The 72,089-nt window shown below is 34.9% G+C and overlaps 3 protein-coding genes across 7 annotated transcripts; 1 reads left to right on the forward strand and 2 right to left on the reverse strand.

The window, feature by feature from the left end:
- Nucleotides 1-3,733: 3,733 nt before the first annotated feature.
- Nucleotides 3,734-14,671, reverse strand: LOC107842977 (phosphatidate phosphatase PAH2-like). Of its 4 annotated transcripts, none has more exons than XR_007044509.1 (10): nt 14,476-14,671; nt 13,555-13,616; nt 11,902-12,194; nt 11,718-11,801; nt 11,575-11,637; nt 11,431-11,490; nt 4,732-4,873; nt 4,540-4,638; nt 4,338-4,373; nt 3,734-4,072 (listed from the first exon to the last, which is right to left on the reverse strand). XR_007044509.1 is itself a non-coding variant. In XM_016687087.2 (10 exons), the coding sequence occupies exons 5-10, from the start codon at nt 11,581-11,583 to the stop codon at nt 4,052-4,054; spliced, it is 360 nt and encodes a 119-aa protein (XP_016542573.1). In that variant the 5' UTR covers nt 11,584-11,637; nt 11,718-11,801; nt 11,902-12,194; nt 13,555-13,616; nt 14,476-14,671; the 3' UTR covers nt 3,734-4,051. The 4 variants fall into 4 exon arrangements, 2 of the variants coding, with proteins under 2 accessions (XP_016542573.1, XP_047252120.1); XM_016687087.2 differs by having other exon boundaries at nt 4,732-4,866; XR_007044510.1 differs by lacking the exon at nt 13,555-13,616 and having other exon boundaries at nt 4,732-4,866.
- A 20,566-nt stretch (nt 14,672-35,237) lies between these two features.
- On the reverse strand, nt 35,238-49,701 carry LOC107842980 (probable DNA primase large subunit). 2 transcript variants are annotated; one of them, XM_016687089.2, is made up of 21 exons: nt 49,359-49,701; nt 47,787-47,848; nt 47,598-47,701; nt 47,431-47,512; nt 47,286-47,345; nt 47,087-47,144; nt 46,968-46,987; nt 46,738-46,812; nt 45,890-45,973; nt 45,741-45,805; nt 44,895-44,943; nt 44,762-44,809; nt 44,584-44,673; nt 44,355-44,414; nt 43,081-43,140; nt 42,663-42,737; nt 38,303-38,388; nt 36,201-36,294; nt 36,017-36,124; nt 35,638-35,707; nt 35,238-35,537 (listed from the first exon to the last, which is right to left on the reverse strand). In XM_016687089.2, the coding sequence occupies exons 1-20, from the start codon at nt 49,501-49,503 to the stop codon at nt 35,666-35,668; spliced, it is 1,467 nt and encodes a 488-aa protein (XP_016542575.1). In that variant the 5' UTR covers nt 49,504-49,701; the 3' UTR covers nt 35,238-35,537; nt 35,638-35,665. The 2 variants fall into 2 exon arrangements, with proteins under 2 accessions (XP_016542575.1, XP_016542576.1); XM_016687090.2 differs by lacking the exon at nt 46,738-46,812 and having other exon boundaries at nt 49,359-49,699.
- A 4,563-nt stretch (nt 49,702-54,264) lies between these two features.
- LOC107842981 (probable ADP-ribosylation factor GTPase-activating protein AGD6) lies at nt 54,265-63,020 on the forward strand. The gene is made up of 3 exons (XM_016687092.2): nt 54,265-55,403; nt 55,848-55,937; nt 62,211-63,020. Exons 1-3 carry the CDS (start codon nt 54,609-54,611, stop codon nt 62,715-62,717), a joined length of 1,392 nt encoding a protein of 463 aa, XP_016542578.1. The 5' UTR covers nt 54,265-54,608; the 3' UTR covers nt 62,718-63,020.
- The last annotated feature ends 9,069 nt before the right edge of the window (nt 63,021-72,089 follow it).

Consider the following 72,089-nt stretch of genomic DNA (forward strand, 5'->3'; position numbering starts at 1 on the left):
AAGGTTATTTTGGCCACTTGTGGGTCCCAAACCAATATCTTCAGATTTATTTTTCGACCAATGGATCGAAATAAGCTCGGGTGCAGTGGGACCCAAATCAAGGGTCTACTTAGACTAAAATCAATATTCCAGATCTCCTGACCCAGTCAGAATTCATATCTAAAATCATTTTACTAAATTTTTTGCTCGACAGCTATTTATGATCGGCGAAAACTTTAAAATGGGAAATTGGCTCTAAAAAGCAAACGAACTACCCGGCAACCGAACTATCAGTTCCAAAAAGTCATAAATGGCCTGAGTTATCTATGTAAAAGCTCTAATGGTGAAAATAAGTGGGAATACGAAAAATAACCTGAAGGGTCATTACAATAAGTTTCTTGTAACTTGTACCATTATTATACCTATTTATGTATGGTAACTCATATAACATATATAACCTCTAAAGCATTCATCTTCCTTACTTAATATCCCTTACTTCCTCATTTACTAGATGGAAGAAAACTACACCTATATAAAGGGTGTTTTCTTTCTTGTGATAAAGAGAGGAATTATAGTATATTGTACAAAATATGTTAAGTGTGAAAAATATTATTATGTATATTAGTGGAAGAGAGAGTTGAGACAAAGAAAATTTCTATGTCTATCGCTATATTCCCAACACAAAAATGAGTTTTAATATGTTGAAGGAAGGTGTTTTTATGGTAGAGCTTTGAACTCTTCAACTAATCCGGAGTTGCTTGAGTTGTACATCATTGATAAGTTGTTGTATTTTAGAAGGACATTCCAAGAGATATATTGCTAGATCGGTGTCGATTATGACGCAGTGGACTTGAATCTCTTTAAAGAGATAGAAATATATGCATCTCAACTAAGAAGAAGATTATTTTATTTTCTTCATTTTTGTTGATTTTATTATTTCAACTGTAATTTAATGTAATTGTGGTATATTACACCAATAATTTTAGGGAGGTTCATGATTTTGTTATAGTTTGAAAAATCGCGAATATCAAGATAAGAGATCTCAAAAGATGGACGGTAAGAGATAGCCAAGTAAGTATTTTTCCACTTTTCCAACTCAAGCGGAGGATAGGTAAAAGAATTTCTTCTACTTCTTGTGGAAGAAAGATAAAAAACCTTCTACCTAATATTTTTAATGAAAAAAGTGATACTACTTTTCATAAACATAAAATGATATTCAAATTCTTGAAATAGTGCGGGCTAATGAAATGAGAAAAAATATGATCATGAAAATGTAATGGTTGCATTTTTTGAGAACATGTTTACAAAAAAATTATTACATGTTACTTGCAATAAATCACATGTTACGATTTGCATATGACTTGATGTCTTTAAATTTGGCTCTAACATGTTATCAAAGAAAGGATAAAAAATATTGAATAGCCATTTGACTTTAAATATTTGGGTGAGATAAATTTTATTTTAGGAATGAAAAATACCTAAATCATGTGATGAACTTTTCTTTAACATATTATATTATGGTGAAAAAAAATTGTGAAATATATTTTCTTGATTGTATGAGCCATGCAACTCCTTTTGATTCAAATATGTAAATTTCAGTGTGACAAATGAAAAAGGATTTGTTACTCTAATAAAAAAAAATGAGATATGTGACTAATTACACTAAGCTTGATAATGTGTATGCTCTAAAAGTGCGTAGCAGATACAAGCAAATCAGGTACATTTACTTACTACGAAGTTGTAGATTGTTTTATAGAGAAAAAATATTCTGGTAAAGTATTTTTTGATGCAATGAAAAAAATTTGGTGTTATTTATTAAAATGAAAAAAAAATTATTATTTGTTAAATCTATTATGGAGGCTGAACTAATTTTTTTAATTTCAACTAGTAAAAAAGTGAATTGATCATCACTTTATTTTAAAAAATTGATTTCTCTAGTTTTGACTTATTGTGATAGCATCAATACTTTTTGTAGAGTTTGAAGTTGTTATTATAATAGTAAATTCATATCCATGAGGTGAAAATAATATTTTGATATAATATTTGTAAATGGTACTAAAATATGGAGTTGTTAAATTTTGTGATAACTTTACAGATGAACCTAACAAGGTCTTGATAAGATAAAGGGTCTGAAACTCATTGAGGGGGAGGAAGGACGCCTATAAATAAATCATGAGTCATATATGGGAAAATCCAACCTGGAAACTAGAGATTCTATAACCAGGTTCAATGGAAAGAACGAATCATATGATGAGTTGGTATGGGATGCACTATTTTTAATCTTTCCTATTATGTGAGTGAATTTTGTCCTGTAATGATTTGTGAAGGTTAAGTCTAAGAAATCTTAATGAAATTTTATATCTCGTATTAGTGGGGTGTCGAAACTACAGGACAATCCTTGACAAATTTCACCTATGTGAGTGCGAACGTAGGCTACTTTCCATGTGAATTGAGCTTATTCTCAAAAACACTCATGAAAAATAGGGATAGTACATAGTCGTAATGTGTTGGTTATTAAAGCTTATGTCAACACCTTGATTGTTGTGTGTAAACAGTGATACTTTATTTTTCTTAAGCAGTCATAGTTTAAGTTTGAGACCACTATCTGGAGTAAAGGTACTATTTTACTAAGTGGAGGTTCAATGCAGAGCACACCTTCATTATACACAATAGTCTCCCTTCAACTAAATTGGTGAACTCTCTTATTTGAATATTAAAATGAGTGGGGGAATGTTGATGCATTTTAATATTAAAATTAAATTGCATGATAATTTATGGACATTATAAAGTAAAAAAAGTGGTGAACATTAGTTTGTGATAACTCTTGTGAAATCTCACTTTATTCATCCATAATTTTACCACTTAATCTCTCTTTACTCTCATTATTTTGGTGTCTTTAATCTTGTGAGTTACTGATAAAAATGTGGTCATAAGTTTCTTGTAAATTCTACCATTATTCTACCTCTTTATATATTGTAACTCATATAATATATATAACCTCTAAAGCATTCATCTTTATTACTTAATATCCACTACTTTTTCATTTACTAGATGAAAGAAATACTACACCTATATGAAGGGTGTTTTCTTCCTTGTGATAAAGAGATTATTTGTAGTGTATTATAAGTACAAGAAAATATGATAAGTGTGAAAAAATATTATTATGTGTGTTAGTGAAAGAGAAAGATGAGACGTCGAAAATATTCTAAGTCTTCAATTATATTTACTGTACAAAAGAGAGTAACTAAATTAGTGAAAGAGAGAGTTGAGATATAGAAAATATTCTAAGTCTACAATAATATTCACTATACAAAAGAGAGTTTTAATATGTTGAAGGAAGGTGTTTTTGTGGTGGAGCTTTGAACTTTTCAATTAATCCGGAGTTGCTTGAGTTGTAAATCGTTGATGGGCCGGTGTATCCTGGAGGGGACAAGTCAAGAGATATATTGCTAGATCGATGTTGATTATGCCACAGTGGGCTTGAATCTCTTTAAAGATAGCAAGATATACACGCCTCAGCTAAAAAGAAGATTATTTTATTTTCTTCATTTTTGTTGATGTTATTATTTCAACTATAATTTAATATAATTTTAATATATTACACCAACAAAACTTAGTTACTCTAATGTTCAAAGTTTTTAACAATTTTTACTGACATACAAATTACTAATGAGCCTATTGAGATTACATGGAAGGAATAGATCTCGTAAGGCATGCAAATGCTTGGTATCAATACAAACTTTCAAATGCTTAATATCAATACAAATTTTCCACTGGATGCATACATTCGAATTTAGTCAAATTTCAATATAAATATTAAGTAACAAAAAAGAAATCAAAAAAATAACTCTACGGTCCACCATCTACATTATAGCATACTAGGTGTAAGAACCCGCGCCAGTGCGGGCCCAATAATTCAACTGGAAAGCATGCATTGATTGTATGACATACTGAGAACTTGTCCACATGAGTTTATTAGTGTTATAACCACGGTAAATAAGCTCCACTCATAACACGACCATGAGCGTCTACATTTTACTTGCACCTTCAGAAGTCAAGATGTGCACATGAACTAAACAAGCCAAATCCACGGCTACCAGAGTAAACACAAGAAAAACTTATCATCTTACAGCAACAATGAGGTTAGCTGTCAATTGAATCAGGAAAACATTTGTATGAGTAAGGCCTAAAAAATTGATTCTTCTCGGTCTTTATTACTATGAGTGGTCTTAAGAAAGACGCAGTTTACAGTAGTGCAATTTTTTTTAATTTAAAATCAACTTTGAAATACCCAGATAGACAACAACGTGGAAATCAAACTTTATGTTATGTAGGGAGAGCAGAAGTGTAGCGACTACCTGATGGAGGATCATTAGGCAACAATATCGGAGCACCTGCAGATGGAACAAGTATATAAAAAGTTATAGCTTTGACTGTCATGGACTTAATATCATCCTACATCTATATGAAATGGGATAAAATTGAAGCACAAGATGATATATTCTTTTCACTTTGTCACATGCTAATGAGCTAAAAATTAGAGAAGGGGAAAGATCAAACCTGCTCACATGAGAAAATGGCTGGAAACATGGCAGTGGTAAGACTATAAAGAGAGGTATATGATCTTGTATCTATGTGGCGATTTACAACAATATGAACCTGTAGGTTATAAAAAATATTATAAAAAATATTCTGTAAAAGAGTCATCTGCAGGAGGTCCTTTCCTATTGACAATAATAGTTAACTATGTACCTTTGGATTAATGCTGAAGATTTTCCCTTTAGGTATTCCAACCTTGAGGTAGCTGATCTTATCTGTGTGTTTGTTTTCAAAACCAGCGTAGAAGGGAAAGGGATTCTTATTGAAAGGGAACAATGCTTTTATATCCTACAAACTTGAAAGTTAACGGGTTATTAATCTGCACTTGTAGCCATAGCTAGATACATATGATCAAAATTAGTAACTTTATCTTCTAAAAAACCAGTAATTCCTCAAGAATTTGTTCTATTTCAATATTCCTTGCCCGTGATGTTTCCCAAAGTTTCACGCTCTCTCTTTTAGCTACTATATCCATCTTGTAATTTATTTATTTCATTAAACATATTGGATGTCTTTAGTCAAGGGTCTATCAGGTAAAAGTTTTCTACCCCACAAAGGTAGGGATAAGGTCTGAATGCACTCCACTCTCTTGAGAACCTACTTGTGGAACCACACTAGGTATGTAGTTTTTGGATTAAACATATTTTGATGTTTCTACACGGCCATATTTAAGTGTGGCATGCCAAACAACCCAACTTCCACCCACCTTGAATAGCAGGAAGATTAGTTAAATAGTAACCAAATTTTAGTGTATCAAGCAAGCTATTTTTACATATTAAGCATTTAAAATTTGCCAGTGTAAACAGTGAGTCTTCATGCATCAAATTTCAAAAGTGCTAAATACCGATCTATTTCACTTGCTTTGGTTGTCTACTGTTTACAAGCCATAACTCATTTAGCTAGCCAAAAAGAAAGATTGACTAAAAGTATCATCGAGTTTTGTTTATTTCAGTTAAAATACAAAAGCATTATGCCATTGCAAATCAACAAACCAATAATCTGAAAGCCTCCCCAATTCGATGGCCTTAGCAGACGTACAAAACTGCTTTTACTTAAAATGGCAAAAGTTCTATTACAAACAAAGTAAGCAAATCAAGAAAGTGACCTCTAAGCAAGCTATTTTGAATTCATGAGGAACTCACTGCAAAAAGTAAAAGGGTATATGCATCTCTCAGTCATAATATTAGCAAAATTCAAAGAGCTTTTTACTATGTTAATACTCAATCAGACATGCTACAAGCACGGAGAAATTTAAATGCAGAAGAAAATGGTTTCTTTCAGATTTTAAGTCCATGGGCAGCCAACAATGCCTTTTTGCATGAAACCAGCAGCCACTGAACCAGTATTGCTTTCTACATTCTAAATGCATGTTAATACTGCTATGAGGCATGTTACAGGAAATGCCATCGATCTTTCCTTTTCAATTGCAGAGTATATTTTGACCCTCTAAAACAAGGTAAAAAATAAATCTTCTTTAAATAACGTACAAGAATCTATAAAATTATTTGAAAAAAGTACGCAAAGCTACAATTTTTAGCAACATAATAACAACTGAAAGAACCAACATAAATAAAAAGGTCCAAAAAAACAAACTGAGATACCAGTTGTACCATCAAAATCCCAAGCAACACCTTAAATACCAATCGATGAACACAAACTATCAAATCTCTTAAGTCCCGTAACAGTCAATTGTTATGTACAAGAACAAGAAAGTTGGCATGAACTCAGTAATACCAGTCCTATAAAAGGATCATGTTGACAACTCCCCTGGTTTAAACAATGGTGCTGGTGGTGGCTCTTTGTAATATCTGTTTGTTTGTACTGCTACACCTAATATTTGTATTTATCTGAACTTATTAGCTCTAAGCTTGACATCTTCTACCTTGTTTTCTGCCATTTTTTCACACACACACAAAGAAACTTAAACTTTAATAACTTTTTTTGCTTTTTTTGAGTTAAGAGTGTATAGTTCAAGAACTGAGTTTGGTACTGAGATAAGATTGGGTTATGGTCGTTTTATAGCAGAGAACTCATTATTAATGCAAATTAAAAATAGAGTCTTCTTATACCTTCTAGTAAGAAACCAAAAAAAAAGATGAGAAACTATCACTAATGCTTTTTATGTAAAAGTTTGTTCTCCAATGATAAAAGAGAAGAAAAGCAGTGGCAAATTATGTTGCTTGGAGACTCCAAAAATATCAGCAGGTGTGTGTTGAATTCTTCAAAAGTAGTGACAAGAGTGGTAAACAATGCAGCACACTTGTACAAAAAGAAATATAACTTCTAAAAGGCTAAAATTTCACCAACTCGGGGACTAAATATTTCTAGAGCGAAAGAAATACCTCAGTGGAAATGACTGTGATAATGCACTCTTTTTCATGAGAAACCCTTTAACACTTTTAATCGAAGCTCTTTCTTTGTCAATAATACGACCAATATTGTTAGTAGGACACAGCACTGTAATAATCAATTCTTTAGTTTGAGAGGCACCAATATAAGCAGAGTGATCTATAAAAATAGCATGAATATATTTATAAAAAAGCTTTTTGAATGATTTTATTATACACAACATTATAAGTCGATTGATCATCATCATTATCTGACGTAGGTGGCCTGATCAATATTTTTATACAGTTGGAACATTTTGCTCTCAACAAAGCAACATATAATTGACTGTGAGAAAAATATGATTCACGTAAATAAATAACAACATAATATAATATTTATCCTTGTGCTTTATTTATTGTCATAACAAAAAAAAAACGTATTGAAAATTGTGTTTTTTTAAAGGGAACAGGCACTTTTTCATCCTCTGACGATTGTAATGGTATTCTAGGTATGAATACATGTTTATCTTTAAAATCATCACTTGCAATTTTATAACTTATAACATGCTTTTTAAAATCGCAACATATCAATCGTGTTCCGTTACATAAACCTTCAGAAGGGTTTAAATTTCTTAATAATATAACAAGACAATTTTGTTTCAATAATAATTTGTGTGGAAGTAAGCCAGGAAGGTTTATAGAGTTCAAAAAATCTTCAAATTGAATTTGATCATTTGGTTCAATTGTTTCATCAGTAGCAATGAATATTTTAGCATTTGTTGGAAATTGAGTTATGAGTCTATTAATTATTTCATCAACAAAGTCATTCTTTGTAGTCAAGATAACTCAAGAGGTCATAAAATAAGAATCATTAAAAGAGGTATGTAAGTTTGGATATATTATTTTGAATAAGAGATCTAATGATTCTTTTTCGATAGTAAAAGGAACAATAAACTGCTTCGGAATTTCTATTTTGTTGTTGATATTTATGTTTTCTTTTCCATTTCCAATTCTCATTAGGTATTCACAAAAAGCAGGATAAGTTTTAGCACGCATATTTTCTGATAGTCTTAATTTTTTAAGTTTATTCCAAATTTGGGAATTTAATATGCTTTCAGAAATAAAGTCTTCCTTCTTTCCACTTCGAACAACAGGAAGTGTTTGTCTAAAATAACCACCAAATACTAAAACTTTTCCATCAAATAGCATGTTTATGTCTGTTAAGTCTTTCATAAGCGAATCAAACGCTTCAAGCATGTTCTTTTTGGACATTGATACTTCATCCCATATAATTAATTTTGCATCACAAATTAAAGATGCGAGGGAGATTTGCTTACTGAAATTATATGAGAATCGCTCATCAATATTAATAGGAATTTTGAAGTGTGAATGAGCCATTCGTCCTCCGAGAAGAATTAAGGTTGCAACACCATAGGTTGCTGTTGCCAAATCTATAAGTCCTGTGGATCTTACAATGTCTAGTAAAGCAGGATATAAAAATGTTTTACCACTTTTTCCTAGATCATCGATAAAAAAAGCTCCTGATTTATTTGTGAAAATCCTTTGAAGAATAATGTCAAATGGATTTTTTTGTTTTGTATTCAATTTCTTATACAATGACAAATCTTCTTGACTAGCGATTATGTTTCTTTCAAAAGCAACATCTTTTGCTTCTAATTTTATTCTTGAGTGTAAGATATTTTTAGAAATAAGTTTATACTCATTAATATCATGTCCCATGCTATGTAATGTATCATTAATATGATTTAGAACTAAATATTGGATTTGTTTTGAGATTTATGTTCGGTAAATTCTTGAAGTCTTCAGACATTGAATCTTCAAATTGCTCCCATAGTTCTTTTGGATTATCAGGATTGCAATATAATAATATTGTAGTAAATAAACAACGCAAACTATAAGTCATTTGATAAGATATAGCTTCTAACATACATTCCACCAAGTTGTTATTATGATGTAACAATCCTCTTTTTTCAGCAAATTCTCTAAATGTTTCATAATATGTTCCATATATTTCTCGAAGACTTTTGTATAATTTCAGACATCTTACATTCATTAATAAAAGCCTTAGATAGTATCTTTCTCCTTCTGTTGGATGACACATGACAATACGGTCAATAACATTACCTCGGTGTCTCCGGGTCCACATTTTGTATGTTGTTGACCACACAAAATACTGAGGAAATTTTGTATATAATAAATTAAGTTGTTTAGCATCTTCATTTATTTTATTCATCAAAAAAAAATTGTTAACATTGTTTTCTTAATCATAGGGTTATTCATGATTTTGTCTAAGTTGTCGGTTGCTTTAAAAGATACAAATTATTGGCCTTCAAGATGTAGTTGAAGATGATAAACAGATGGACTCATTTCACTAATAGGAAAAGCAAATATGTTCCATGTATCTTCTGGAGCTAACACCCATCTAGCAGATTGATATTCTTTTATTTTATCTATTTCAATATTTGTATTATCTTGTTCAACAAAACAGATTTTATCCTGTCCTTTACATATATATTTGTAAATATACTTGATAACTTTTATATCAGAACATATTTCAATGTTGATATGACAATTAAACTTACATAATAGGTAAGGATTATAAGGAACTACCCATGAATTGTCAAGAAGCTATTTTCTAATTTTCACATATTTATCAGTATTTCTTCTTTTATAAATTGCATATGAATTTTTTCCTTTTGTTGTTCGACCAAAAAAAGCCCTTGGGTATTTGAATTTGCAAAATTCTTTTTTCTTCATACATGAATTTGTAGGATTTAAATGACCACAAAGACCATGTATCATCTGTTTCTTAACAATTTTGTATAAAAAAGATTTTCTTTAGGATCAGGAGGTTCAGCTGAAACAATTTGATCATATGATTCAGGAGTGAGTAATTTGAAATCCTCACTAAGAATCAAAAGAAAATGAGTGTGTGGAAGACCACGCTTCTGAAATTCAATAGTATACATAAATGCAACTACTTTTCCAAATATATTTATTTTTAATATGTCTGTTTTTAGTTCTTCAACTTTTGCCTTGAATACTCGACTGATTAAGTCAGGTCTGTTTTGAGCTTCATTGGTTGTTAGTAAATGTTTTTGTATTTCTATCCAAGAAGAATTACAAGTCATAGTTAAAAATATGTCAGATTTTTCAAAATGTTGCACTAATGCAATAGCATCCATATAGCGTTGACGCGTATCTCTAGGACCAACCGTAAAACCTATTGGAAGGAGTTCCTGTTTTTCTATCTTTGAAGAATCTTTGTCGCCATGTCTAAGAAAATCAATAAGATATTGTAATGCATCAGTTCGAAAAAAATTCTGATTACATGAGGCAAAACTAACTTTAAGTTTCAATTTTTATGAACTCATCAACTGAGTATTGTTGGAAAAGTATTTCAGAATGCAACACTCCATATTGGTCATTATCTCTAATTTGAAATTTATAATTGTAGTATTCACGACAAGAAATGTTATCTCTTTTTCATTTTTCTTTTTGTAGAACTTTAGTTTCCATATCAAGCAATCCATCAATAGAACACATAATTGATAAACTTGGAAGCTTTTCATTTTCACAGTGTGATTGATTAGTTCTGTCATAAGGTTGCACAAGTCTCTTAATTTCACAATGCCATCCATTTTGACCATAAGTAAATAACAAAGGATATTTTAAAGGATCATAACAACCGTAATAATAATTGACAAATTGACTGCAATTATTACAAGGATAAATTCGAATATATGGTGCAGAACTATTATTTCTTGATTCTTGGTCTAACCATATTGCCGCAACTTTCGACACAGTCGGCAAGTTATATACATGTTGATTTAAGGTAGAGTTACATTTGAGTGTACTGTATAAGTTTGGCAATTTAGGAACATGCATTAGAGACTTCAGGAAGATACAATAAGGATTTAATTTTATATATTCATCAATTTTTGGACAACTGATTGATTGACTTCATTACAAAAAGCTATACGATTCAACATTTCAGTGTGACCATCATAAAAATATAACTAGAGGTTTCTTGGATTTTGATTTGAAGGTATCAGATCGTCAATGAAATGATACATTTGTCCTTGAACTCTGAAGGTACAGATATCGTGATATCTACTCGCTAGCTCTTTGTCATATTTTACTCCAAGAGAAGTAAAGGCAAACATGTTATTATACATTCTAATGTATGTACAAAAATGTATAGATTCATCTGTGTTACCTAAAAAAAGATCCACTAATTCTGTAGGCATTTTATGTGATGTTAATCTAATTGTACCATTACTACAACAAAATTTCGGTGACTTATATTCAAATTTCTTTGCTCGACAATATTTACAAGAAGGAACTCTTTTTAAAATTCTTGCATCAGTAGAAGTTGTTTAATATTGAAACAACGTACATTTCTTAACCTATTACCTGCGTAAATTACTTATTCAAGAGTGGAATATAAGGTCGAAGAGGAGTTGAATAATTAATATAGTTATAAGTTTACAGTGAAACAAACCTTTGATTTTATGAGGTATTGTCTTTTGGGCATGCCACTGATGTGTGAGTACTGCCAAGCCTAATGTAGATATGATTTCAGCTAATATAGAAACAGTTAATGCAATTTAAAATTTCTCTGCAAATGAAAAAATAAACAAAAAACCTGCAGCATTGGTAGTTGTTGCGTTTGGATGATTTTGTTCAGTGGGATGAGCTGACGTTGAGCCTGATAGAGAGAGTTCTAATTAATAGAACCAATCCTTCTTTTGAAAGAAGAAATACCAGAAGTATGTACATATTAAATACCGATTTCAAAAGTGGAAAAGCAGCCAATTATATTTTTTCCTTTGCCTGGTGTAACTATAGAAGAGTTACTGCAAAGGCCATTGCCTGACAGGACAAGAAATATGGTATATATGGTATAAGTATAGTAGGATTACGTGTATAATGAGACAAAGCACCGTGTATTTACTATTTATATTTGACAAACCTGTTTCACGGTGGGGTAATCTCTCTGTGATAGTGATGCCTCTTTGCCGACTTAGTTGGGGTTGAGCAGTAGCCAATAGAGCAGAGGAAGTACTCATAAGATTTTGAGTGTTCAATTCTTGATATCTCGTACGTCGTTGCAGGAGAAGTTCTTCCTTTCTATCAGATGGCACTTGCCTATATAAGTCATGTCGCCTATTTCTAACAGCAGCAGCTTTATCTGTAGAGCATTGGTGGCACTTTTTCGGTGAGCAAGTACCTAAACTGGTGATCTTTTTATTTGGGACATGTTTACTGCCGAAAATATATGTAGTTAGTATATCAATGTTGTACTTCAAAAGATAAGTAGATCATCGAAAGTAACGAAGTACAAGGATCCATTTTATAAGTAAAAACTTTTATTATCATGAATATAAAGCAATTGATGTTCTATACATAAGTCGTAATACATAAATACTCTATATGATCTAAATTTCTCAGGTAACAAAATGCACTTAAATGGTAAAATGATAAATAAGCTTTGTTGAAAAACTTGGTTAGGTAAAGAATATGCTTATTTTGTGAAAACTACATAATTGATTCCAGTTGAATGGAGCAAATCTAAGAAGATGGAAAGTTAATAAACAGATCGGTGAAACAAAAGCTTCGCTCCTGATCTATAACTTGTTCTGAAAGCAATTATAGTATGTTCAAGAGTAGAGACTACCGAAGAAAGAAACAACACAGGTATAACCCATGACTTTTTTCTATGAAGCCATTGCGTTGAGACAGAAGATGAAGCTTCAATATCAAAATATATATTGACAGAGAAAACACAAGCTTTGGTATCCCGAGATTTAGCCGAGGGATGTGAAAGATGGTCTGGACACCAAAGTCCACTGTCCATACACCCAACATATATGTTGTTTGTTCAAGAATAATATAAACACAAAAGTACCTAAGTTTCATAATGTTCTAACTACAAGTACGAAGAAACTAGTTTGAAATAAACTAAAACAAGAAAGACAGTTTTCGCATTCAAGAAATTCAAAATCACGTCTTAAAAAATGAAACACCAATGTTATCATAATGATAAACTCTAGACACTACAACACCATTATAGTCATTATGGCGACTATGATAGATTTTCAGTAGTAGAGTGGAAGTGTTACAACTATAGGCAATGTGATCAGCTGTTTGTATGACTCTGTATTTAGTAATATCATATTTTATCTATTCAATGTTTTTGTTCTTATTTTTTTCCGTACTTGACATATACGATTGTGATCATATACAATATACCACCACTCTTGGTAAATAAATTCTCTACACACCTACTATGTATGCTTTAGTTGCTTAACATATACTAATTTGAAATTCTTTGGTGTTTGTTCTTACCACATACGACTTATATTTTATGATGATTAGTTTGCGCATAAGTAGATTTAAATTGACAAAACTGAAAGTAGGGAGCAATACCTATAAACTGACATAGAAACTTAAAATTGGAAGTCGATTGTTGGAGTATTATGTTGAATAAGAAAAGTGAAGATCTAGAATATTAATTAATTCCCTCAACAACAAAATTCCAACTGTTAGCAGGAAAAAGTGTGTGATCAGAAAGCAGAATTCAGAAAACAAAACAAAAGTGAAAGTTTTAAGGAATAAGAATCACCTGCAAATTCATAAGAAAAGATGATGTTTTTGCTCTTCTGAAATGGACACAACTTCCTCGGCCTAAGTTCATTTTACATTGTAAGGAATATAGATAGAAATAAGCGTCATTTACTCAAACAAAGAAAACCAAAGGTATTCTTCAGCATCAAAGAAGTTCTACTATTAAGTCTTCGTTTCTTTAGTATGTTACAGTAGAGACGACGTTCACGTGTTAAGATTGTGAATGTCAATGAAATGATCGCAAGGTATGACACGTACCACTCCAACTATAAACAATGATCGCAAGGTATCGTGCATACCACTCCAACTATAAAGCAAAATTAAACTTTTTTAAGTGTCACTATCCCCAAACTTCTATTCTACTCCCTATTACAATCTGTTAGAATAACAACAATGGAGTTTGAAATGGTAGAGTGTATGTAGATTTTAGTAACCTAACCCCTACCATAGAGGTGTATACATACAAAATTGACTCTATTTTCGAAAGTGTTGAGGCTGGGAAAAAAAATCATTTTTCCTCTTCCGCACTTTATAACTTGTCCAATTAAAAACAACTCTTCATCTGAGGGAGAATATTTCAAATAACCATCAATTTCTCAGGCAACTTGATTGGAGAATTTTCACAAATAGCTAAAGTGCAAAAATTGAATCAAGTAAAGGATTCGTCGAAATAGCATGCTTCTTTTTCCCCAAATTAACAAACATTCAAACAATCAATTTATAAATACAAGTAAAGAAACTGCACGATTTAAAATAGAAACATGGAAAATGAAGAATGACCCTCTCCCACTGAATAAACTAAAATTCAGCTTGAAGAAATCATAATTAAACAGCTGAAGAGGCTCCTATATCCAACCGTTCAAATTAATTATCCACCAGAAGCACATGAAGAGTTGAAATTTGAAACAATAGAACTCACTCTAAAAATCTTGTTGTTGATGTTGATTTCCTAATGCTGTAGCTTAATTCTCAAACTCCAAAATAAGGCAAAAAATAGAAAAGTATATAGAAATTGGAGAACCATTCCAGTAGAAAAGCCTAGAAAAAGCTTGAAAAAAGACAGCAAGAATAATGAATAATAAAGAAGAGAAGCAAAAATGCCCCCGGCTGGGACCCACACGACAAAAAAGAATAACTATCTAAGTTTTTGGCTGATTCAAGTAATAAACACAATATGGGCTGACTTTTTTGTCCAAAATTGCAAAAGCATAAATCACATAAACTAAAGTTATACAATTTCTTTAAAATATCAGTATTAACAATTGACAGAAGTGCCCTTAACATATGGAAGAATGACAAGAAGCACACATGTTGACCAAGACCTGTGTGCTTCTTCACTCTTCTACATAGTAGTAACTAGTTATACTTTCCCCCAAGAGGGTGATTGAGTTGGTTTGAGGGGAACTTTCCATAGCGGAGGTTGTGGGTTCGATCTACCTCAGATACCTTCTCAATCGAGCTCGTCGCACGGGGTTTACCTAGTGCAATTTACATCTCCCAGGTGGTTTATGAGTTATTGCACAGTGAGGGGTTTACCCAGTGCGCATACAGTGCTCACCACAGAGTGCTCACCCGAAGGGCAAAGGATATAGCGACTGCGAGTTTTCCTGAAGTTTTCAAAAAAAAAAAATAGTTATACTTTTGACTTTTTAAGATTTAATTTCTAGCAAAAAACTAGGTAATCTTGATTTATTTTTAGGTGTCTCGTGAAATTTATTGAGACACATTTAAAATGATTGGGACATAACGATTATCCAAAAGAAAAAAAAAACTCTAGTTTACTTTTCTTAATTTTAAGTGGGTGGCCAAATTAAATTTGTTCACATGTTGTGTACCTAACGTATAGGGGAGGCAATAAAAAGTCTTTTATCATGGGATTAGGCACAATGATAATTTTGTTGAAAAATCGACAATTTTATTTTAACTACGGATGTTCAAACCAGGAAATAATAATCTATGATTAGTTATATATTGAATAGAAAAAGATAATCTTACGAATTTTTATTATATTTCATTTAATCGATGATTTGGCTTTATAACATTTAAAATATTAACAAAAGCATAATATGTAAATATACACTAATTAATTCTTAATTAATTAGTATCAGCTGACAAGTAAGCACTTTAACTTTGCAAGTGCACATTCAGACACTTTAATTTGATCTCAACTGATAACTGAACACTCCAACTTGTCTGCATTGTCTCATGCAAAACTGACATTGAGTACACATAAAATTTGGAGGTGTACTAGATATTCATTTTATAAGTTACAATGCACAACTGACACATTACATATGCATACTCAAAGTTGGAGTGCTTACTCACCAGCTGGGTCAAATATAAAAGATTTTCTATGTATTATATCGTAACTAAATATGAGTTGCAATAGCAGTGTCAGATCCACACAACAATTAATGGGTTCACAAGAATTCAATTTATTATTAAGTACTAATAAATATTTAATTAATAATAAACTATTTCTTATCTTTTTAATTTTGAACAATTAAAAATAAATACTTATTTATTTTTAATAAAATATTACTTTAAAATGATTACACAAATTTATAAACTTCAAATTTTGAATTTATTTTTAAGCCATAGGCCATAAAACCAATGGCAAATATGTCAGTCAATACTAATTGTTGATTGGTAAAGAATATCCACTTCTGTCCAATCTAATTAATTGTTCTGAAATAAAATTACAATTGATTTGTACTTTGACACTCATATATAATCAACCAAAAAAGAAATACAAATGAAGAAATAATACAAGAAAAATATAATAATTTGCAGAACGAGTTAACTTTTAAATTTTAGTCACATATCATATCATATTCAAATTAATTAGCTCAACCTCGAAGATAACAAAAAATAATTGATGGGTGCAAAGGTCCTACTATAAAATAAGCATTTTATTTGAAAAATATTTTATGTGTTATGATTTAATAAAGAGTAAAACTACATTAATTTTTAATTAATATCTAAAGATATATTTTTTATTACATATGTGAGAGATTGCAATTTATACCTTTTTGATAGTTTTCAAATATTTAAATTTAAAATTTAAAATATCAAATTAATTGATTTAATTTAGTCCTAAAAAAGAGTCTACTGTTCGTAATATTCAATGCGTGCAAGAATAATATTCTACCACTTCTTAAAATTGATCAAATCAAAAAGCAGCTTCTTAAAAGTGATTGAACCAAAACAAGTTGTCTTGCTCTCTATTTTGGACTTTTGATTATGATAAGGGACCTACATGTTTTGTTTGTAAAAGTTACATAAATCTCAATCTTTTTGGAGTTAATTACTTTCTATCTCAATTTTTTTTTTAGAATTGCAAAAAATCTCTGATTTAGTTCACACGAATACATCATATTCGTTCGGATACATCACTTAATTTTATATCAATACATCATAATCTTTCGAATACATCACATTCCACACATACATATCACATTCTTTCGGGAGAAAAGACATAAAGATACCATTAAAGTTGTTTCGGATTTTCAATAAGACACTTAAAGTTTGTGGGTGTCCTATTATCCCATGAAATTAGTTAAGACCATTATACATACCACCTTTTGATCTATTTTCTCACCGTCTTTGGTCTATTATTCAGTGTGTGTGGTACACTTTCTATAATTTAATAAAATCATTTAATAAAGGTTGGGTTTGATCCGACCCGCTCACTTTAGTCCCAAAGAAACTTTCATTGGCATTGTTCTTTTCTTTTACTTAATTTCTTGTTCTTGCTTAAATCTTTGCGGAGCTCAAACTTTTCAAAATCGAAGTAGGAAGGATTGCGATGTTTATTTCTCTTATTAATGATATATTGGCACGGATTGTCTTAGCTTTTGCTATTGCCTTTTCTGAGATGAAGACATGAGTTTTGCTTCCCTTTGGCTGATCCTCTCAAGCATAACCTTCATTTATTTTTGTTTTTTTATCTTTAAGTCATTGGTTGAAAGGAGGATTAGACAAACCTCAGAAGGTGAATCGATTAGTGAGTTCAGAATTTAACATAATTCTCTTCAAAATCTAATCACAAAAGATAACTTGATTTCACAACTTTTAAACAAATTAAGAAGAAACTAAAGCTAATACATGAATTTTTTTTATTCCACTAGTCTAATTTCATTGAGGAGGAACTTTAAAAAAAAAATCCAAGCTTCAATGGCTATTAATGAAGAAATGGGGAGGAAGAAGAGAAGTTGGGTTCAAGTCCTTTACACGTGACATTTTCTAATTCATTGTTGAAATAATTATTTCTCATTCACGCGTCTCAGTTGTGTGATAACACAAATGGGTTGAAAATGGGTCAAAAGAGGATATTTATAACGGTCTTAACTAGTTTCATGGGGTAATCGGGCACCCGCAAACTTTAAGTGTCTTATTGAAAATTCGGGACAACTTTAATGGTGTCTATGTATTTTCTCTTCTTTCAGATACATCTCTTAATTTTATACAGATATATCACATTCGTTCAGGTATACCACTTAATTTTACACAAATACATCATATTCTTTAGTGATGTATCCAAGTTTTTAAGTAAAATCAGTAATTTATGTAATTATTTAAAATGGTTGAGAATTCAAATATTTATGGTAAGTTAAGTTGCGGTATAACGTAATTTTTTTATGTTTTATTAGCTAGCTCACAAGCTGATACAAGTACAATCGTGATTGTGGACCGATACATAAAGACTCGAGCTCGGGTGGCTACCCAACCAATGGAACAAGCTTTGAAGTGTAGAGCAAGTCCCAACGCTCCAAAGTCTTCCAATATGCACACTCCAAGACCGCCCCTTTGTCTTGGTTCATTAAGGACATCATAGTCATTTTTAATAAGTTATAACCTAGACTATAAATAGAACATATTAGGTCTTTTGTTCACAACTTTGATGATATTTTGAGAGCTCTAGAGAGAGAGTCTTACAAGGTGGATTCTTTGTAAACAAGTGTGAATATCACTTGTGTTGGTGCTAGTTTTGAAACGTTGGTTGCTTGAGAATTTCGTTCCCTTGAGGTCATCGTAGAGCTTGGTGTTACTTGTATGAATTCTTAGGTCTTTGTGTTTAATATACACTTAGGTTCATAGTTTTTGTACATTTGTATGTCAAGTTACCTATCTATCTATCTATTTCATTGTTGTTGTTGTTCATTCTCGGGTTTGGTGTCCCAAAATCGAGACTTTGTGTTCTTCTTGTTCTTGTGCTTGTGTTGTTAATCTATTTTGTTGGATCGCTGATTTTAGAGGTGTTGAACACCTTAATATCTTGTTGTTATTGTGTTTTCGTTGTTGTTGTAGTGAATCCAAGAGTGGTCACCAAAGGGGTCCTCGGTTCTTTCAACTTGTGGACTATTTTGGTGTTTGTTTTGTGTCTCCTTTGTCAATCTTGTATCATTTGTTATCAAAGTCATCTTTGATTTTATTTTAACAAGATCAATATTGGGCTTGAGAGTTGAAAAATCAAAAAAAAAGTGTATTGTTCTTGAGATTGTTCTTGGCCGAAAGTTGGGTCTTGTTGTTGTCTTGGCCGAGACATTTTCTTTATGACTAGATCTCGTAGTCTTTTGTTTGTTTAGATTATTTCTAGTATTGGTTTCTTTCTCACCAACACTAAAAGTGTCTAGATCTAAAGGTTTGAGCTTATATTGTTGAACTTGTTGTTGTAAACTTGAAGTTGGTCGTGGGTTGATATTGTTGTTCTTGACCGAGTGGTAAAATTGTTGTGGACTTGGAGATAAATATTGGTGGAGTTGTTGTTGTTCTTGAGAAATTGTTATTGTGATCTTATTGTTCTTGAAATTTCTTGACCAATATAAAGTATAACATAGATCGAAAAAAAGTGTAAGATAAAGTTGAAAAGTTGTTGGTGAAGAGACCTGAACACATCACTTCAAAGACTTGTCAACCACTTTTTCATATTTCAAGGACCTTGTTTTGTGGGAATAGTACAAGTCAAGTCTCACCTTTTTGAGTGAATTTGAAAAAGTTTCTAAGACTTAAATTTTTCCACCAAAAGACAAACTCTTCCATTCTAAATTGTATCAAGACAAAAGCTTTAAGTTGGTGATTAAAATTGTGTGGGACCATGTCCAATTACGTGGCTGCCATATCATCACGTTTTACTGTTCACACAACATAATTAAGCTCAAATTTTTAATTTCTTAGTTTCTAATATTTGTCTCTTAGTTGCCTTTTGTTGATTCTATTACTAATTAACAAACTAGTAATTGTCTACTAGGTTGTAAGTTAGTTTTGGGTCCGTTTATTCGTGTCTACGTATCTTTGTGTGCTTTTATCTTTTTGAAATTCGTTGTAGTTTCTTGATTCAAGTCCACACGTATTTTCTTTGAGTTATTTCAAAAGAGAATCTATTCCGACCTCGAGTCCCAATTGGTACCAAGCAATCTCCTTGGAGTATAAACGAGTTACCAATACTTGTGAGGCCAATTGAGAGACATTTCAAAGTGTGAGAGCTTGTGAGGATGTTTTCTTTTCTAACATTAACTAGTTTGCTGTTTTTTGTGTTTTTATTTTAGAATTTCTCTTTTTAGGTACTATGGCATTGGAAAAGGTAACCATAAATGATTTGATGGCTGCCATAATGGGTATGAACCATGACCTTAATAGTCGAATGGAGAGAATGGAAAGAATAATAGACCGAGTGGAAGGGATGAAAAACTCTTTTGCAAGGAGTTAGATAACTTGATAAAGAATCCAAGCCTTCCTAATCAAGTTCCCGTGAGTGGACATGCTCCACATGAGCTACAAGGTAATCAAACTAACTCTTGCACTCTAGTGAATAAGGCTAGTAGCCAACTAAGTGTAAATGATAGCTTGTCTTTAGGTGAGCCGAATGTGCCTCCATTTGGTGATGATAATGTACAACTTGAGATTGTGGAAACACTAGTTGATCCATCTAGTGTTGAAGCCATTGTGGCAAGTGATATTACATTGTCTTATGGAAGTCATGAAGACCAACTTGTGCATGAAAATGATGATGTTGAACGTGTTGACCAATTGACTATGGATGACCCTCTAGTTGTTTTTGTTGTAGATCATGCTAGTATAGAGGGGATATCTGATTGTACTAGTGGTAGTATTGGGAAAAGGAAATGTATCCTAAACTCGAGTCCATGGACACTCCACCCATTTGATCCTGGTGATCATTTGAAATATAGTGATGAGGATATCTTTTGGAATGACTTGAATGTGCATGAAATATATGGCCTTCCTATCTCGGCTTTCAGGCCTATATGTTGTTCCAAGAAGAGTCTATGTTTTCCCTTGATGAGCAACTTTTGTTACTTATTTCTTGTCACACTTATATGTATAGACTAGTTGACTGTTTCTTGGGAGGGTATTCAAGTAAAAGGGATGTTTGGGTGTATGTGAAGTTTGAGCCACCTTGGAAAGATGCTATGATTGATTACACTTTTTTTATATTGTTTCTTGTCACACTTAGGTTGATAGACAAGTACTTCTTTTGGTGCTAAGAAGGGTATCCTATTCCCTAAGGTCCGACGGCATGTGTAGAATGTACACTCGTCGTTTGATGATTTTTTTTATTGATTATGGTAACGTTAACCCTCATATCATGAGGAATATGTGTTCTTTTATCTTCTCTATTATTTTACAAGGTTCGGATTCGATGTCAAATCCTATTCAAGAATGGGAGGATGATACAAGTACAATCGTGATTGTGGACCGACACGTAAAGACTCGAGCTTGGGTGGCTGCTCAACCAATGGAACAAGTTTTAAAGTGTAGAGAACAAGTCCCAACACTCCAAAACCGTCCAATATGCACACTCAAAAGCTGCCTCTTTGTCTTGGTTCATTAAGGGAATTATAGTTATTTTGTAATAAGTTATAACCTAGACTATAAATAGACCATATTAGTTTTTTTGTTCACAACTTTGATGATATTTTGAGAGCTCTAGAGAGAGAGTCTTTCAAGGTGGATTCCTTGTAAAAAAGTATGGATATCACTTGTGTTGGTGCTAGTTTTGAAATGTTGGTTGCTTGGGAATCCCGTTTCCTTGAGGTCATCGTAGAGCTTGGTGTTACTTGTATGAATTCTTGGGTCTTTGTGTTTAATATACACTTAGTTTCATAGTTTTTGTACATTTGTATGTCAAGTTACCTATCTATCTATCTATTTCATTGTTGTTGTTGTTCATTCTTGGGTTTGATGTCCCAAAACCGAGACTTTGGGTTCTTCTTGTTCTTGTGCTTGTGTTGTTAATCTAGTTTGTTGGCTCACTGATTTTAGAGGTTTTGAACACCTTAATATCTTATTGTTATTTTATTTTTGTTGTTGTTGTAGTGAATCCGAGAGTGGTCACCAAAGGGGTCCTCGGTTCTTCCAACTTGTGGACTGTTTTGGTGTTTGTTTTGTATCTCCTTTGTCGATCTTATATCATAGGCTGCATAGTTGTATGACTTGATATGATTTATAAGTTGGGTTTCTTATTGATCTACTTGTTGGGTTCAAAATCGAGAGTGCATCATGCAGAACCTTAAAGTTTGCAAATCATAGAGGCAATAAATCAGATGACAAAGAAAAATATAATAGACAAAACATATTATTAATATGATTTGGTCAAATGACCTAAATGTGACAAACAAACATTGAAAAAATATAAAATCTATTGGGAGAAAATCTCCTCCTAAACAAAATTCTTAAACGACTACATTATGAATGTTATTGTGTTTTTTGGCTTAAGAAGAAAGGTCTTCTATTTATAGAACTACAAAACTCTTTCTCTAAGAAAGAAGAAACCTAATAGGAAAGGAATGAAATCCTTTCTAACGAAGGAAAAAAAATTTCCACCAAGAAAAATAATTCTAATTATGATAGAAAATCTAGGAAATTCATGGCAAATTCTAACACATCTCTCCTTGGCCTAAAATTTTTGGCAAATCAATCTTGATTTTCTTCTTCACATAATCTTCATATATCACTATTGCTTACCATGATTAAAAGTTGACATGGGTTAAAAATTGAAGCCCTATGCGTTAAAAATAAAAGCATGGATTGATATTATTGGAGCCATGTGTTATAAGTAAACAAGGTTGAAAGTGGAGTCTTGTGCATTGAAAGTGAGCAAAGATTAAAAGTGGAGCTCATGCGTTAAAAGTATATATGCATGAGTTGAAAGAAGCCCAAGCATAAAAGTTAGCAAGGGTTGAAAGTTGATTTTGGTTTTAGAGATGGATTAGCAGCAAGATTGCTGAAAATTTATTTGAAATTTTTTGTCTCCACATATAGTATCATGACCCCCCCCCCCCTTTTTTAGACAAAAACTTCATTATCGTCGAGTTGGTTGAACTTTAATCTCAACATGTCCTCAATTTGAACCATCAGACCACTGAACCATAGGCTCTGATACCTCTTGTTGGGTTCAAAATCGAGAGGGCGTCATGCAAAATCTTAAAGTTTGCAAATCATAGAGGCGATAAATTCAAATGACAAAGAAAAAATAATAATAAAAACATATTATTAATATGATTTGGTCAAACGACCTACTATTGAAAAAACGTAGAACCTATTGGGAGAAAATCTCCCCCTAAAGAAAACTCTTAAACAACTACATTATGGATGCTATTGTGTTCTTTGGCTTGGGAAAAAAGATCTTTTATTTATAGAACTACAAAACTCTTTCTCTAAAAAAGAAGAAACCTAATAGAAAAAAAAAAAAAAAAAGATCATTTCCAACAAAGAAAACCTTTTTTCTACCAAGAAAAGTAATTCTGATAGAAAATCAGGTAAAGTAAAAAATTCAGGACAAATCCTAACACTATTAGCTCATTAGTCTGGAGTATGGATCATATTGGACTGATTTTTACTTCTTGTATATAAATATGTATATTTGAAGTATATTTTAGTTAATATTTGTTAAGTAAATGCTTGTGTATGCACCCTCAAAATTTAAGGCTTTATGTATGTTTCACTTGATTTAAATTATAGAATTATAAGCTTATTAAGTAGAGTTGGAGAAATGGTTTTGTTTGATGGGATATCAATATATTGGTGAAATTGTGAAAATGAAAGAAGGGAGTCCGAAATGATTGAGCCAATACATCGCTCGATAATCATTCAATAATTACTAATTTGATACCAAATCAATTGATATTCTATTAATTGACTAGTGGATTAGTATATTTAAAAATCGATATCCAATAAGTCGAACCATTAAATATATTTATCCGCCCGTCACTCGATAAGGATCCTTAGACGAGAAACATCAAAAATAGAATTGCAATATCAATGATACTGGTTAAATGAGTAGGAATTTTTAAGTTTTAATTAGAAATTTCAATTTTAAATTCTGGAAATCGAGAAACTTTAAATAAATACAAAGCGATTTCCCTTTTAGTGGCCCTTTCTAATTAATTGATCCAATAAATATTGAATACCAATGTCCTACATTCTCAATAAATGCGGGAACTAATCCGTAGGTTAGGGGAATCACCCGTTCAGCATAGCTATTAAGAAGCAAATTAAGCTGCAGATGCCCTAACTAGGAAGGGAGCGCAGTCAAGAGACCATGACCACATTTTGGAATGAAAATTTTTGTCTTTGTTATGGACCGAGTTATGAACGTAGACAAAAAAAAAACTACTTTTGCTAGGTTCAAGCGGCCAACCCATTTAAATCCTAGTTCTAATTTTACTACTACTACCTCTGTGTTTCGTGATAACACTACTACTACTACGTCCGTGTTTTGTAATATGCTACTGATTCTCGTAATTCTGTCACTGCTTTTGTATCTACTACTTCTCTCCTAGACACTACTGCTCCTCTACTTTGTAAGAAAGATTATTAGCTATTAATATTTTTTTTCCTTTTTACCAAGACGGGGGGAGGGCAATGATTGCAAAAAGGGGCAAAACTACACTTTGATATTCAGATCATTGGTCAAATTTGGGTGGGAGGGGGGGGATTGCTAATTCTATACAGGATCACAAAAATGTAAATAATATGTAAAAAAGGAAAAATTACAGCATAAAACTACTTAATTTATGAGAACTACTTAAAATGTCAATCCTTTTAAATAATTACATAAATATCTGATTTTACGTAAAAATTCAAATACATCACAGAAGAATGTGATGTATCCGTGTAAATTTAAGTGTTGTATCCTGAGGAATGTGATGTATCTGTATGGATTAAGAGCCCGTTTAGATAAGTTGAAAAAAAGCGGCTGAAAAAAATTCTTTAAAAGTGTTTTTGAAAGTGCTGAACTTATTTAAAAATAAGCAGTTAAGTGTTTGGATAAAAGTGGTGAAACTGAAAAAAAGTTATTGATGTGTTTGGTAAATAATGTTTTTAAGCACTTTTTTGGTTAAAATGACTGAAATACCCTTATAGCTGTTAATAATATATAGAGTTGATTATTATTAATTTTTATTGCTAAAATGATTCAAATTAAAATTAATCTATATATATATATATATATATATATATATATATATATATATATATATTAAAAATATATTTTCATGAATGACTATTAATTTGTGCGCTAAAAATATTTTTTTGAAAGAGTTTAAAGTGTTGAATGTTTGTGTTTGAAAAATATAATTATATATTAAAAGATTATTTATTTCTTCATGGTTATGTTAAGATTTCGTATCATTAAGATATTTCTTTTTTTTTTGTTCAAAGCGGGGCTAATTAGCCCATTTATTTAGAAAAGGTAGAAAAGGAGAATTAGGGCTAAGGGTAAAATTGGAATAACTTATAATTGCAAGGGACAGAATGGTAATTTATGTAGTCAACTTAAAATTCCAAAAAAATAAGCACCTAGAGGGTTGCTTCTTGATTTTGGCTTAAAAAAAAATCAAAATCAACTTATTTTAAGTAACTAAAAATTTTGCCAAACACCATTATAAGCAAAAAAGTGCTTTTATAAGTTGTTTAGACCAACTTATAAGCACATTCAAACACCCTCTAAGTGGGTGTTTGGATGAGCTTATTTTAAGTTTAAAATAACTTTTAAGCTATTTTTAACTTTTTAAAGTGTTTGGCAATTTAAAACGTGCTTAAAAAAAGCTAAAATTAGCTTTTTATAAGCTACTTTTTAAAAACACCTCATTAGGTACTTATTTTTTTTGGGGGGTTTATAAGCCATTGTGTTTTAACCCACTAAAAGACATATCCCTCAATTTTTTTAATTTTTTTATTTTTAAAAAAAAAATATTTTTATCCCTCAATTTTTTTATTTTTTTTATTTTTTTTTTTAAAAAGAAACTTGTGTGAATACTTTTTATCAGTTTTTCTTAGCATAAGAAAATATCATGACAAAATAGCGTTTCTTTTTTTTATCAATAATAGAGCTTTTATTAATCAAAAGTGACATTAAATAACCGGGTAGCAGTTGACCAACTACCACCTATGATATATATATATAAACTATGCAAGTTTACTGACGGCATAATTCAAGGGGTATTACAGAGACAAACTAGCTAGGGAAATGATTCAATGATCTTAATGCGCTTTGCCATGTAGCTTTACTCCTCTCCTGAACGTGCATATGTAGTACAATCTCTTTACAGGTTCTTACTATATTGGGTCTCTCCTTCTGAAATCTCATCTTGTTCCTGTCTCTCCAGATGCAATACACAGTCATAGAAAATATGAAACAAGTTATTTCAGCCTGTCCAGTCTTCCTCTTAGCTAATTTGCAAATCCAGTCCAGTTCCTGATTCTAGGTTAATATACCTCTGTTGAAACCTAGCCATTTTACCAAGGTACTCCATAGTAGCTTACTATAGGAGCATTCAATGAAAAGGTGGCCAAATGTCTCTACAGTCTGATTGCAGAAGGCACATTTTGGTGTTACTTGAATCCCTATTCTCTGAAGTCGATCAACTGTAGCTAACCTCTGATTCACTGCTAACCATAGATTAAACTTGAACCTGGGATGGATATGTTTGTGCAAAGCAATGCTTTTCCAGGCTACTTTTGCATATTATGGCTGCAAACTCAGGTAAGCTTTTTTTATTGAGAGTTTGCCCCCTTGTACTAGCTTATCCAGTGCTTACATCAGTGTCTCTTGGCTTTGAAAGTATGGTTGTAACAACTTTTTATTATCAATGATCTTCCTCGCCACCCAAGCTACAATTTGTGGTGTAGGCATATTATTCAGAGACCTCTGCTTGATATAATAGTAGTTCATCCATTTGATCCATAGTGTATTCTTTTTCTTTAAGACAATCCACAAATCAATTACCCCCAGTCCATCTGTTGAGCTTGGTTGACATATTTTCTCTCATGCTATCAATACTTTTTTTGACATCTCCCCTTATCCTGTCCATAAGAAAGTTCTACATATAGCTTGTAGTATCTTTATCACTTTCCTGGGTAATATGAAAATTTATGCCCAGTAGCTCTGCATACCAAACAATATTGCCTTGATAAGTTGAAGCCTACCAACATAAGATAGCAGCCTAGTTGTCCAGCATGTGATTTTGGCAGAATTTCTCTACCAGAGGTAGGCATTATGCAACTGTCAGTTTCTTTATCGAAAGTAGGACTCCCAGGTACTTAAAAGGTAAAGCACCCCATGTAAATCCTAGACTCTGTAGTAGATCACCTTTTAGGTTGTTATTTACCCTTGCTATATAGATTGAACTTTTGTCCACATTTGCTTCCAATCCAGATGCTCTTGAGAACCTATGGAATGTTTGTTTCAACAATAATATTAATTTTCTATCAGCCCTACACAAAATCAATAGGTCATATGCAGAGCACATATGTATCAAGTTAAATCTCTTGCATCTTGGATGGAATTGGAACTTTTTCTGCTGTGCTAATTATTGCATTTATCTATGGAGGTATTCCATGACTCTCACAAAAAGGTAAGGGGACATGGGTCCCCTTTCCTCAATCCTCTTCTAGCTTGGAATGGCTTAGTAAGCGCTCCATTGAACATCAAAGAGTATGAAATAGTTGATACACATTCCATAATCTAATTTGTAAATTTCAGAGAAAAACCCAGCTCAGTATGCATGGCCTTAAGAAATGGTCATTCTAAAGTATCATAAGCTTTTTTAGGTCCACTTTAAGAACACATCTAGGTGATATGTTCTTTCCTTTGAAAAGCTCATGACTTAGCAGATTGTTATCTTTGATAGCTCTTGTTTCTATGAAGGCAGATTGTGAGGGACCAATTATACCATTCAGTACCTATTTTATTTTGTTAGCCATGATCTTTCCAACAATCTTATATGCAGTAGAACAGCAAGCTATTGGTTTAAAGTCCTTCACCTTAGTTGGTAATGGAATCTTAGGGACCAATGTAATAGCTACGCAGTTCCAGGCTCTCTCCATTCTTCCAGTATCAAAAAAGTGTTGCACTTCTGAGTACACCTCTATTTTGATTATTGACCACTGTTATTGGAAAAAATCGACAGGGTACCCATCCACTCCTGGGCTCTTGTCTTTAGGCATATTACTAACCACCATGTCTATTTTCTCTGAACTCACCATTTGTACTAGCTTAAGTTGTTGTTCTCTGGTAAGGCAAGGTCCAGCTTTGATTACTTCTGAGTTTGGGTATGGCATTTCTTCATCACAAGCACCAATAAGTGCAGTAAATGCGTCAATAAACTTAGCCTTCACTTTCTTTAGGTATGTGATCTTTGTTCCACTCTCTGTATAGATTGCAGCTATTGTATTCTGATCAGATCTGAGCTTAAGCTAAGCATGAAAATACTTGGTATTAGCATCTCCACTCTCAATCCAACATGCTCTAGATTTCTGTATCAAAACCTGCTCCTATAATAAGCTCCGTTTCTGAATATCCTGCAGAATAGTCTTTTCCTGGTCAAACAATACCTGATTATTCAACTGGATTATAACCTTGGCTTGTACTCTTTCCAGTTATTGTCTAGCCTGAGCTAGGTGATTAGCATAAGATGCCATATAGGTATTGAGGTTTTCCACTTCTACTTTGAGTGTTTTCAGTCTCTCCCAAAGTATAGTCATAGAGTTCCCTCTGATTTGTCTGCTCCATACCTGTTGCACACTTTGCTTAAACTGAGGATGTTGCATTACTGACACATAAAGTCTAAATGGATTTGGATGCAGACATTGGATCAATGTTGGTGAGTGATCAAAGATCACATGATTCAAGAAATCTACTTCAACATAAGAAAACTTCTGTATCCACTCAAAATTCCCAAGCACCCAATCAATTCTGTTGTAGACTCTATTTGCACCTTATTGCTTGTTGGTCCAAGTAAAGTATCTCCTTTTTGACCTCAGTGGTGTAAGCTGCAAATTGTCAATCAATTATTTGAAACCTTTGATCTCATGGCCTGTTACTAGTTGACCTTGTCTATCATCAGTACTCAAGACATTATTAAAGTCACCACACAATAGCCATGGTTCATGAATACTCCCACCAATGCTTTGGATTTCAGGCCACCGTAATTCTCTCTGAGATAGTTCATTCTTGGCATACACAATAGTGACAATGGCTGATAAATCTCTGGACACGTCCTGCACCCTATAATACATAAATTGTTCATGCATTTGCAGTAGTTGTACATGTAGATGTTTTCTCCAAAACACCCAAACCCTACCATTCTCACTATGTGGATAGTTATTGACATGATACCAGCTTTTATTAAACTTCATCAGAACTTCCTTGGCTTTCACTTCTCTAAAGCTTGTTTCTAGACACCCAAAACATTTATTTTATTCTTTTTCACAAAGAGGAGCACCTCCTTCTGCTTGAAGGGCTTATTTATCCCTCTCACATTCCAGGTACAAATGTTCATGGAGGCTGGTGAGGATTAGCTTGGCTTGGTCTTGAAGGTCCAGCTCCTTCACTTTCAATGCAGTTCAAGACATCAAACCTATTACGTGGTAATTTGCTTACAATACCAGCCATAATAGTCCTTCCAGGTTCAGCTATCACAGGATCTTCCTTCACCTCAACTTTGCCATCAGCTCCATCTTGCCGGACCTCCCAAGTTGGTATCAATTTCTTCCTCCGTCTGCCTCTTCTTCTGCATTTAGGGGGGTCATGAAATGCCTCCTCATCATGCTTTTTCTGTTTCTCTGGTTCAGGTTCTCTTTTCTTCAGCTAGCAATCCTCATCCGTGTGTCCATATCTAACACAATCAGAAAAAAATTTTGGCTTCCAGTCATATTCAACCCCCTGTTTGATGGTACCAAACTGTGTATCAATCTCAATAAAGTCTGGGAGTCGATAAGATATATCTACTTAGACCAAGACTCGAGCATACGAGATTCGATTTAATTCTGCAATATACGTATCAGTATGTAGGGGCCTTCCAATAGCACTAGCAACCTTGCTAAGTGCCTCCACAGTCCAGTAACTCATAGGAAGTCCAGACAGGTTAACCCAGAGGGGTATTGTGGTGTGCATTCAGTGTCAAATACAAAGTCCATTGCCCAGTGCTTCAAGATGAACAGCTTATTGTGGTATGTGTAGGGACCAGCTTGCAGTACCTCCTCTCTAACCTCAATCGATGCAAATCAAAATATATAATACCCATCAGCATGGTATAGGATTTGAGGTTTTTTCACAAAATTCCACACAGCAGTTACATAATTGTCCATAGATTTTTCATAAGGAGTATCACCAAGGACATACCAAATTAGAGCAGTCGACCAGTGGTTATTAGCTGCTTGTATGTCTTCCATAGTCAGCTTAACCACTTTCTTCCCCTTGCATTAACTTGGTGGTTGATATGATAGCTTTGTACCTTTATTCAACTGCGCTTTCGGAACCTCAATTATCTCAGGTGTTGGCTCAGTTGGATTTGCAGGCTTCGAGCTTGTCAAGGCACTTACATCTGAGAATTGAAGTCTCCAGTGGAGGGTCGCCGAAGTAATGAAGGGGTTCTTTTCTTTTGAGTTGCGTTCTCGAACACTATTACACTCAATATTTTCCTCTTCCTCAAATTTGTCTTCCTCGTGAATAGATTGAAATTGAGCTGGGAGGAAGCTACCAAAAGTCAGAGGAGAGCATTTCTGTTGGGTTTCCATTGCTGGAGTAGCCATCGCCGTCTTGAGGTTGTAGTTTTGCGTCGTCTTCCTATGTCAGTTCACGTTAAACCCCCTTGGCTTAACGTGCGCCGAGAGTAGCGTAGCTTTATTTCATATTACTTCAATAGCATTTCTTTCATTTGGCTTTAACTTATCACTTTTTGACATGATGTACTCATTAAAAAAAATAATTATTATATGATTATTTTACCTTACTATCTCTATTAATTGATGTTTAGGGCCCGTTTGATCATAAATTTTTTATGTAATTTTTTAGAAAAAATTTGACAAATATTGTTTGGCCATATAATTTGTCATTATTTTGTAACTATTTTTGATAAATAATTCAAATTCTCAAATACTAGAAAAAAATAGTATTTGAACCAAATTTCATTTTTTGAGAACGTTTACAAGTGAAATATGTTTCCTAAATACTATGACCAAATACATGGTGAAACTTAGGGAACATTTACAAGTGAAATCTATATTTTGCTTGATGATTTAAACTCTTTTAACAAATAAAAAAGTTTTTTAGCGCACAAATTAATAGTCATTCAGGAAAATATTTTTTATATATTTATATGTAAGTGCTTAAATTATTTTAATTTGAATCATTTTAGAAATAAAAAATAATGATAATCAACTCTACATACCCTTAACAGCTTTAAGGGTATTTCAGATATTTTGACAAAAAAAAGTGTTTAAAAGCACTTGTCTACCAAACACATCAATAACTTTTTTTCAGATTCAGCATTATCCAAACACGTAACTACTTATTTTTAAAATAAGTTCAGCACTTTTAAAAACACTTTTTAAAAGCCATTTTTTTCCAGCCTATCCAAATGGACCAACAAAAACAAAAACAAACCTAGTGTATTCCCACAAAGTGGGATCTGGGGAGGGTAAGATGTACGCAGTCCATACCGCTACCTTCGAAAAAGTAGAAAGGTTGTTTTCGATAGACCTCCGGCTCAAGATAAAGAATAATGACCAAGGAGGATGGATGACACAACGAAAAAATCAGGAATAAGAAATGATAGAAATGAAACCAGAGAAAAAATGAAATAGGAGAAATAAAGGCAACCCTAAATAAGAAAATAGAAACTAAGAAATAAGAAATAGGCCCCTCATCTAGTAGTAGCATATCCTCACATACCAAGACACCTACGTACACAGTCCTAGGGTTACGAACCAGGCTACACAAGATCTCTCCTGACTGTCTGCTACAACCCACCCACTCACACTAGCCTTCTACCCTTATCTGTGACCTCCACACCTTCCTATCTATGGGCATGTCCTCAGTAAGCTAAAGCTGCTCCATGTCATGCCTAATCACCTCCCTTCAGTATTTCTTCGACCTACCTCTACTCGTCCTAAAACCATCCAAAGCTAGCCTCTCACACCTACGAACTGGGCTATCCGCACCCCTCCTCATCACATGCCCAAACTATCTCAGCCTTCCTTCCTGCATCTTGTCCTCCACCAAAGCCACTCTACCTTATCCCGGATAACCTCATTCCTAATTTGTCCCCTCTAGTAAGCCCACACATCTAACGTAGCATTCTCATTTCCGCCACCTTCAATTTTTGGACGTGGGAGTGCTTGACCGGCCAACACTCCGCTCCATACAACATGGCCGGACGGACTGCCACTCTATAGAATTTGCCTTTAAGCTTAAGGGGCACCTTCTTATCACACAACACTCCCGAGGCGAGCCTCCACTTCATCCAACCTGCTCCAATACATTTAGAGACATCCTCATCAATCTCACCATTCTCTTAAATCGTAAACCCAAGATACTTAAAACTATCCCTCTTACAAATATCTTGGGAGTCCAACCTCACCACCACTTCGTCCTCCTACCTCAAGTCACTGAACTTGCATTCCAAATACTCTGTCTTGGACCTACTCAACCTGAACTCCTTCGACTCAAGGGTTTGCCTCCAAACCTCTAATTTATCATTTACCTTTCCCCCCCCCCCCCCCCCCCGTGTCTCACCAATCAGCACTACATCATCCGCAAATAACATACACCAAGGCACCCCACCTTGAATACTCCGCACCAATATGTCTATCACCAATGCGAATAGGAACAGACTAAGAGTCTATCCCTGATGCAACCCCGTCTCGACCGGAAAATGCTTTGAGTATCCTTCCGCCTTACTCACCCAGGTCTTCCCTCTATCGTACATGTCCTTAATAGCTCTGATGTATGCCACCGGGACCCCTCTCACCTCCAAGCATCTCCAAAGAACCTTCCTCGAGACTTTATCATACGCCTTTTTCAGGTCGATGAACACCAAGTGTAAATTCCTCTTCCTTTCTCTATACTGCTCCACCAATCTCCTCACCAGGTGGATTGCCTCTGTCGTCGAGTGACCAGGCATAAATTCAAACTGATTCTCTGAAACGGACACGACCCTCCTCAATCTCTGCTCAACCACTCTCTCCCAAATCTTTATAGTGTGACTCAACAGCTTAATACCCCTATAGTTGTTGCAACTCTAAATGTCACCCTTGTTTTTATATAACGGAATCATCGTACTCCATCTCCAAGCCTCAAGCATTCTTGCAGTCTTGAAAATGTCGTTAAACAAATCTGTCAACTACCTTAAACCTGCCCCACTAGCATACTTCCAAAAATCCACTGAAATCTCGTCAGCCCTGTCGCCCTACCCCTCCGCATCCTACGAATAGCCTCTCTAACCTCCTCAACCTTAAAACGCCTACAGTAACTAAAATCACGGCTCTCATCTGAGTGCTCCAGCTCCCCTAACTCAATGCCTCTATCCCCCTCCTCTTTTAGAAGGCTATGAAAGTATTTCTGCCATCTCTTCTTTATGTGAACATCCTCCACCAAAACACTACCATCCTCCCCCTTAATGCACTTCACTTGATCGAGGTCACGACCCTTCCGCTCTCTAGCCTTAGCAAGCCTATACAACCTCGTTTCCCCGTCTTTCTCCTCTAACCCCGCATACAAGCTCTCGAACGATGCTGACTTAGCAGCCGTAACTGCTAAACTTAGCCTCCTTCCTTGCTACTTTGTAAACCTCCTATTCACACGCTTCTCCGCTTCATCTTTACTCTCAATTAACTTACATACGTCTCCTTCTTAATCTCCACTTTCTTCTTTATTTCTTCATTCCACCACCAGTCCCCCTTATGACGTCCTGCTCGACCTCTCGAAACACCCAACACGTCTCTAGCAGCCTTCGTGATGCAGCTGGCAGCCCTATCCCACATAACATCCGCGTCCCTCCTGCACTCCACACCCCCCCCTTCTGCCACCTTTTTTTGTATCTCCAGGGCACTAACTGGCGTCAAGCCACCCCATTTCATTCTAGGTCGACCCTCCCCGGCCCTTCTCTTCTTGCCCTTCTTGATAGACAAGTCCATCACTAGAAGCCTATGCTGGGTCGAAAGATGCTCATCCGGAATGACTTTACAGTCCTTACAAAACACCCTATCCCCCTTCCTAAGCAGTAGAAAGTCAATTTGAGTCTTGGCTATCGCGGTTCGGAACGTAATCAGGTGATCCTCCTTCTTCGAAAAACTTGAGTTCACTACCACCAGCCCAAAGGCCCTTGTAAAATCCAACAGAGCAGCTCCCTCACTATTTCTATCACCGAAATCAAAACCTCCATATACATCGGCATATCCTCCCGCTAAGACCCCAATGTGCCCATTGAAGTCCCCTGCTATGATAATCTTCTCTGAGCTAGGCACGCTTCTCACCACCTCGTCCAAATCCTCCCAAAATCTCGCTTTCACGTCCTCTTCCAAGCCCACCTGCGGCGCATACACACCACATCCCTAGCCTTAGAACCTACCCACCTAGTCTCCTGAACACACGCAATATTAATACTCCTCTTCTTAAGAATCTTCACCAGCTCTACAGACTTTCCCTGGAGGGTCCCAATGTTCCAAGACCCTACCCTCAACCTATCTTCTCTCGCCTCTCGCCTACCTCTCCAAACAGACCCTAAATTGAAAATTTTTAGTAATATTGAAAAGAGTTGGAGTTGTCTTTACATGGAACTTAACTATTACTTTGACAAGTTGTAACAATCAAGTCCATGACATGTATTTTTTTCTTTGGGCTTAGATTCGCACAAACATCTGTTTTGTGTTATGTCATGTCATGCCTCAAAAGCTTGTACCATATGAATGTCTTATAAAGCTTTTTAATTTCTCTTTCATTTCAATGTGAGATTCACCTAAAGTGTCATATACACCTCACATTTAAAAGTAGCCTAGAAGTTTGTAAATTTACTCGACTCCCCCTCATTTGTCCGCCTTCTATCAAATGTGTCACGCAAGTATTGTTTTAGAGTTCGAATTCATGGACAGAATCATTGTACTCTAAGCTATAAAACTACAAACTCAAGGGAAGAATCTTTAATTGGCTCCAAAAGGGTTAAAATTTATGCCACATTTTTTTAGAGATCTTTACACAAAGAGCCGAACAAATTCATTGCTTACTTTTCTTAGCCAATATATATAGGTAAGCTATACACTGATTATATAAGCTTATATATATGTTGACTATTTTTAATTCAAGTGACCTGATGAGCAGTTATTTAGTACGATGGGGAATTGAGAAGAGCAACATTTAGTGCAGTTATTTAGCACGAGTTATTGAAATGTTAAGTAAACATATGTAAGAAGTATAAAGATATTTAACCTTAAAAAACATATGTAGAGGTGTATTAGCTAAAAATCTGCACTCTAAAGCTCTTAAAAGCTGTGCTTTTAGCTCTTAAAAAGTCTCTGTTTATACACTAAAAATCTGCACTATAAGGCTCTTAAAAAGTTTGAAATTCTGAAGCTACTATTACAGTTGAGAAAATACACTAATGCTTGACGATCGGATTGCATCGAAGCTCTTCTTTATAGTTAGTCCTGCATGGTCTCTTTGGAGTCGAACCAGATCTTCCACTGCAGTTTCATCAACTCTAGTATTAGTGTAGAAATACATAGGATGTGGAAACAAGAAAATACAGTAGAATGCTACATAATTTCATAAAAGAGGACTCACATAAGGGAGGCAACACATCTAAATTGCCCTACGTTGACGCTGCTGCTCCTTTTGGGTTGCTGGAACTTTTCTGAAAGTAGATTAACCGTGAAAACAAGATAAGTATTAAGGCATGATGTGAAATGTGAAATGTGAAATGGCATGTGCCCACTGAAAGGACCAGAATATTGAGGCAAGTTAGGCAAGAAATAAAGAAGCAATAATCCAACATCAAATGGCATTTGACAATCGACAGGATAGCTCTTCCTAAAGCAGGTAATGGAAACAAAGGTAAGATATTTGATTACAGCACATGATAAATTATACCACCAAATCCATAATCGCAAATTCCAATGACAGAGATCCTTTACAACTATCTTAGTGTTACTTCCGAAGTTACCTTTGATTCAAAGATCTTCTGACTATCATTGAAGTACTGATTTGGATGGTTAACCCCCGCATCACAAGTTGAGTTGTGAACAGCTTCAAAGGTCAAAGTGCATGCCAACTGCACAATTTTAAGATTACAACATATGAAATAAGGTGACAGAAAGCAGTGGCAATTCATAAAATTGTACACTAACCTGATAATGTCTATTTCGGACTTTGTCCATCACATCCTCCATTGCTCGATTGCCTACTCCCATCCTGGTCAGAGCAGCTCTCAGATTCTCCTCACTGTTGAAGCAAATTTGGCAAGCAAATAAGGGAAAATTGAGACCAGAATTTTAGATGTAACAGAGTGATCTTTTCCAACAATTTTTTCTAAAATCTGAGTATCTACTACCAAGGTATAAGCTAATGATAGTCTCTATCATCATATAGACACAACAGTAGGTCAACATCAAAAAGTGTAATATCTCTAGAGAATGACATGGTGACTATACATAGTCATAAATAGTCTTGTTGGATTGTACAACATGCAAAAAGAATAAGTAAAATTAAACACAGACAACCTATATCATCTTCCAGTTAATGCATATAGCTATCAGTTTAAAAGATAACAGTGAATGCGTCAATAAAAATGAAAAACATGGAATCTTATAAAGGAACTAAAGATAGAAAAACATGCAATCTCATAAAGGAACTAGAGATTTAAAGAGAGAGAGAGAGAGTAAACAAACTTCAAAGAGATTAAAGATAAAATTGGAATTTCGGTGAAAACCAGGGTATGACACTTCTAAGGCCAACACTGAATATCCAAGACACATGGTATTATATAGGTATTAAGTGCAAGTTTGTATAGCGAATAAAGTTGTGACTATTGAATGTTGATCTTCATACCTAAGACTAACGCACTGATACAAGGATCCCCATACGAAGTTAATATTAAATTATAGAACTGACAGATAATGTCTTTTATGGTAAGTGCTGAGAATAGAATTAAGTAAATAAGGTATGCTCTCTCTGAAGTTTTTAGATGAGATGGTCACACACTTCAATATGGTATCAGAGCCACACTCATCCCAATTCTTGGTTTATCTGATGTAAGGCACCCCATATTATATTGTTCACGCTTTAGTTGGCAAGAGGGGGATGTTGAGTCCTACATTGGTGATGGGATGGATACTTGGTCTCCCTATATGGTCTTGGCTAGTCCTGGCCTCATTAGATAGCTTTTGGAATTGAGTTAAACCCAATATCTATTTTCTTATCATGGTATTAGAGCAAGCAAAGGTCCTAGGTACGGGTCTCACTACCACCCATTATCAAAAAGAATTTCCACGTCTTTAACCCACAAGAAAAAAATCAAGTCGGGTGCATGTTGAGAATATAACTAAGTAAATGGAAGTGTGCTCTCTCTAACAACTTAAGCTTTTAGATGAGATGGTCACACACTTCAATAGAACTTCAGGCAAATACTTACAGTCGACAGCCAATAGCTTAGCACTAACATAACTATAAAAAGTGTAATTTTCTATAATGTGGTTCTCATGTTCAAGATAAAGAAAATGGTGTCCACCCCCCCCATAAGACTTAAACACTTAAAGGAACTACCTACAATTGCTCATTACAGGAATAAAGAATTTAGTATCTAACCAAGGAGATGGAATTTTTTCTTATTTTCTGGGGGTAGGTAATGGAACTGGGAACTTCATCCTTATCTAAACCTTGATATGGATTAAACTCTCTTGAGCTTATTGTATGATCGCAATTCAACTTAACATAGATTAAGGATTTAATTGCTTTTCTTTTTCCTTTTACATTCAGTTTATAAAGCACAGAAGCAAGACTAATCCGAACTCACACCGGGGAAGACCGACAATTCAAGAAAAATACTCGCTCCCAGAACTATCAACTAGGTTGCATAGTTGATGCACTGGGCTCTCTCTCTTTTTTTCTTTTGGTAGAAATTGGACTTCCTACAAACTTACAACTATGCCTTATCACATACAACTTCCTAGAAACTTAGATGTGCAAAATATTAGTTAGCAAATTGCAGGACAATGAGAAGTTGTGCTTAATCAATAACAAAGCCTGGGAACCTTACTATGTCCTCATGTTGCATGAAGAACATGCTACAGTCTACACATCATGCAGAGTAGAAAGAAGGGATTACAAATTGTTTGGAAAGGTAATTTGTCTAATAGCTTGAGGAATAAACATAGGATTGAGCATCTCGTGTTGTATGAAAGCAACAATTGCTCACTTCAGTAGACAAGATCAAAATCAACACAAGTATGACCTGAAATGACGATATGGACAGCCATGGTGATCTCCAACTCCAGGAGCAGCCGATATAATCTTTTGACAAGAATAAGGTGTGTAGTCCTGCACTCTTGCAAGAAAGCAATAGGGGTTATTGAGAAATCAAAGAGAGAAAATAATGCAAATCTCAAGCAACGAAAAAATGTAGCACAACAACAGACCCAGTAGATTCCCACATCGTGGGGTCTGGGGAGGGTAGAGTGTACGCAGATCATACCACTACCTCTAACGAAGTAGAGAGACTGTTTTCGATAGACCTCCGGCTCAAGACAAAGGACAGTATATAAAAATATCAAAAGCATGGAACATGATAAAAAACATAGATACGCCATCCATAAAAATATGCAACACTGCCAAACAAAAGACACTCAAGCCCTCCTACCTACTGACTACGACTCATCCACCCACCTTAACCCTCTATCCTAATGTTTTTCCTCCATACCTTCCTATCCAGGGTCATGTCCTCAGTCAATTGTAACTGCTCCATGTCACGTCTAATCACTTCCCTTCAGTATTTCTTAGATCTACCCCTACCCCGCTTGAAACCATCCAAGGCCAACCTCTCACACCTACGAACCGGGGCATCCACGCCTCTCCTCATCACATGGCCAAACCATCTCAACCTCACTTCCCGTATTTTATCCTCCACCGGACACCACTCTCACCTTCTCCCGAATAATTTCATTCCTAATCCTGTCAGCCCTAGTAAAACCACACATCCAACGCAACATCCTCATTTCCGCCACCTTCAATTTTTGGATATGAGAATTCTTAACCAGCCAACACTCAGCTCCATATAACATAGCCGGCCTGACTGCAACTTTATAGAATTTTTCCTTCAGCTTGGGGGCACCTTCTTATCGCATAAAATTCCCGAAGCGGGCCTCCATTTCATCCAACCTGCCCCAATACGGTGAGAGACATCCTCATCTATCTCTCCATTCCCCTGAATCGTCGACCCAAGATACGTAAAACTATCCCTCTTACAAACCATCTGGGAATCCAACTTCACTACCACCTCGTCCTCTTGCCTCGAGTCACTAAACTTGCACTCCAAGTACTCCATCTTGATCCAACTCAACCGGAAACCTTTAGACTCCAGGGTTTGTCTCCAAACCTCCAGCTTATCAGTAACACCTTGTTGGGACTCATCAATCAAAACTACATCATCCGCAAAAAACATACACCAAGGCACCTCGCTTTGTATACTCCGCGTCAACACATCTATCACCAAAGCGAATAAAAAAGAGCTAAGAGTTGATCCCTGGTGTAACTATGTCAAGACTGGAAAATGCTCGGAATCTCCTCCCACCGTCCCCACCCTAGTCTTCGCCCCCTCATACATATCCTTAACCGCTCGAATGTACGCCACAGGGACCCCCCTCGCCTCCAAGCATCTCCAAAGAACCTCCCTAGGGACCTTGTCATACGCCTTTTCCAAGTCAATAAACACCATGTGCGGATTCCTCTTCCTCGCTCTATACTGCTCTACCAGTCTCCGCACTAGGTGAATTGCCTCAATCGTGGAGCGACCAGGCATAAACCCAAATTGATTCTCAGAAATAAACACAATCATCCTCAGCCTCCGCTCCACCACCCTCTCCCAAATCTTCATCGTGTGACTCAACAACTTAATACCCCGGTAGTTGTTGCAACACTGAATGTCACCCTTGTTCTTATATAAAGGAATCATCGTGCTCCATCTCCACGCCTCAGGCATCTTTGCGGACTTGAAAATGTTGTTGAACAAGTTGGTCAGCCACCTTAACCTTGCCCTACCAGAAAACTTCCAAAAATCCACCGAGATCTCGTCGGGTCCCGTCGCCCTGCCCCTTCGCATCTTTCGGATAGCCTCTCTTACCTCCTCAACCTTAAAACGCCGACAATAGCTAAAATCGCGACGTTCCCCGGAGTGCTCCAACTCCCCCAACATAACACCTCTGTCCCCCTCCTCATTCAAGAGCCTATGAAAATAAAATTGTCATCTTTCCTTAATGAGGACGTCCTCCACCAATACTCTGCCATCCTCCTCCTTAATGCACTTCACTTGGTCCAGATCTCTACCCTTCCACTCCCTAGCCTTGGCCAGCCTAAACAACCTTTTCTCCCCGTCTTTCTCTTCTAACCCCTCATACAAACTCTCGAAAGTTGTTGTCTTAGCAACCGTAACTGCTAACTTAGCCTCCTTCTTAGCTAACTTGTACTTCTCCCTGCTTACCCGCTTCTCCTCGTCATCCTTACTCTCAACCAGCTTAGCATAAGCCGCCTTCTTCGTCTCCACCTTCTTATTAACATCTTCATTCCACCACCAATCCCCCCGATACCTGCCAGACCAGCCTGTCGAGACACCTAGCACCTCTCTAGCAGACTCTTTGATACAACCCGCAGCCCTATCCCACATATTATCCACATCCCCACTACACTCCAAACCCTCATCCCCTCCAACTTCGCCCCTATTTCCAAAGCACTAACCAGAGTCGAGGCACCCCACCTAACTCTAGGCCGACCCTTCCCACCCCACCTCATGTTGCCCTTCTTGATAACCAAGTCCATCACCAGGAGTCTATGCTGGGTCGCCAGATTCTCACTCGGGATAACCTTACAATCCTTACACAAAGTTATATCCCCCTTCCTAAGCAGCAAAAAGTCAATCTGAGTCCTGGCTAAACTACTACAGAAAGTAACCAGATGCTCCTCTTTTTTCGGAAAGCTGGAATTCACTACCACCAACCCAAAGGCCCTCGCAAAATCCAAAAAAGCAGCTCCATCATCATTCCTAACCCCGAACCCAAAGCCTCCATGCACGTCATCACACCCTAATGGCAATGACCCGATGTGCCCATTAAAATCCCCTCCTATGAAAATCTTCTCCGAACTAGGCACGCCTCTAACCACCTCGAAACCTCCCAAAAATTCTTCTTCTCCTCCTTGCTCAGGCCCACCTGTGGCGCATATGCACTACAGACGTTCAAAGTAAACCCCCCAAAAGACCAACTTGATAGTCATCACCCTATCATTAACCCTTTTAACCTCCACTACCTGCTCCCTAAGCTCCTCATCCACTAAGATACCTACGCCATTCCTACGCCTCTCACTACTTGAGTACCACAACTTGTACCCATCCACATCTCGAGCCTTTGAACCTACCCACTTGGTCTCCTGAACACACGCAATATTAATCCTTCTCTTCCTAAGAATCTTAAACAGTTCTATCGACTTCCCCTGCACAAAGTGTAGAAATAATTTCTTTTCCTTTTTTTTAGGTAACATTATCATTCATTAATCACCAGCAAGGGCATTTAAAAGAACCATAGTCTACTAACACAGCCAACTATCCAGAAAAGCAACAAAGCTCCCAATTCAGGCTACTATTAGAATAGATATGTAGACATAATGGGGTTAATCCTGTGCTCTAACACAACATAAGCTATTTCTTTGGCACTGACCTTAGGCTCTCAGCTCTCTACAAACTTTGTCAAAGATTATCATATTCCTTTCTATCCACAAGCAGTGCACAAACTCAGTATAGATCATTTTGAAGATTTGAGCTCTGTCTTCCCTTCTGCACACAATAATATCTCAGCCTAAGTTGCGCGGACTCTTCACTTTCGATGTCGTACCCCTGTTGGATTCTTCAAACATACACTACTTTTAGCGAATCCAACACGCACCCATTGACATTTTTGACGAGTCCAAGCAACATAGAATTCTCAGCAACATGTTGATCCCAGGATAGCCAGTGTAAGGGCGTAAGGGCTTAGCCTGGATCCAGTATGTAACAGCCCCCATAATTGCCTCCCATAATCATAGTAGACATATAGATGGTCTCTTGACTCATTAAACAACAGACAGAAAGGACAGAGTGGGGAGATAGCTTACCCCCATTTGATCAATCTACCTGTAGTAAGTAACCTGTTCTGTAGTTGTAGCCATAGAGGTAGATAATCTCTTCTTTTGCTCTTTTTATGTATCAGCAGAATCTTGAAACTATTCCAATGTTCTATGCTTATTCATGGGCATTCTGAGAATCAGAGAAATCGAAAGAAGATGGACAAGAGCCATTTCTTCCGCTTTTTTCCTACCTAAAAGAGAGAAGAGAAATGAAAGCTGACATCCAGAACTAGAAGAATTTGTTCTCATTGTATTTCTTTTCTCTTTGGTTGTTTTAGACCTTATAGCTCTTCTTTTATGTGTTGAATTTGTTTTTTGTTTTCTCAAAGTACTTCTCAGTTATAAAACAGAACAGAATGTCCCATCACAAATATGGAGTACCAAATGCATAGACATTCTCACAAACACTACATATTTCGCAAAGCAACTTTAAATAAGTTACTTACCGTTCTCTTTCCTTCTTTCCCATAGTTGTGTCTTATGCCGTATGCATATTCTTTATCAAATCTTTCAGCACCAACCTACAAGAACAAATTATGCACTTAATTTTCCAGGAAACTGAACACAACTGAGGCCACCTTCTTCAGAAGGTAAAAGCCATAACATCTGATAAACTTTCCTATCGTATGTTCACACAGTCTATTCTCTCCTTATTCTGTTATTCGTTGTGGTAAAGCTATTTCTAGCAATAAAGCACAATTTTAGTATTTATAAGGAAAAATTGAGGACAACTCTTCTCCACAGTGCTTCTTGCCTCTAATGGCTTGCTCATTTTTGGACATGACCAGTCCATTACATTCTACAGAGGAAAACAGTTGCAATGCGTAAAAAAAAATAATAGATAGAACGTTAAATACTACTCACTTTCTGGGAGAACTCAGCTCTCCAGAATGCAAGGGCATCATCCAACTTCAATCCAACACCCTACAAATAAAGCAAGACACTATCAAAGAATGTACGCTGAAGAAACAATTCTTACGATCGCTCCTTGAAGAACCTCAAAATTATGGTTATGTTCCTGTGGATATCCACGTGCATCAACCAAAGACTCCATAACTCTAGACAAGTTATCGAAAAGAAGAGAGCCCTAATAGAACAAAAGAAAACATCAGGACTCTCTTTTTCTTTTTCCTATTAAAATACTTTCTTGAATGATCAAAAAAGTAGAAAAAAATTGTTCAATACCACTTAACCTACTTCCTATTTTTTTTAAAGCAATTACTTCTTAACTTGTTGGTTTTAAAACCTTTAAAGAAAAATAACGCAGGAATTCAATAGTCAAAAATTAGCCACTAAATTGAGATGGGAGTTTAAAGAAAAGAATACGCAGAGCGGTTAATTTTTTCTTGTAAAAGCCGTCTGTAATTGATCATCAACTTAGCAACTTAAATAGTTGCTATTACAACTAAAAATAGGACAAAGAAACAACCTATTTCTATCAAAATTAAAATAACTAATTAGTTTCCTACCAAAGATAGGACTCCTAAATTAACTAGGATTGTACGTAAAAAGAAAAGCTGGAGAAAAAAGAAAAAAAAAACAGCTGCATTCTTAAAGCAACTTTCAACATAACCTCATCCAGAACCACTTCTTTAACCACCTTCTAGCTTTTGTAAATCCTTTTGCTTTTTTATTCTGCTCATCTTTCTCTCTCAAAGGCAAATATTTGACCAGAATCGTTGAATGTATATTTTTTATGCATATCAAATTATGAACCACCCATTTTCTTTTATGCCATGTGCAATAGCTAGCACATGATATTCGATAACAAAGAACATCTGTTTGAGCTTTACTATTTGCAGAAAATTTCTAATTGATTTTCCTTTTTGGATCAACAATTGGAAAAAGCAATAAATCTAGTCATAAATAGTCCTAACCCCCTCCCCAAACCAAAAAAAGTGAGGAATGACTGCATGAATACAATTCAACATTGATGAATCACTTAGGACAAGGAAAGTTAGTAATTTATTTTGTGCAAATCAGAGATGAAGATGATGATAAATAATTGAGATATGTACAACAGAATAAAATATGTGAGTGCTCGGAGCAACAAAATTTTCATTAATCCTGGTATCACATCCAAAAACAAATAGTTTGAATTTATTAGGCAAATTCCTCATCAACACTATTAATGTAACCTTGAGAAATAGTCCAAGTTGCATCCTCCCTCCGTGTTTCAGATGATGATCCTCACGTAGCTGCAATAAATCATTAACTGTGGTGAAGGCGAACATTTTGGAAAAAAAAAGGTGCAGAACCGAAACATCATAACTGCTTAAAAGTACACCAAATAAGAGATAATATGACAGTAAACCCTACAAGAAATACATGATGTTAATGAACTTGGTTTCTTGATCAACTTCTAACCTTATCGAAAAGATGACGCATACACAGAGGGAATGAACTCTTAGCAATCTGATCAATGTCTTTTAGTGATAGTTCTGCATGTTCTCTTGGCTGAAACAAAGGTTGAATTAGTCAAGCAAATCCAACAAGAACATTGCAACTGCTGGAAGTAGATGATAATAAAGTAGCTCTAAAGCACCTGGCTATAATCAGGACCCAGGTAACTTGTGGATAAGGCTTCAACAATCTAAAATAATGAAGGGAAGTTAGGTTTATACATTAAAAAATAAAACAATCTTTGAGTGCAACTTCAAAACTAGCTCAATACTTACAGGAGTCAAACGGTCCTTCTCCTGTTCTCTGATCATCGAAGTCCATTTTCTGAAATCAATAAACTGAAACTTCTAAAAATCTAATAGTTTTAACCTAAAAAGGAGTAACGGTAACCAGTAGATCCAATTCCAAAAGCAACATACTGGATGAAATGTCAGATGAGTTAGACAATACATAGTCAGTTTAATGAGTTCCTGATAGAGAAGAAATCTGACCGATGGTAAATGTGGTTTGTTTAAACCACCAACTTAGATATAAGAAAAGAGAGCATGAGAAATCTGACGCACAAAGTGGAAATGCACATGCTAATGACTAGAGGCTAACAAATTAAGCGGTAAGCAAATCACTTATCTTTGTTGCCTGATATATTGTACATTGTTGGATGAAAAGCTGTATGGATTTGTTCAACTATCCAGTTTCTAATGTGACATATTCAACTAATTTGTGGCACTGCAGTCATTAAGAATCAAGTTCGGAAAGGATAACTTCATTTTTACAACAAGCAATAGGCTTGAAGCAAAGCTTAAAATAGTGGAAAAGAAGACAACTAAAGGGCAGCCCGGTGCACCAAAGCTCTCTCTATGTGAGGGGTCCAGAGAAGGGAGGGACCAACAAGGGTCTATTGTACATAGCCTTACCCTTGCATTTCTGCTAGAGGCTGTTTCAACAGTTTGAACCCCTAACCTCCTGGTCATATGACATCAACTTTACCAGTTACTCCAAGGCTCCCCTTAAAAAAGAAAGATGCTAAGTTATTTTCAATAATTGCTAAGTTCTAAAATGTTGCTTATCTAATAATGGGTATGCTCATCTTTCCATGAAGAGCAAAAAACGGGAAAACCAACCTGTTTGTCAGCACCAGTGCTTTGGAAAGAAGACTTCGGAACTGTGTGATAACTAGTGAAACCACCTGCAAGAATAAGCTACGTCACAGCAATTGGTATATTGATATTAACACATCGTTGGGATGCTTCATAAGAAGACAAAGAATTGCCTGATTCATGGCAATATATGCATTCCCTTTCTGAATTAATACTCGTCGACCAGCCACAAGCTCTGGCACCTCCTCGAATGGAACCTTCAGTTATTAAAACCAAAATAATATTAGAGAAAACTCAACCAGAACCTCCCAAAGAAAAATCTCATTCAAACAAGATAACCGGAGTCCTTTTAGCCGCTTTATTTTCCCAGCATAATAGAATTAAAACCTGTCTCATAGTTCATATTAAGCTAATCATGGAAAATGTTCATCCACACCAAGAGGTCTACCACTCAAAATCATAGCCACTTCTCTTTCTTACAATCCCCAACAAGCATGCTGGCCAAACCAATGAAGTTTCTTAAGCAAATTAATCTGCTGATTTCATATACATGTAGCTATTAGGCAACAATTCTCACAATTCTGAAATGGAAATATACAATACAAGTATAACAAGGTCAACAACATCTTTCTTTTGCATTCTTCTAGATAGATGTTCATGCAGACCCACCGTTGCCTAGGCTGATGTTGCTTGAACTTAGGTACGGTATACTGGTGCAAATATAGAGGTTAGGTTCTTCATTACATAAATTTTAGGATTTGGAGGTATGGATATGAGAGTACGTAAGGATGTTGGGATACAGAGAATAAATGGATATTATGACATTTATACATGAATATCTGATTAATTAAAGTTGTTGAGCTAGACTAATAAATTCTGTACTCTATAAATACCTAATATTTTATTCATAAGATAACTCATATATAAATACCTAACATTTTATTCATAAGATATCTCCTGTATGGCAAAGAATTCTCATACTTTATATGAATACATGACAAAACTCAATCAAAGCAAATACCCAGTCAATCCATATTTCTTGGTCATAGCTGTAGCCAAAGCATCCAATATAAATAGACCAAATCCGATGCAGATTCTACACCCAAATCATATCAGATCAATATGGGTGCAGCAGAAATCTTAAAGGGCCCAAGCAACATAGATATTGGCTCCTTTATTACTGTTGTTTTCTTTTACCGGGGGGAGGGGGAAGAAGGAGAGGTAAAGCGTTTGCAAAAGTCAAGAGCATACCTTGTAGAAGATAGTATCAGCTGCAAATAATCAAAATCAAAATCATGGCATTAATGCCTTAGATACTGTCAAAATAGACGTTCACAATTGGAATAGAAAAAATGTAGTAAGAGTATTACTGCTTGTAATAGGCTGGCCTATAGCGCGTGCAACTTGATTCAATTTGTCCTTCACACTCTGCATTATAAGAAGACAACCGTAAGAAAAAACTTATGACCAAAAGATTCATCATATCACCAAAAAGTAGAACCTCAATATACCGGAGTTAAGAGAACCAAACCATAAAAATGTGAAATTTAGAGTAATCACAAAATTTACCTCATATTCAGCATTGCTCACAGCTTTGTATTGAAGATCAAACTCTGCCATTAGCGCCCTCTGTGTCCAAATTTATTATTTCACAATCAATAAGCATAAAGATGTTCTTAGAAGGAAAGAAAATGTGTCAGTAACTATATCAAACCTGAATTTCAGGAGACTCATCCCGGAAACGGTAACGAAATAAGGTAGTTTCCATTGAAAGAAACCATTTTCTTAACTCCTCCCTAAAAGATTTAAGGTATATAAATTAAACAATCCTTTCTTAGAATTAAAGAAACTCGAAAAATGGAAAAGCAAAGATGTACTCACGTCCTGCAATAAACAAGTCGCAAGACAAAATGTGAAATTATGTCCTTATTAACAACCTCAGATGAATGTTCATGCCTCATATTTGTTTTCCATAGATCCAACACCTAATTTTGAAACCACTCCATAAATCCAAATGTAACAAGAAATAAAATATACTACTCTCTACTAAAATTTATGCTATTAAGTTACCAATTTCTCCATTTCATCTGGCTTCTTTCCTCTAGACAAACCATCCGAAATTCTTTTTAGAACTGGAAATTGAATAAATAATTATCAGTGAACAATAAACATTACTAGATAAAAGTATGTTAAACATAGATTAAGTGAATTAGCAAATTTTAAGAAATACTAAAGGCACAATTTGTAAATCATACATCCTTATGATCGGAGCAACCATTAAGTAGCCAAGTGCAGTGGAGGACCCAGGATTTAGGGGTTGTAGGTGCCCGAAGGTTCGAACACACATATTCACGTCCAAAGCTTTAAGTTTCTGTCTTGAAACCAAAGTATCGAGCTATCTTCTTGGTTTTCAAGATGCTTTCTTAAATCCTATACCAATTTTTATACATTTATTATATAATTATACCTAGTCTGCCTCAGGTTTAACGGGTGTCAGAGCACCACAAAATTCAACATAGATCCACCCCTGGCCTAGTGATCAATAAAGTGGGTGAGTAACATGAGGCCTCACATTTAAATTCCAGTGGAGACAAAAACACTAGGCGGTTTCTTCTTATCTATCCTAGCCTTGGTGGATAGAGTTACCTGATACCTATTGCTAGTGGCAAGTATCATGTGGAATCAGTTAGATTTTCAAAGCATGACTAATAAAACTTGTTTAGTAAAACAAACTCGTCATAAACAGAGGGAGTATTAAGTAAAAGGAAATTTAGAAGTCAGGTAGCACCTGAGAGTATGGCCTAGTGGTCAATGAAACCATGAGGTCTCAAATTCAAATTTCAGCAAAGACAAAAACACTAGGTGATTTCTTCCTATCTATCCTAGCCTTGATGATAGAGTTACCTAATACCTATTTCTTATAGCAAGATCAGGTATCATTGTGGAATTAGTCAAGTTACGCGAAAGTTGGCCCAGACAACAGGGATATTCAAAAGTAAAAACTCCAAAGTCGAAACAATTATTAAATAACCATGAGGTCTCAGGCTTAAATCCTAACAGAGACAAAAACACTAGGTGATTTCTTCCCATATACCCTAGCGTTGGTGGATAGAGTTACCTGGTACCTATTGTTGGTGGCATGTATCGCATGGAATTAGTCGAGATACACAAAAGCTAGCCAGACACCACGAATTTTCGAAAAAAAAAAATAGAAGTGAGAGCAAGTATTAAGTAACCATGAGATCTCATGTTCAAATCTCATCACAAACAAAAATACTAGGTGATTTCTTACTATCTATTCTAGACTTCTAGATAGAGTTACCTGGTACCTTACCTATTATGGGTGTCAGGTAGCAAGTATCACGTAGAATTAGTAAGGTTCGTGAAAGCTAGCCCATATTTTTTCGAGAAAAAAAATATAAGTTGGAGCAATTATTAAGTAACCATGAGGTCTCGTGTTCAAATGCCAGCGAAAATAAAAAAATAAAAATACTAGGTAATTTATTCTTATCTATCTTAGCTTTGGTGGATAAAGTTACCTTCTGACTATTACTGATGGCAAGTGTAATGAAATTAGTCAAGGTGCGCAAAAACTGATCCAGACATCACAGTTACCAAAAGACAAAGAGATCTATGTAGTACCTCGGAGGCGATCGACGGCGTAAAGCTCGAAATCTTCAAGACGAACTTCGAGAGGAGGAGCAGAGCGATAGATAGGTAGAGTTGAAACTCCGCCGCCGCCGCCATTGGAAAACGAAGATTTTCTCTGAGATCGTACAGCTTCCATTGCTTTTTTCTACTCCAGAAAAAAAACACAGTAATGGTGTATGACTAACAGTGGAGTACTAAGAGCACAAAAATGGCGGGAAACATTTTCCCTCCCTTTTCGGGTTGGACTTTGCCAGGCCCATTTTGCTCTCCCCTTAACCCGGAAAATTACATTACATGAGTGTATTTCGATATTGTTGAAATTGGTTGGTTACATAGTGTGGGAAAACCCTAATAATTCAAGTGCTATATCCTATATAAATATACACCTCAACTTATTATATTTACACAAATTAACATACTCATAAAATAATTACAAAAATTTCAACTAATTATGTATTTTCGTTTGATGTACCGGGAGTTAATTATGTATCTTTACAAAGAAAAAAATATATCTTCATTGGATGTATCGGAAGCTAACTATGTATCTAGACAGACCTAAAATTGAGGTTTTCAGTAGTTATGCAAAATGTCGAAATTTTCTAGAATTAAGCTTCAAACTATCATAATTTATATTGTTTGCCCTTCTTTTTACTGTTAGAGCTCGTTTGGTAAAACAGATAAAAGATAACTAAATTCAGGATTGATTTTAAAATGAACTTATCCCATGTTTGGTTGAGATAACTCATCCCGAAATTGTAGTTTACTTGCTTATTTTTATTTTATTTTAAGGGTGAGATAATTAATTTTGAAATAGTTAGATTCCGTTTCACCACATTTAAAATGGAATGGAGGTAGTAAACTTTGAGATAATGTTTCATTTTCCTTCCAGCACATGAAGGATCACAAAATACAAAGAATTAACCTTTTTACTCATCCAAGACTATATAAAAATAACCCTAGTTCCAATAATTTCAAAATCTTGGTTGGTCAATATTAAGTTATTCATTTTATTAGCTTTATTTCTTCTTTTGTTATCTCATCCTAAAGCTCAAGCAATTGTTTCCTATTTCATTCAATTCCTCTTCCATTAGTTTTGGCATCGTCATTACTCATTTAATTAGAGATGGATTCTATCGACTTCTCCTCCTTTTATTAATGATTTCTTGTCCAGAGAACAATTTCTTAAGAGTGAAGATGAACCAAAATTCATTGGAAATTTTTTGTACAATAACGACTTATGTAAGTAATGCTTATGAACTACCGAGCATTTGACCATCGATGATTTCTATAAGTTGTTGATAATTCAAAACTTTTGACAAAATTCATTGGGAATGTCTCTCGTAGTTATCATTGAAATTCGCAGGGGAAATTTGTGAAATTCCCGATATATTTAAGTGGAGAAGTGTGTGGCAAAAGTGTAATGATTATACACTCTATATACACATAATTCAACATATATACAGAGTATATGTGAGGTGTATAAACATTATATAATGTGTATAAACTGTACATATTCATATTATAATATACATATCACGTTTTGGGAGGAATGTAGACTCATGTTTATCTTGTGGAAAGAATGCAAGTGGTGAATTTCAACAATGGAAATAACCATGCGTGTTGAATTAGTGGTTGAGTTACATACAAATTTTTTTTTTTTGGATGAAAGAAATGTTGCAGATAGTCCATGAAGATCTTATTACCCTATAAATATATGATATGTTTAAAATCTTAACTTATCTTAAAAGTTAATTTGACCAACAATCATATTAATTTGGCTTAAGTCATTGACAGACCCTTAAACTTGTTTCGAGATTTTATTTGGACCCTTCAACTCAGTCTTGACCTATTAAACACCTAAATTATTCGAAATGTATACCTATTAGACACAAATTGTGAATGTGGCAAGGAAAATGTAAGATACTTTTCTTAGGCGCGTGAATTGAGTATCAAATAATATTTTACTTTTATTTTTATTAATAATTTTTACACTTAAATTATTTCATTAATATAATTTTTAATAGACTAAATACATAATTACACCCCTGATCTTGTCCGAGATTTGCAAAAAGACACTTAAATTTTCACTTAGACCTATTACCCCACGATTCTTCTTTATTTCGTTGCAAACACACCATTTTGACCCTCTGCATGTATACACGAGCCACAGGCGCATGAAAGGGCTCGAAAATGACTTTTTTGACCAATTAAAAGCTGTCACGTGTAAAATAATTGATATATAATTTATATTCTTTTAAAAAAAAAGATATTTATTTATTTTAAAAAATTATCCCCACCCCCTTCCCCCCCCCCCCCGTAATCCACCCACCCTTTCTTATTCAACTCAATTCACCATTAAAGCTCCTCCATTAAAGCTTTTTTTAAAAAAAAAAAAATCATTCATTAAAGCTCCATTTTACAATTAAATCATACCATTTAACTACCCATCATTTCTTCTTCAACACAATATCTTCTTCAACATCATTAAAGCTCTTTAACACAATGTCACCATTAAAGTTTTTTTTAAAAAAAAATCATATCATTAAAGCTCAATTTTCAATTAAATCATATCATTTAACTATCTTTAAAACTCAATCTGATCATAAAACTCTCAATTCGATCATAAAACTATTTTTTGAAGTGATTTGAAAAAAAAATAGACAAGAATGCTAATGGAGTGGGGTTTAGGGGGAGATGTTAATGGGGTGGGGGTGTTGTACAGGGGGTGCTGAATGAGGGTGGGGGTAGAGGGGAGCTGCTGGACGCAGGGAAGGTGGAGGGCAGTTGCTGGATGGGTATGGGGTAGGGGAAAAGGGGGTGGAGGTGGGGTGGGGTGTTAAATTAAATGAAAAGAAAAAATATATGAAATTAAACGTATTTAACACATGGCAGTACCTGATTGGTGTGTGTGTTTACTCTCTTTGTTGTGACTGAGATTCAGCGAAAAATGGTGTATTTGCAATGAAATAAAGAAGAATCGTGAAGTAATAAGTCAAATTCAAAGTTATCGGGGGTAATTATGTATTAATAATAACAGTTTCTTAATTTAAAAAAGAAAAAGAAAAGCAAACCACCCCACCCCCTTAGCTAAGAGTAAACCACCAACACCCTCCTCCCCTTCCCTTAGCCGTCCTCTTTTGAAAAATAAACCCCCCCCGTCGTCGTCTTCTACATTCAAAGTTGTGTAATTTAAAAAAATAAAATCTTAACAATTTTATTTCTTTTTAGTTTTTCTATGGCGTGTGTTTCTAGTGTTGTTGTTTGATTGACTGGTTGAAATTGTTTGATTTAGCTAACGTGAATTGAAGCTATGTGAGCCGAACTAGAACTCGTTGATGGTTAGTCAAAATATTTTTCTGAGGGATGCATTTTCCAACTGAGAGAGTATTTTGTTGTTGCTATTTTTTATTTTTTTTAAAAAAAAAAACTTCACCAAAACCAAAATTTCAAGAACTCCAAGTGAAAAAATCAAGAAAATATTTCAATCAAAGTGTTCAAAAAGCTAAACTTTGATTTCCATTTCAGATTAATAAGCAAAAAAAAACTTGCACCAAGACACTGTGCAAAAGCAAAGTTGGTTCAGCATTATTATTTATTTTTTTTCAAAAAAGAATATGCTTAATCCACATGGAAAATGCTAAATGGACTAATTTTTCATGTAAGTCGCACTTAGTAATACGTACAGGAAATGTGGTAAGACATTGAAAAAAAACTTAGGTGGATCAAATTTCGAATGGATTAGATATGTGATAAATTCAAGTCTGAGTTGAGGGGTCCAAGTAAAATCTCGAAACAAGTTTAAGGACCTAACCATAATTTAAGCTTATTAATTTTCATTAACAACCATCGCCACATGATGTTTAGGCAGCATCTAGGACCTTTATATCGCTCTTTTTGATAAAATACTCATATGGACCATTTAGTAGAGTGTATTGTAAAGTTAATGCATGTATTACTTTAATGTGTATTAGTAGTATCTTATTTGGTGTATTTTTTCACCTTATTTATAATTAATGCTTGCATTAGTTATACACTCTATCGTGTATTAAAGTATGTATTACTAATACCTCAAAATCCATGACATTAGTAATGCAATCGATCTAATGCATGCATTAACATGGTTAAACATTATTATTCCTAAAAGTTTTTTCCGCATCCTTTCTAACATATATATAGAAGGTATTTCTATAAAAAAAATTTAAAAATTATGTAATTCATGTTATTTTTAATACGTTAAATAAAATACTGCATAAGAAAAATACAAACATAACTAACACAAGAATTGCTAATACAAGTATTACTAATACACCATATTTTGCATTATCCTTATATACTCTATCAAATGCCACCATAGTATTTTTTTTTTAGTACAAAGTTTTGATCAACTATTTGAAGCTTTAGAAAATCAAATTTCAACATTGCACTTAAGGGTGCCACTAATGGTCAATGAAGTGGGTTAAGATCTTGATGTTCTAGTGTTACATTTAGTAGAGACAAAACGTTAGGTGTTTTTTCCCATCTAACCTAACCTTGGTATATAGAGATTACATGAGATTTATTGTCGGTGGAAACGTGCAAAACCGAAATACCACGCCTGTCCCAATTTTTTTTTTTAAAGCTTTAGAAAATCAAACTTCAACATTGCATTAAAGGGTGGTCCTAATGGCCAATGAGGTGAATTGATAATTTGAGGTTTCAACTTTCATCGTCAAATTCAATAGAGACAAAAACATTAAATGATTCTTTTCATTTCTGTTTGACCTTCATATACAGAGATTACATGAAATTAACTGTTGATGAAAAGTATGAGAAAATTGATCCGAAACACCATAGTTATAAAAAAAAAAAAACTTTTTAACATTTCAAGTCCTTTTCTTGGAATCTTCCTAATTAACCATGTTCACCATGCGAAGAAAAAAAAAAAAAGATTAAATCATTTCTAAACTTTCATATATTAAAAAAAAAAATTATCATCATTTATCACTGGTAACTAGAAAACTACCCGAACCCCCCAAAAATCTTTAATTGAACAAAAAAAGAAAAAAAGAAAAAAAAATTCTACTTGTAATCCAGCCAATATCCAACTCATCCCTTTCTCATTGTCGGCAATTTCTCCCTCCTCTTTATCTCCCCCTCTTCCCCCCCCCCCTCCCCTTTTCTCCGGCCGATCAATTCCCTTCTCCGATCTCCCTTCCGATCGGACTCCGACCCATTTTCCACATCGGATCCGGGTCAACCCAGATGGCAGCATCACGTCGGCTCCGAGATCTCCAATCTCAACCCGGTAACAAAATCTGCGTCGATTGTTCCCAAAAGAATCCCCAATGGGCTTCAGTTTCTTACGGCGTTTTCATGTGTTTGGAGTGTTCCGGAAAGCACAGGGGACTCGGTGTGCACATCTCGTTCGTGCGATCCGTTACGATGGATTCATGGTCCGAAATTCAGATCCGGAAAATGGAACTAGGCGGGAACGATAAGTTAAATCAGTTTCTGCACCAGTACGGTGTGGCAAAAGAGACTGATATAATTGCTAAGTATAATACGAAAGCTGCTGGGGTTTATAGGGATAGGATTCAAACCCTAGCTGAAGGTAAACCCTGGAGGGACCCACCTGTTGTTAAGGAGGTGTTGAAGGGGCCTGCGAGTAGTGGTGCTAGACTGCCGTTGAGTAGCAGTGGTGGCGGAGGTGGAGGAAGAAGCAATGGTGGATGGGATAGTTGGGGGGATAGCAATGATGATGGTGGGTTTAAGGATTTGAGGAGGAATCAGACTGTGGGGGATTTTAGGAGTGGTGGGAGTAGTGATGGAGTACCAGCTAGGTCGAGATCGACTGCGGATATTAGTAGGGAGCAGTATGAGGCGTCAGCGGTGAATAAAGATAACTTTTTTGCGAGGAAAATGGCAGAGAATGAGTCGAGGCCTGATGGGATTCCGCCTTCTCAAGGTGGGAAATATGTGGGGTTTGGGTCAAGTCCTGCACCAATGCCTAGGAATAATGTGAATCAGCAAGGGGATGTTTTTTCTGCTGTTACGCAGGTTGTGCATTTTCCTTTACGTTTTATGCAATGAGATTTGATCTTGACTAGATATGAAGTTATATGCAAATTTACTTATATAGTATGTTAGTGATTAGTTGAATTGTGATCTGGGTAAGAAACATCTGATCAAAGTTAAAAATTTGAGTAGTTTATGAATTTGAATGACGTGATTTGATTGGGCGCGAAGCTATATGCAAAGTTACTTATATATTACTAATATATTATGTTAGTGATAGTTGAAATGTGATCAGGGTAAGAAATATCATTATCAAAGTTGAAAATCTGAGTAGTTAATGAATTTGAATGTTAAAATAGTGCTGCATTAATTGGGACATAGGAGATATTGTTATACTTGTAAGAGTGAACTGATTGTATCTGTTCTGTTGAGCTGTTTTATGTTTACTTCGCTATAGCTGATGGAACTGAGATGTGCTATGTGCAGGGATTTGGTAGGTTATCTATGATAGCTGCCACGGCAGCTCAGTCAGCTGCAAATGTGGTTCAAGTGGGGACAAAGGAGTTGACTACTAAGGTATTTTGATTTGACTTGTGGATTTAAAATTAGTGTTTATGTAATGATTTTTTACTCTGGATACTAACTGTTTTTAATTCTTGAGAGATGTCTCTTGATTCCTTTTTGTTTCCTATTGAAAATTTTACAAAAATTCTGTTTAAGAACAGCCCCTTGAGAATGCAACAGATAAGTAGTATGGCCCCACCAATATGCATCTTAGTACACGAGCTACTTATGGAAAGAATTAAGTAAATTAACCATCCTATGTACTTGTCCTTATTTAAAAAACCATCCTATGTACTTGTCCTTATTTAAAAAACCATCCTATGTACTTGTCCTTATTTAAAAAACCATCCTATGTCCTTGCATATCTTCATTTTTACACCAAAAGGCTAACAGAGCTAAACATCTATGCTTCAAGCTACAATTTTTTCAAGTTTGTGTTCAAACCTCAAAGTATGTTGTATCTTTTTCCTGCCACACAGTCCACCTTATAGCTGCTGGTATAGTGCTCCACAACTTGTTGCTTTTTTGTAGTTCTCTCCCATTCCAACAATGTAGTAGGTATGGTGGACATTCTGCCATGCATCATTTATGTTGGAGATTCTGCCATGCATCATTTAAATCAATCAAACTAAAAGAACACGTACCATATCTTATTTGTGATTATTCAATGGATGAATAAGTGTTAAGCGTCTTCATAATCCTCTCTGCTCTTTACACATCTGTTGCAAAAAGTCATGCCTCTTCTTTGTAGACTGTGTTGGGTCAAGCAAGCTTCTCTGCCACTAGGCTACTCTACTTTGTAAAGTGATCTGTTTCTCCATATCAATGTCCTTGACCATAGTGTTCTTGTCTAATTTGTGACAAAACTTTATACTCAGAATTTACTGAGTAAAGGCCATCCTTATGTTCTTTCATACTGTCTTATCTGGTTCTAACTGCTGTCCTTGGGAGCTGGACTTATCATCTGCAGAAAGTTCATTTTTTCCATGTTCCAAGCACAACATCACTGCATCATCTTCCATGGGGAACCATCCTTAGTAGACCAATACTTTTGCACTGTAGCATCGTGATTAATTACTATTCCTAAAATGGTAGGAAAATTTATTAATTGCTATTCCTAAAATGGTAGGGAAACTGTCTTTGAGGAGTGTATGCCCTAACCATCTCCTTTTCCAAAGTAAAGTTTTTCTACTCACCTACTTGAATGTAGATGTGGTCTAAGAATATTTCCCATAAGTTTATGATATTTCCAATTCCCAACTCTGCACAAAAGATCTCTTGATTCTTTTTTGATGAAGTAGATATCTCTTGAATTCGTAAGAGTTAAGACGCAGTCCTTTAAAAGTCAGCGTTTTTTAAGTCTCTTTACTCGGTAATGTCCTGAAAGTGTGAGGAACTATACGAAGGACAGCAGAAAATGGTGACTCCAGTTGATCTAATCTTTGATCGAAGAGTAGAAAATGAAGTTACCTAATTTTTCCAAAATGGACAGCAGACTATCCATGTCATCTTGTCAATTTTTTTACATCACTCCTAGCATGCCCCACATCCGTCTCAATATCTTCATTTCTGGTACTTGCAATCATAATTGCCGTCAGAAGATGAAAGGTTGACATTTATTTGTCTTGTGATGGTGTAAATGTTTATTGCAGACCTTCTGTTGTTAGTATACTTACTGTCTAAGTTGCATGGACTCGGGTGCGGGTATCCGAGACAGGTGCGGTTCCGAGAGTCGGATTCGTCAAAATTTAAATTTTAAGATTCGAGGGTGCGAATCCGATTATGGATACGGGTGCGGGATTCGGCTAAAAAAAAATTAAATATTATAAATATAGAGTTATAAAGACAATTTTGAACTTTTCCCATATTTAAGCGGTCATTCCAATTTACTTTTTCCTCTGTGTCAAGGAAACTTTATTCCTAAATTTTTTTTTTTTTTACTTTTTCCATTCTAAGGTAATTTCTTTTAGTTACTTTTTAAATTAGGAGTTGTATTTTTTTTATATGGGAAAAAAGTAAATTCTTTTCAATTAGTAGTAGTATTTGGAAAATTAAACACTCACCAGAGCCAAATGAATTAGGTTACCTTTTTAATATAATTTATTTTTTAAATAATAGAATTATTAAAAAATAAGATCACTCAGCAGTCCACCGACAATACAGATCTGAGCACTATCATTTTCTCTTTCTTCCCCATCGAAATTCCGACGACGATAACCCCTCCGGTGACGACAACCCCTCCGCCGCCGACAACCCTTCTGCCACGACTATAATCACAGTCCCCAATTTTCTCACGACGACGACGACAACGACAACAGTTAAGTTGCCGGTTTCTCACGACGAAGACGACAACAGTTAAGTTGCTGGTTTCTCCCTTTAGACAACGAAGTCAACTTTCTTCTTGATGTTGGTAAACGTCTCCGAATTCATTTGACCGAATCCGAGACGAATCCCACGTCGGCGTCCTACCAGTGTTACGTTGGGACGGGTTCGGCGGCATAACTGCCTAGTCCGACCAACATAACTTACTGATATATGGTTTTGCCAATATTCTATTTCATTTCACTTGTTAAAGCTATTAATTATCATTAGTTGTTGAATCCACCTCTTCATGAGCTATAATATGTTCAATAATATTTTTGTTGTCCTTTGATATCCCTTTACACATTTCCAATATTATGAGGTTATTTCACTTAGTAGTGCTCCCTTGAGTTTTATTTTATGCTGTAATCGTTGAGGTAGATTTCCAACTATGCTAATGTTGGCCCTGTAGAACTTAACATATCCACAAGACGAGTGACGGTGTTTTTTTTTTTGAGGTGGGGTGGGGTGGGATGGGATGGTATGGTAATGATGTGGTAAAATGCAATTGTTGAGATGGATATACAAAGATTAAACAAGATTAGAACTGATCAAATGCTATTGAGAGGGAAAGTAGTACATATAGAGGATACAGTGAGGAGAAAGTCGGTAGAATTGCAAGTTTGCTAGTCATTTGTTTAGAATGTGGAGTATAGAATCGCAACTCATTTTTTTAGTATGTAAAATATAGAGTTGTAATTCTTTCTCTCTTAAGAGTTCGATTATACGCTTCCAACAATAAGACGCAGAAGCAGAAAAAAGCTGCAAACTTGTTAGTAGAGTGACAATTCTCTGGTTGTAAATTGTATTAATAAAGGAAAGATTCAATCAAATATCGAATACATGAGTAATGGGTGATGTTAAAGTTAAGTATGATTCATAAAGTCTTTCCTTAGTTAGCATGGGAAGGAATGTGAAAGGGATGATTCTCCATTCCAGTTAAGGTGGTCTTTTGCTTTAATTGATTTTCCATCTACCAAAGGTTTGGTGATATTTGTTGCTTGAGTTGGTGGGAGGCGACAGAACTCGGTGGTATTAGCGGTGGTGCGCACAAGCGGACTCGTATATCTGGTTTATACTAAAAGGAATAGTGTTGTTCAAGTGATGTGAACATGATCGCAGAATAGAATATGTAAGAATCTTCGTGGAAATTCTTTGAGGTGTTTTAATTTGAATCTTGATTGCATCCAATGGAGTTGAAAGAATACAATTAACAGAGAGAGAAGTGTCCTAAAGAAAGCTTTTTGGATTCAATTTGGGGTTCCTTTGAGGTAGCAGCCAAGGGTGTGGTCTGTTCAATGAAGTTAGTTCAAATCTTGGAGACCAGAGTGTAAATCTAGGCAAAATAATTAGGTGATTTCTTCTTGTCAACCTGAGCCTTTGGATAGAGTTTCCGTTACTTGTGTTAGTGGGAGGTAGCAGGTACCCGCTGGTATAGTCAAAGTACACACAAGAGGTTGTGTACACCACCACTATTCTTATTTTTTGGTTGTTAAGATAGAGATTATGGAGGACACGACTATTTTTTTTTTGTTGGTAAGGTAGAGATTATGGACACCAGTGCTGTTGGCAAAAAGAATAAGCCTTTGAGGTGCCATTACTCAAAAAACAGATTACCAACAAAGCTTCTATCCAAAATAATCCCCTAACAAGGTAATCCTCACTTGCTAAGCCAAAATACTATAGCTATTAGTCTATTACAGTAGTTGTGCTTTCACATCCTTGAAGGATTACCAAGAAGTTTGTTACCTTTGTCTCAAAAAGAAAAAAATGAGAAGAAGAAAAGAGAAAAAGGATCAAAGTACTGCTCATGTAGAAACCTTTAGACCTTTTTGAAGGAGGTTATACATTTTTACTTCCATTGTAATTTTTTTATTTGGGCTCAAAATTATACATATATAATTTGTAAAAAAGAACAACTTTATTAGTATTGGTGTTTAGCTTTTTCTGAATGTAAGGTAGAAGGGTTACTTCTAGGACTATCACCTCTATCTTAAGACTGGAATTATGTTAGGACAAGATTGAATAATATAAACATTAGATCAACTAAGTTGGCGCTGAGCAAATTTACTGGCATAACTTGCATATATCAAAATAATCTTTGGTTGCTATAAAATTATACTGCTCGGCTCAATCAATCAACCAACTACGGGCTCAATCAACAAATTTGTTGGGTTTCTTTACGGATCCTTTCCGATCTGCACTATTCAAGTTCATAGTTAGACACAATCTTTATGTTGGCCATGTACTTGCTACAATCATCATGCCTTTATTCGCGCTTTGAGCTGATTATGCTTTGTGAAGTACAAATATGTGCAGTTCTAAATTACATAATCGGTTTGTCCAAATGCAATGTGAAGAAGTCAGAGAAATGCTTAAGATCTTTTGCAACCAGTTTAGAACTTTTTTGCTCATCTTCCACAATTTTGTCAGTGAGTTGATAAAAAAGGTTCAGCTTATCCTTTCAACTCCACTTATTTGTGTTGCTCCTAGTATGTTGGTTCACTTAGTGAGTTGTAAGCTGGTCTTTCTAAGTGAATATGCACTAGGATTTTCCTTTAAGTGACCAATTGTCATATCCAAAAGGTTGCTGAGTTGAGGTCAGAAACCATGTAAATGTTTTATTTTATTTATTTTAGTTCTGTGGTTAAAGAATAAGCTACCTCCGACAGATATTCATGTTGTCTTCTGCTAATTTCATCTAAACTCAGTTTTGAGATGGCCGTTTTATATATCATCTGAACAGAGCTGAAGGGAAGTAAAGAAATTAAATGACTATCTTGGGTGCGCTATATCATAAACAAAGTCCTTGCCTCCGGACATGACCCTGGATAGGAAGGTATGGAGGAAAAACATTAGGATAGAGGGATAAGGGTGTGGATGAGTCGTAGCCAGTAATTAGGTGGACTTTGGTGTTCTTTGTTTGGCAATGTACAATCTTCTGTGGATGTCGTACCTATGTTATTTTATCATGTTTCTTGTTTTTGATGCTTTTGTATACTGTCTTTAATCTTGAGCTGAGGGTCTATCGGAAACAACCTCTCTACCTCTTTAGAGATAGTGGTATGAACTGCGTACACTCTACCCTCCCCAGATTCCACTTTGTGGGAATATACTGGGTTTGTTTTTGTTGTTGTTGTTGTTGACACGGGTACGGCGGCATTTTTGAAGAGTCCGAGCAACTTAGATCGCGAGAGTTTCTGCATTTCTCTGCTGTATCACTATAACACTTTAGTTAAAAAGGGCAAGAGCAGCTCGGTGCAATAGAGCTCCCGCTATGCATGGGGTTCAGGAAGGGCTGGACCACAAGGGTTTATTGCATGCAACCTTACACCTCAAGTTGTGCTTATAAAAATATTTGACATCTGATTAAAATTTTTTAATGCTCATTTTCGTTCTGCTTTTTTTCCATAATTGTCTATGAAAATGGCATGCTTGCATTAGTAAGAAAAGGGCATATTTGCATGGAATTATTTTGACCAATGTGGTCCCTATGGTTCCTAAGATATACTTTCCGTAGGAGAAGATTTGTTATGCAATGGATAGATATAATTCCATTTGCTATCACGTACTTTAGTTGAACTGGAGTTTAAATTCTGTGCTGCCGGAGATAGTGTTTGATTTTTAAGTCCCTGTCTATCACTTGGGAGTCGTTAAAAGTTTATCCCTGTATTTTCGTAGGCATGAAAATTGCCTTTGAATGAATCAATTGGCTATTTTCGTCTAAGCTTGGAATTCTCTCTCTCCAAAGTTGTTTAGATGTTTGTTTGAAGACTGCGCTTCAGTTTTATTTATTTATATTTAATTTAATTTTTTTTATCAATCAGTGTCTGCGTTTCATCTCTGCTATGTCTAGTTGTTTTAGACAAAGAACCAGTGGACTTAACTGAAAGTTGAAATGCATGTGCCAACCTATTCTAACAGGTGAAGGAAGGAGGATATGATACCAAGGTTAATGAAACAGTCAATGTTGTTACGGCAAAAACAAGTGAGATTGGACAGAAGAGTTGGGGTATCATGAAAGGAGTCTTGGCTATAGCTTCACAGAAGGTAGAGGAATATACCAAGGACAGTCCAACCTGGAAGAGTGATAGCTGGCAACGAGGTGAAAGTGAAAAGAACGGCTATTATCAGGATTTTAATAAGGATTCTAAAGGATGGAATGCTTCTGGAGGAGCCCAGTCCTCTGGGAGGAATGTTAATTCCGTTAGCTCTGGGTCGTGGGATGATTGGGACAACGAAGACAAAAGCAAAGTAGATCATCCTACAAAGGCAGCCGCAGCATCCAGCAAGAACGATGGCTGGGCTGGATGGGATGATGGTCAGGATGATGGATTTGATAATCACTACCAGAGTGCATCCAATAATAAACATGCTGCTGTTCATACTGGAAAATCAGATTCGAAATGGACTGGTGGTGGTTTCCTCTGACGGCAATGCTGTTATAACTCACCTTAGTAATTTTTTTGTCCTTCTGGATCCAATTTTTTCCATGTCTTATTGGAAAGGAGTTGTGTCTGAATATAGTTGATATATGTACCATTTTCCAGCAGGTTGGGTTAATTGCTCCTCTTGTAAAAGAAGAGCCAAAAGCAAACATAAATTAGACTCTTGTTGAGGACCATTATTTGGGGCTAAAAAACATTTAGGTTACATTTTGTGTTTGTAAAGACCATTTTTTGTATTGTCTATTTTGTTCCGGTTTCTGTACTATATATCGGAGATTTTTGCTTATTATGCCTGATTTCTGTGTTGCATTTGGACATATCTGAGATTCTGGATAAATGGTTTTGGCAGCTTAACATTTTCATCCGGCTCATGATTTGTAGTAAAAAGGTCTTGATTTGCTGACACTTTTGTGCTACTCAGTTTATGCACTTGGCCATCTCTGTCGCACACCGGTGATTCAATTAATTTTATGTCCACTTCATCTTCGTCACACTTTGGTGCTTTAACGAAATATGTAGCTCAGTTACACATTTTTTGGATCACAAGGAGAGCTTTTAGTCCCCTTGCCAGAGGAAGCCAGTCTCCTAGTGATCCCCATTTTGAATGATCAGTTTGGTGTTCAACTAGCTTCTCCTTTATATTTGTTCTGTGAGAACCTGCTATCATCATTTCAGTTTTCCCGGTTTCCCCATTGCCAATACTTTCTTTTAGATATTAGTTGCAATGAGCTTGAGCTAGGTAGCTATATACACATTATCATTCCTTTTTTTTTTTTTAACAACCTTGGTGTTCGGGTTAGCATGTGCACATCTTGACTAATTTTCCGGGTACCAAATAGCTACAAGCGTTATCCTAAGAATTGGAGGTGAGAAAAAGTTGCCCGTTTTCGCCATTGCCAAACATTTTCTTTTAGATAATAGTTGCTATGCGCTTGAGCTAGGTATCTACACTTTAAAATTCTTTTTTTTTTTTTTTAAATCTTTTAGATATTAGTTGCCATGAGCTTGAGCTGGGTATCTACACTTTAAAATTCTTTTTTTTTTTTTTTTTTTTAAATAATAATAAATGTGTGTCCGGTTGGCGTATGTGCATCATGATTAATTTTTTGGGTATCTGCTGAATAGCTCTATCCGCAAAGATTAGGATGGGTGAGGAAAAGTTAACCAAGTGTTTTTGCCTCTGCTAAAATTTAAACTTGAAATGTATACTCTTCTTATTTTAAATTACTTGACCCTTTTGCTTCTTGATTCACCTATTAAGATGTCAATGATTGAATGTGTATTTTTACTTGAAATGTATACTTTTCTTATTTTAAATTACTTGACCCTTTTGCTTCTTGATTCACCTATTAAGATGTCAATGATTGAATGTGTATTTTTTTTTTATCCTTATACCCTAATAACTAAGCAATAATTATGGAGTAGAAATCAAAAATTAATTTGTTTGAAAAATTTAATTCATCAAAACAAAAATGACTTTGGAATTCAAGAATCCTATTTTAAAATTTTTTTAGAAAGTGTGATACTTACTGGGGATAAGAATAGGATTGAAAAAAAAAAGAGTCTAAAATAGCCTAGATTTTATAAGTAGGACAAGTAATTTGAAACAAATAAATATAGAAAGTAGATCAAGTAATTTAAAACAGAGGAAATAATTCTCAATCCACTTCATTGACCATTGAGTCACACCTTTCAATACCTCGAATTTTGAATTATTAATATCTTTTAATTCAATTGAGCCCGTTTGGGATTGTTGTTACAAAACTGCTTATTTGAGAATCACTTTTATAAAATATTTTTTCAGAAAAGTGTTTTTACAAAAAAAAATTTGTGTTTGGTAATTTCATTTGAAAAGTGCTTTTGATAAACAAATTGTGTTTGGATAATCTTTTTTAAGAAGTGTGTTTTTGAGATAAATGACCAAAAAAGACATCTATCAATATACTTTTATTACAAAAATCAATTTAAAGACAATTTATTTTAAATATCTATTATAATATTTTTAATTAAATTTTTTATTTAATTAAAAAGTACGTACTCTGAAAATTTCAATCAATATTTATACATTAAAAAATCTTAAATAGTGATATATTACTTAAATAATTTAAATATTACTTGAAAACATCAAACAAAATTAAATCACTCCATATAAAAAAAATTAACGACAAAAATAATTAGTCCTTCATACATCACAAAAATTATCAACAATTTCATTCCTAATTTTATCACGTAATGTCTCCACACTAGTAGAAGATTTGTCTTGTATTTCAGAAGGTATACCAAAAGGCTAGTCTGCTTCTTCGAGCTTTGTGATGATATCTTTGTTAGCATAATAGTTAAAGTCTTTATCAGTACAGGGGAGGCTCAAGCAAATCCGAGGTCTAAGGCCAAAATCGAAAGGAGGCCTTAAGTTTTTAAGAAAAATTAATTATTTTTATAAAGTCTACTTTTAAAATTATATAATAGGTTTCTTCAAATAATTCTTTTTTAATTAATAATATAGTCAATACATTAATTTTTTTGAGACAAAGCACTCTGGACTAGATATATCAAATTCCTTCTAAATTCATTTTATATAAAAAGTATATTTTTCTACAAATAGTATTTAATATTTTTTAAAATATGTAATCTATTAATACTAAAAAAAATGAGGCCCCTTGAATTTGGGGGCCTAAGGAGGTCGCCTTTTCTCTGAAAGGGTAGAGCCGCCCCTGTATCAGTAGTAGAGCATTGTCGTATGAAATTATGTATAGCCATAGTAGTTGTAACAGGATGAACTTGAGTGTCGAACCTAAAAGATAGCATTGAACGTAGGAGAGCAAATCTATTTTTTCAAACTCCACATGTTCTTTCAATTGTACATCTCAAACTGGAGTGAAAGAAATTGAAAGTCTCATTTAAATTTCTTGAAGTTAGAATTACGTCTGAAATCTGGGAGATGAAAAAATTTCCCTTTATATGGTCCTAAATAACCAATCATTGTTGGATAACCCGAGTCCACTAAATAATATTTATCCACACTAATATAAAAAAAATTAATTAATTAATTTATAAAATAATACAAAACATAATATTAAAATCACTAACTTGGTGGTGGATGAGGAAAATTAAGATCCGATCTTCTAAGCGCTTGATCAAATATCCTAACATTATGTGCAGTACCTTCCTATCCAGGCCATACAAATGTGAAACACATGTCCCAATCACATACCGCCATAACATTTTGAGAAGTGAAACCCTTTCTACCAATGTATTTAATTTGAAGACACCTAAATTTTGCCCCCCACGACTGAGTTTAATTTTGAGTTTCTTCGATTTTGAAAAATTAAAATATTTATCCGAGAAAGAAAGTTTCAAAATATTTTCTAGGTATTTTTATAAGTTTAAGTAGCGATTATGTATTCTTGCATTTGTATATACGAGATTATATAATTTTGTTACTTAAAGAAATTATTTTATTGAAAATTTGATGTTAAACAAGGGTTGCCTCTAAAATTAATTCAAAGGGAAAATATTGATTTGAATAGAATTTATTTGAAAAGATATTTGTTTGATTTTGTTAAACGAAGAAGCTCTGAGTTAAAACGATTGATAATTCGTATCGAATTTTATTCTAATTTTAGTCGATTTATTGAATTTGATTATAATTGAAATCAATTTGGTCACAATTGCAATGCAATTGACCAAATGATTTTTCAATATGATTTAATTTTAAATAAAGTTGACTGAAATTATAATTTTGGACTATTTGTCAAATAAATTAGTCCTAAATCTTAATTAATCTAACCCCTAAACCCGACAACCCTTTTCCCCTTTCTTAATTAGGCCACACCAGCGCAAAATCTCAATACCAAATCAGCCTCACCAGCCAAAACCAACCAACTCAGTACTCAACTTCATCTCGTGACCTGGTTAGGCCCAATCTCCGTTCACCCTTTTTTCTATACTCGATCAAACAACAAACAACAAATCCAAACGGGTAACAACATTGCTCAACCACTACAACGTTCAATAGCAACTTCAATGACAAAACCCGTGTACAACACCATCAACACCAAACCCGTAATTTTTAAGTAATATCATCGATAACAGCGTTCGACAACAACAATATACACGTACAACCGTTTCAATAGGCTAGTACAATATCAACGCCAAAAAAATTAGCCACCCCAACCTCAATTTTACCATTTTACCCTCACGTTTAGCCGAGAATGGCTAGGGTTCCATAAACTTTTCCCTTTCTCAGAACATTTTCATCCATTTTCGGGTAAGGATTTAATAACCAACGTCTCTCTCTGATTCAATTAAATTCAAGTTTTGTCTCACTGTGGACTTGAATTGTCCGAAAAATAATTCCAAAATTTGGATTTGAAATCCATTTATTTCAAATCCAAAACCCTGGTTATTTCCCCCCTAATTTTCCCTATAAATAGATATTGGGGGTTAGAGGTCAAAGGGGGGTGGGTGGGTGGGTTAGAGAAAAATTTAGATTTTTTGGAGGCGCGTGTTTCTAATACCACGTAACCCAAAATCTGGAGAGAAAAGCTTTTGAAAATTAGTGCCGTCTAGAGTTGAATCCTGACAGGTTTGAGTTGAAATTTTGGTGGTGGCGAAAGTCTGTCGTCAAAGCTCGTAATCCCTGTTCGCTGCCCCAAAAGAGATAATTGTCGGTCTTTTTTTTTTATGGCATTCTTTAGGATAATTTAATTGCATTTGTTGCTTGAAATAATTATTTTGTTAGTGCCAAAAGAGATAATTGTCGGTCTTTTTTTTATGGCATTTTTTAGGACAATTTAATAGCATTTGTTGATAAAAATTTTTGTAACAAAAAGAATGTATATATATATTCATCAAGTATATGCTTCGATATAAATATAGCTTAAGTTGCGTATTAGTTCTTATTTTTTTTTTTGATATATATGAATTCATCCGAGTCCAATTGAACTCCACCCCCTGCACTTTTCAATAGGCCAAAGAGGCCTTACCATTTTACAAGTCCAAACACTTTATTCTTGAAGAAACAATGCTGACATACGCCGATATACAACGAAAAACTGGAAAAACAAAGGTATACACCAATATGTGGTTTACATGAATAAGGAAGACCAATATGCAGGAAATTACATGCTATAGTCCCAATGGTAGGTGACTTTGGATTTTTGACCCCAATAAGAAAAGTTTTTAAAGACTAGTCTCCCTTCCCTTTTGAGTATAGTACAAGTACAATTTTGCCTCTTCACCTTAAATATTTTTAATTTTTTTATACTTATTTGTCTCTCAACTTCTATTTTATTTTTATTATTTTTACTTTTTTTTATGTTTTTCTTTAATTTATTTTCATGTTTTAATTCATTTGTCTAAACTTTTTTTTTTCTCAAACATTATCGATTTATTCATTTTTTTTTAAAATTCATTTGTCTCAATCTTTATTTTTCTTTTATTTTTGATTTTTATCATTCTCTTCCCCCCTCATTTTTCTCAAACTTTATTTTTATTTTTTTCTCTCATTTTTTTTAATTCTTTGCTTTTTTCTTAATGTTTATTTTTTTCTTGGTTTTTTTTTCTCAATATCTTTTTTTATTTCTCTAATTTGTTTGAACGTTTTTTTCTTTTTTCTCAACTTCTATTATAAATCCGCAAAGGGATCTTCTTTTCTTGACATCAAAGCAAATTTAAGGGCATGGATTGTTGTTAGGAAGTTCTTTGGGATAAGTTTTGCCTTTCAGACAAAAATTATAGAACAATTCGAAAATCAAGACACAATGTGGTAGTGCCAAGTCTTTCTTGTGGAGCATAACTTCTTGTTTGAAAATCCTTGAGTTAAGTCTTGCTTCTAAGACAAGAGTTATAGAACATCTCATAAATAAAAAAATAATGTGGTAGTGTCAACACTTGTTCATTGGGCGTAACTTGTTCTTTTGGGAGGTTCTTGGGCTAAGTTTTATCTTAGAGGCAAGACAAATAGAGCATCACATAAATCAAGACACAATATGATAGTGTCAACTCTTGTCCATGGAGCGTAACTTGTCGGCTAAGTCTTGCCTCTAAGGCAAGATTTATAGAATATCTCATAAATCAAGACACGATGTGGTAGTATCAACTCTAGCCCACTGGGCATAACTTGTTGTTTGAAAGTCCATGGACTAATTCGAGCCTGTAATGCAAGAGTTATAGTGCATCTCACAAATCAAGACATAATGTGGTAGTGTCAACTCTTACCCATGGAGCATAACTTCTTGTTTAAAAATCCTTGATTTATAAAACATCTCATAAATCAAGACATAATGTAATAGTGTCAAATCTTGTCCATGGAGCATAACTTGTTGTTTAAAAGTCCTTGGGCCAAGTAGTGTCTCTAAAGTAAGAGTTATAGAACATCTCATAAATCAAAATACAATATGATAGTGCCAACTCTTATCCATAGGGCAACAACAACAACAACAACAACAAACCCAGTGTATTCCTACATAATGGGTGCTGGGAAGGGGGGGTAAGATGTATGCAGTCCATACCACTACTTTCGAAGAAGTAGCAAGGCTATTTCTGATAGACCCCCGGCTCAAGATAAGGAATAGTAATCAAATTCATACAAAAAACATGGAACAAGGTGGCAAGACATAAATAAGACACCTACAGGGAATAGTAAATAAAGAATAGTAAGCGATCGTAATAAAACATGCAACAAGCTAGCATAATAAGAATAATACACCCAATAAGTAATGCCCTACCCTACCTACCCAAATTGGCACTAGTCGTCAATCCTAATATGCGTTCTCCAGATCTTCCTATCTAGGGTCATGTCCTCCGTAAGCTGTAACTGCTCCATGCCCCGCCTAATCACTTCTCTCCAGTAATTCTTCGACCTACTCCTGCCTCGCCTGAAACCATCCAAAGCATGCCGCTCACACCTACGAACCGATGCATCTGTGCCCCTTCCCATCACATGTCCGAACCACCTCAAACGGACTTTCCGTAACTTTTCCTCCACTGAAGCCACTCCAACCTTCTCCCGGATAGTCTTATTCCGAACTCTATCACCCCTAGTAAGTTCACACATCTAGCGCAACATCCGCATTTCTACCACCTTCAATTTCTAAATGTGAGAGTTCTTGACTGGATAACACTCCGCTTCATACAACATGGCCGGACGGACTGCCACCCTATAAAATTTACCTTTACGCTTGGGCGACACCTTCTTATCACACAATACCCCCGAGGAGATCCTCCACTTCATCCATCCTGCCCCAATACGGTGGGAGACGTCCTCACCAATCGCACCGTTCCCTTGAATCATGAACCCGAGATACTTGAAATTATCCCTCTTACACACCACCTGAGAATCCAACCTCATTACCACCTCTTCTTCTTTCCTCGAGCCATTAAACTTATATTCTAAATATTCGGTCTTGCTCCTACTCAACTTGAATCCTTTAGACTCAAGAGTCTATCTCCGCACCTCTAGCTTATCATTTACACCCCCCGAGTCTCATCAATTAATACCACATCATCTGCAAAAAATATACACCATGGCACCTCTCCTTGGATATGTCGTGTCAACACATCCATCACCAAAGCAAACAAAAATGGACTAAGAGTAGATCAACACACAATATGGTAATGTCAACTCTTGCCCATGGGGCACAACTTGTTACTTAAAAGTCCTTAGTCTAAGTCTTGCCTCTAAGGGAAGAGTTATAAAACATCTAATAAATTAATACACAATGTAGTGGTGTCAACTCTTGCCCGTGGGGTATAACTTATTGTTTAATGGTCCTTAGGTTGAGTCTTACCTCTAAGGCAAGAGTTATAGAGCATTTCATAAGTAAAACATATAATGTGTTAGTGTTGACTCTTGCCCAATATACGTAACTTGTTAGAAAATTCTTGGGATAAGTTGTGCCTCTAAGGCGAGAGTCGTAGAACATCTCATAGATAAAGACATAACGTGGTAGTGTCAACTCTTATCCGTGGGGCATAATTTATTATTTGAAAGTCCTTGAGCTAAGTCTTGCCTCTAAGACAAGAGTTGTAGAACATCTCATAAATAAAGACATAACGTGGTAATGTCAACTCTTGCCCGTGAGGCATAATTTATAGTTTGAAAGTCCTTGAGCTAAGTATTATCTCTAAGGTAATAGTTGTAGAACATCTCATAAATGAAAATATAACGCGATAGAGTCAACTCTTGCCCGTGGGGCATAATTTGTAGTTTGAAATTCCCTGACCTAAGTCTTGCCTTTAAGGCAATAGTTGTAGAACATTTCATAAATGAAAACATAACGTGGTAGAGTCAACTCTTGCCCGTGGGGCATAGTTTGTAGTTTGAAAGTCCTTGAGCTAAGTCTTGTCTCTAAGACGATAGTTGTAGAACATCCCATAAATGAAAATATAACGTGGTAGAGTCAACTTTTGCCCATGAAGCATAATTTGTAGTTTGAAAGTCCTTGAGCTAAGCCTTGTCTCTAAGGCAATAGTTGTGAAACATCTCATAAATGAAAACATAACATGGTAGAGTCAACTCTTGCCCGCGAGACATAATTTATAGTTTAAAAGTCCTTGAGCTAATTCTTGCCTCTAAGACGATAGTTGTAGAACATCTCATAAATGAAAATATAACGTGGTAGAGTTAACTTTTACCCGTGGGGCATAATTTGTTGTTTGAAAGTCCCTGACCTAAGTCTTGCCTCTAAGGTAAGAGTTATAAAATATCTCATAAATAAAAATACAATGCGGTAGTGTCAACTCTTGCCTATGAAACATAACTTCTTGTTTGAAAGTCATAAGTCTTGCCTCCACAATGTGGTAGTGTCAACTCTTGCCCATGAAACGTAGCTTGTTGTTTGAAAATCATAAGTCTTGTCTTTATAATGTGATAATGTCAACTTTTACTGATGAGATGTAGCTTGAATGAAAGAAATAGAAGAAAAGAACAAAAACAATGAAAATTGTGAAAAAAGAAAAAAAATTAAAAAGTAAAAATTAAAAAAAATGTAGAAGACGAGAGAGAATGGTAAAAAATAAAGGTTGATAAAAATAAAAAAAAAGATTAAATAAAAATAAAGGTAGAGAATTTTTTTTTTAAAAAAGAGAAAAATAAAAATCAAAGATTTTTTTTTTTTTTTTTTTATAAAAGTAGATGTTGAGAAGTGTAAAGAAAAAAAAGGTTTAGAAAAACTAAAAAGAACAAAAAAAAGAGGAAAGAAAAGATAAAAAATCAAAGTAAAATAAAAAAGAAAAAAAGAAGAAGTTGAGAGGAAAAAAAGGAAAAAAGTAAGGGGTTGACAAAAATCAAAAAAGAAAAAATAAAAAAAATAAAAATCAAAGTAAAATTAAAAAGAAAAAAATAAACGTTGAA

Source organism: Capsicum annuum, chromosome 9 (assembly GCF_002878395.1).
Source record: "Capsicum annuum cultivar UCD-10X-F1 chromosome 9, UCD10Xv1.1, whole genome shotgun sequence".
Taxonomy (NCBI): domain Eukaryota; kingdom Viridiplantae; phylum Streptophyta; class Magnoliopsida; order Solanales; family Solanaceae; genus Capsicum; species Capsicum annuum.

Bases quoted from the DNA above. Each gene is read 5' to 3' on its own strand.
- LOC107842977 (XM_047396164.1), bottom strand. The intron at 4,867-11,430 runs GTTTGTTTCACT...TCAAGTTTGTAG, and splicing joins AATACCTCATAAAATCAAAG to GATATAAAAGCATTGTTCCC. The intron at 4,639-4,731 runs GTACATAGTTAA...TATAACCTACAG, and splicing joins TCTTCAGCATTAATCCAAAG to GTTCATATTGTTGTAAATCG.
- LOC107842980 (XM_016687089.2), bottom strand. From the start codon at position 49,503: ATGGAAGCTGTACGATCTCAGAGAAAATCTTCGTTTTCCAATGGCGGC. The intron at 45,974-46,737 runs GTATTTGCTTTG...TAATAACTGAAG, and splicing joins AAGAAATATGGATTGACTGG to GTTCCATTCGAGGAGGTGCC. The intron at 44,674-44,761 runs GTGCTTTAGAGC...CCTTTGTTTCAG, and splicing joins TGGGTCCTGATTATAGCCAG to CCAAGAGAACATGCAGAACT.
- LOC107842981 (XM_016687092.2), top strand. From the start codon at position 54,609: ATGGCAGCATCACGTCGGCTCCGAGATCTCCAATCTCAACCCGGTAAC. The intron at 55,404-55,847 runs GTTGTGCATTTT...TGCTATGTGCAG, and splicing joins TTTTTTCTGCTGTTACGCAG to GGATTTGGTAGGTTATCTAT. The intron at 55,938-62,210 runs GTATTTTGATTT...CTATTCTAACAG, and splicing joins CAAAGGAGTTGACTACTAAG to GTGAAGGAAGGAGGATATGA.